Source organism: Onychomys torridus, unplaced genomic scaffold, assembly GCF_903995425.1.
Source record: "Onychomys torridus unplaced genomic scaffold, mOncTor1.1, whole genome shotgun sequence".
In the NCBI taxonomy this organism is placed as follows: domain Eukaryota; kingdom Metazoa; phylum Chordata; class Mammalia; order Rodentia; family Cricetidae; genus Onychomys; species Onychomys torridus.
In genome coordinates this window covers 3,694,809-3,756,265 of record NW_023414046.1, presented here as the reverse complement: position 1 = coordinate 3,756,265, position 61,457 = coordinate 3,694,809, and the positions used below count along the sequence as shown (strand labels likewise).

At 39.3% G+C, this 61,457-nt stretch overlaps 1 protein-coding gene across 2 annotated transcripts; it reads left to right on the top strand.

Moving 5' to 3' along the window:
• The first annotated feature begins 11,470 nt into the window (after positions 1-11,470).
• Positions 11,471-44,920, top strand: LOC118576684 (zinc finger protein 420-like). Of its 2 annotated transcripts, none has more exons than XM_036176896.1 (6): positions 11,471-11,636; positions 12,924-13,008; positions 13,253-13,345; positions 30,184-30,261; positions 37,649-37,775; positions 39,819-44,920. In XM_036176896.1, the coding sequence occupies exons 4-6, from the start codon at positions 30,232-30,234 to the stop codon at positions 41,975-41,977; spliced, it is 2,316 nt and encodes a 771-aa protein (XP_036032789.1). In that variant the 5' UTR covers positions 11,471-11,636; positions 12,924-13,008; positions 13,253-13,345; positions 30,184-30,231; the 3' UTR covers positions 41,978-44,920. The 2 variants fall into 2 exon arrangements, with proteins under 2 accessions (XP_036032789.1, XP_036032788.1); XM_036176895.1 differs by having other exon boundaries at positions 30,145-30,261.
• Positions 44,921-61,457: the final 16,537 nt, after the last annotated feature.

Below are 61,457 nucleotides of genomic sequence, written 5' to 3'. Positions count from 1 at the left end.
TGGTGATGTATCTCTGATTTCCTTCTCAGCCTGTTTGTCTATTGTATATAGGAGGGCTACTGATTTTTTGAGTTGATCTTGTATCCTGCAATGTTGCTGAAGGTTTTTATTAGCTGTATCAGTTCCTTGGTTGAATTTTTGGGGCCACTCATATATACTATCATGTCATCTGCAAATAGGGAGAGCTTGACTTCTTCCTTTCTAATGTGTATCCCCTTAATCTCCTTATGTTGTCTTATAGCTCTGGCTAGAACTTCAATTACTATATTGAATAAGTATGGGGAGAGGGGACAGCCTTGCCTTGTTCCTGATTTTAGTGGTATTGCTTTGAGTTTCTCTCCATTTAATTTGATGTTGGCTGTTGGCTTGCTGTAGATTGCCTTTATTATGTTTAGGTATGTTCCCTGTATTCCTGATCGCTCCAAGACCTTTACCATGAAGGTGCTTTGGATTTTGTCAAATGGCTTTTCTGCATCTAGTGAGAGGATCATGTGGTTTTTTTCTTTGAGTTTGTTTATATGGTGTATTACATTGACGGACTTTTGAATGTTGAACCACCCTTACATCCCTGGGATGAAGCCTACTTGATCATGGTGGATAATTGTTTTGATGTGTTCTTGGAGTCTGTTCTCCAGAATTTTATTGAGTATTTTTGCATCGATGTTTATGAGGGAGATCGGTCTGTAGTTCTCTTTCTTTGTTGCATCTTTGTTTGGTTTAGGAATCAGGATAATTGTAGCCTCATAGAAGGAGTTTGGTAATATACCTTCTGCTTCTATTGTGTGGAACAATTTAAAGAGTATTGGTATTAAGTCTTCCTTGAAGATCTGGTAGAATTATGCAGTGAAACCATCTGGTCTTGAGGTTTTTTTGGTTGGGAGACTTTTAATGACTGATTCTATTTCCTTAGTGGTTATTGGACTATTTAAATGGTTTATCTAGTCTTGATTTAACTTAGGTGTGTGGTACCTATCCAGAAAATTATCCATTTCTTTTAGATTTTCCAGTTTTGTGGAGTAGAGGTTTTTGAAGCATGACCTGATGATTCTCTGGATTTCCTCATTGTCTGTTGTTATGTCCCCCTTTTCATTTCTGGTTTTGTTAATTTGGATGCTCTCTCTCTGTCTTTTGGTTAGTTTGGATAAGGGCTTGTCTATCTTGTTGATCTTCTCAAAGAACCAACTCCTTGTTTCATTAATGCTTTGCATTGTTCCCTTTATTTCTATTTTATTGATTTCAGCTCTCAATTTGATAATTTCCTGGTGTCTGTTCCTCCAGGGATACTTTGCTTCTTCCTGTTCAAGGGCTTTCAGGTGTGCTGTCAACTCACTAGGGTGAGACTTCTCCAGCTTCTTTATGTGGGCATTTAGTGCTATGAATTTCCCTCTTAGCACTGCTTTCATAGTGTCCCATAAGTTTGGGTATGTGATGTATTCATTTTCATTGATCTCTAGGAAGTCTTTAATTTATTTCTTTATTTCATCCTTAACCCATTGGTGATTCAGTTGAGCATTATTCAGTTTCCATGAGATTGTAGAATTTCTGTAGTTTTTTTTTTTTTTTTCTTGTTGAAATCTAACTTTAAACCATGGTGGTCGACAGAACACAGGAGGTTATTCCAACTGTTTTGTATCTGTTGAGATTTGCTTTGTGGCCAAGTATGCGGTCAATTTCAGAGAAGGTTCCATGGGGTGCTGAGAAGAAGGTATATTCTTTTTTGTTTGGGTCGAATGTTCTGTAGATATCGATTAAGTCCATTTGAGCCATAACATCAATTAAGACCATTATGTCTTTGTTAAATTTCAATTTGGCCGAACTGTCCAGAGGTGAAAGTGGGGTGTTGAAGTCTCCCACTATTAATGTGTGGGGTTTTATATGTGATTTAAGCTTTAGTGATGTTTCTTTTACATATGTGGGGGCCCTTGTGTTTGGGGCATAAATGTTCAGAATTGAGACTTCATCTTGGTGGATCTTTCCTGCAATGAGTATGTAATGTCCTTCATCATCTCTTTTGATTGATTTTTTAGTTTGAAGTCTATTTTGCTGGATATTAGGATGGCTACACCAGCTTGTTTCTTAAGACCATTTGATTGGAAAGTCTTTTCCCAACCTTTTATTCTTAGGAGGTGTCTGTCTTTAAATTTGAGGTGTGTTTCTTGTATGCAGCAGAAAGATGGATCCTGTTTTTGTATCCATTCTGTTAGTCTGTGTCTTTTTATAGGTGAATTAAGTCCGTTGATATTAAGGGATAGTAATGACCAGTGATTGTTTGTTCCTGTTGTTATTTTTATTATTTGGTGGTAGTGTGTGTGTACTTCTCTTCTTTGGGTTCACTGCTGTGGTGTTATCTATTGCCTGTGTTTTCATGGGTGTATCTGCCTTCCTTAGGTTGGAGTTTTCCTTCTAGTGCTTTCTGTAGGGCTGGGTTTGTGGATTAGTATTGTTTAAATCTGGTTTTGTCTTGGAAGGTCTTGTTCACTCCATCTATGGTGATTGAGAGTTTTTCTGGGTATATTATTCTAGGCTGGCTTCCATGGTCTCTTAGTGTCTGCATTATATCTGTCCAGGTCCTTCTGGCTTTCAAAGTCTCCATCGAGAAATTGGGTGTTATTCTGATGGGTTTGCCTTTATAAGTCACTTTGCCTTTTTCCTTTGCTGCCCTTAATATTCTTTCTTTATTCTGTACGTTTAGTTGTTTAATTATTATGTGGCAAGGGGACTTTTTGGAGGGTCTAGTCTGTTTGGTGTCCTATAGGCTTCTTGTATCTTCATAGGCATTTTGTTCTTTAAGGTGGGAAAGTTTTCTTCTATGATCTTGTTAAATATATTTTCTGTGCCTTTGAGTTGGTATTCTTCTCCTTCCTCTATCCCTATTATTCGTAGGTTTGGTCTTTTCATGGTGTCCCAAATTTCTTGGACATTTTGGGTCTTTGTTGGTTTTAGTGTTTTCTTTGACTGATGAATCTATTTCTTCTACTGTATCTTCAACACCAGAGATCCTCTCTTCCATCTCTTGCATTCTGTTGGTTATACTTGCATCTGAAGTTCCTGTTCATTTACTTAGATTTTCTATTTCCAGCATTCCTTCTACTAGTGTCTTCTTCATTTTTTCTATTTCCCTCTTCTGGTCTTGGACTCTCTCCCTTGCTTTTTCATGATTTTCTTTCAAGCATTTATTGTTTTCTTCTGCTTTAATTGTCCTTTCCTGTAGTTTTTTATAGCGTTCTTCCCATTTTTTTGTTTGTCTGTTCCTCTACTTTATTTTTGATTTCTTCTATATAAGGCTCCAGCCTCTTCATGATGTTACTTATAAGGTTGTTTTCTTCTTCTTCTTCCATTCCGTGATGTTGGAGAAGGGCTAAGTTCTGGTGATGCTGTATTGCTCTTTATTTTGTTATATGTACTTCTGCCTTGGCGTCTGCCCATCTCTTTGTGGGTTCATTCTTGTTCTTCTCAGTGTACTTGGTCTAGACAGAGCTGACAGATTTAGGGAGCCACTCTCTGGTCCAGATAGAAGCTCTGGGGCTGATGGGAGATCTGGTCCAGATGAAAGTGCTGGCCGGATAGGAGCTGGGGGGCTGGACTCTGAGTCTTGGGAAGTCCCTGGGATCTCCTTATCTTGTCCAGATGGGAGCTCCTCTTGTCCAGATGGGAGTTCTGGGACAGGATGGAAGCTCTAGTCCAGATGGGAGTTCTGGGGCAGATGGGAGCTGGGAGCTTTCTGGTCCAGATGGGAGATCTGAGACAGGATGGAATACTGGACACTGGTCTCTAAGTCTCCAGAAGTGGTTTTGGTCTCCAGCAGATGGGTATGGGGGCAAAGCCTTGAGGTTGTAGTGTCCACTGGAGGGTCTCTCTGGTCCCTGGTCCAGATGGGAGTTCCGGGGTGGATGGGAGCTGGGGGCTGGTCTCTGAGTCTCACGAAGTGGCTGGGGTCTTGGCCAAATAGGTGTGGGGGCAGGGTGTGGAGACTGCAGGGTCTGCCTGCAGTCTTGGGAAAAGGGGGGCCTTCCCACAGGGCCCACCGATTGGCCGGAAACTGGGGCCAAGTTGGGCAGGTCCTCCCACGATGGTGCCCAGGGGTGGGACCCAGGGGCAGTTATCTGAGATCTGGACTCTTAGTTAAATGCTTTTGTAAGGGTTCTGTCTGTCCTTAATTGCGTCATCAACCTGGGACTGAGGGCCAGCCTAAAAAGCAGGTGAGTCCTCTGTGTGTCTCTCTTTTCTCTTTCTGCTCTCTTCCCTCCACATGGTCTCTCTCTCTCTCTCTCTCTCTCTCTCTCTCTCTCTCTCTCTCTCTCTCCCCAATAAAGCTCTAAAAGGTAATCATGGCTTGTGACTCTACTCCATCAGCATGGCCACCACAGGTGGCAGCCAGCCATGAGCAACATTTGGTGCCATGACTCAGGTACACCAACCGAGGACCTGCTGACTGCTGCTGCTTGCCACCTCCTCCCCTGTCTAGCAAGACCACAAGACCATAAGCACACATGGGCATCCCTTGCCTCCACTGGACCCCTATACTGCTACCGCCATGATTCCTCACAGTGAGTCTGCCATTCTCGAAGCTGTAGTCTGAGCTATATTCTTTGCAATGGACACCACAGGGGTTGTCCTCAGGCTGTGCTGGAAAAATGTTGTCTTGGGTCTACCGGGTGGACTGCAGCACAGTCGCAGCCCTTCCCATCCCTTGGCAAAGAGGATGGCGAACTTGAACTAATTCTTAGATCCCTCTTCACTCTCGGGGATGCCCAAGATTGGAGCCTGATCCCAGTTTGTTATTTTAATTTTTTATTTTTCTCTCTACTACAACCATGGGACAAAGGGACAGATATATTTACAACCTACATTGGCAGATAGGGACGGGCACTGGTAAACCTGGCCACATAACAGCATAAACCTAGCTGCATAAAAAGAGTCAAAGGAACTTCTGCCAGCGAATAGGCAAATAAGAGTTACTTTATCTCCAAGCCTTCTGCTAAAGCTCTAAACCCTTCTCCCTCCCCACGTCTGCATCTGCTACGTGCAACCTTTTCTGTTTGACTTCTGCCAGCAGTGGGCGGCTCAAATGGGCAGGCTTAGGCGGCTTCTAAGACTCTCGCCCTAACTCACCTTAACTCCATCCACTCATTTTCAACTGCCTTAAGAAACACAGACAGGTCTGAAAGTGGCTAAGATCCATACAATTAAGTTTGCAGTAGTCAGGATGGCTCCTTAGCCAAAAAATCAGCTTATAGCCTCAGACAAGTCTTCCAAAAGGATCAGTTTACAGTCTGCCTACTGGCAGATCTTCCAAAAGCTGTCCTTAAGCCACCGATCATCAGGGGGAAAAAAATCCAGGACATGGATTAAAATCGTCTCTTGTTCCCCAGAACTCCCCAACTAAAACTTAAGCATCTGGAGAGCAAGGCTCCTGACCCCACAGGCAAAAGAGTCATCTGTGACATTTAAAGTATGCCAGGGAAGAGATAAAAGCCTGAAAACAAAATTGCCAAGTGCTGTCGCTCGCTGACTCCCAAAAGCTGTTGGATCCCTGCTTTAAGTGAAAAAAGGCCGCAGGTTAGCAAATACCCTGCCAAGCCATCAACAGCCTTCTCAAAAGTGCTGCCTAGAAAGAAAACCAGTCTGCTGACTGCCCCCAGGTGCCAAGACGCATGGGTACACTTTGCTAAGACATTCAATGGACCTAGGCTTGGCTACAGACATGGCAGGGAACCCAGAATGCAGCAGGGAAGCGATCCATTTCTTTCCTTCTGAACACCAGAGCCACTGACTCAGTCCAGGGAGTTTTAGGATGCCACTTCTCCTTTCTATTATCAGGTACAGAGGACAGCCTTACTTTCCTCACCAGATTTAATTGCACTTTCAGAATTACTTAATAAAAAAGATTTCCAACTAAGATAAGAGCTCATTGTCTCACTTCAAAGTTACTGCCTGTGTTTCTCATGTGCATACAGACAGGGCCATGATCTTTGCCTTGTCCCTAATTCCAAAAAATAAATTCTAATGTATCATAAGCTTTTCTCTTCCCAGTTCCCTGTTCTAACTCACTGTTCAGCTAATGGTACAGGACCACCACAGAGCCAGAGACCAAAGATGATCAAGTAAAAAACTGTATCATCTAAAAGGTATTTATACCTCCCAGACCCAAAAGTGTCTGGGCACTACAAAAAAAAAAACTGTAATATAAACATCTATTACTGTGAGATGCTTTTAACAATTGATCACCTCTCTCCTGGATGCTGAATTAGTAAAGGAAACAGGTGCTTTAAATAATCTGTCTCTGATAAAGCTTAACATGTTTCAAAATCCATCTGGACAGGCTGGATCTACCAACATAAAATAATAATGATTGTTTTCTCTCTAAGCTTTTTTCTATGTCACCAGCATCTTGTCAAACAGAAGGTTCCCAGCCACAGCCAAGAGGGATACATGTCTCCAGAACAAACGGATGACAGACAGCATCTCACAACACCTATCTACCTTGGAAGATCCCCTTGTCCATTCCCCCAAGAGCCAACTGATGCCCAAAAATCAGCTGGAAGCAGTTTTTGAGAGGAACAACGCCCCTATTCCAATCTACCTGCTTTTTTTTATAATAAGTGAAAATCTGGGATGTAAGGGTTCTGTCCTTTATTGTGTCATCAGCCTGGGACTGAGGGCCAGCCTAAAAAGTGAGCGGGCCCTCTGTGTGTCTCCCTTTTCTCTTTCCACTCTCTTCCTTCCATGTGATCTCTCTGTTTTTCTGGTCCTTCCTCTCTCTCTCTCTCCCTCCCTCCCTCCCTCTCTCCTCCCCTCTCCCTCTCTCCCTCTTTCTCCCAATAAAGCTCTAAAAGGTAACCATGGCTCGTGACTCTCCTCCATCAGCATGGCCACAAGCAGCACTGTTTAACCAACAGCTTTCATTTCTTTCTTTAATTCATCTTGGATGTCTTTTTTTTCTTTCTTTCTTTACATACACAGAGAAACAATAAACTTATAACAATATAAAACAAGTAGCCATATTATCTTAAAACTGAACATGCTCACAACCCTGTGTTTTAAAGACAGGGCCTTAATTCTGAATTTGTTTTTCTGAGCTCTCACCCCATTTAGAGCTGGGATGTCTTTTTACTGTCACACTCACGACTATACAGCTTGAACCTCAGAACACACCAGAGAAGCATGGTCTTCATTATAATTATGACAAATCTATTTCTTAGCTAGAATCCCTAAAGGGACTTGGATAATTCTGAGGTCTCTTTTCCTCAGCTTGGGTGTATACAGAGAATTGTGGAGAACAATCAAGAGACCATCTAGGAAGAAATGACTAAACAATGTAGTATATACAGTAGTTTTACTTTTAGTTTTTCGAGAAAAATCTAGACTGTTTTCCAAAGTTGCTGCTCTAATTTACACTCCCACAATCAGTGTATAATACTGTTCCTTTACTCACATTCATGTCAGAATTTATTTTTCCTGAGGATGGCTATTCTGACTGCAATGAATGGAATCTTAAGGGATATTTAGTCTGCATCTCCCTAATAACTGTTTATATAGAATTATTTTTGTCAACATGACCTGAGAAGTACCCAAGCTAACTGCACAGCCTAATCAAGTGTACAAGTGTTGCTTGTTTAAAATGTTTTACATTAGTATAGATTTTAGTTTATTGATACAAAATTAAAGTTAATTTTGTTATACTGTATATTTATATATTTCTACTCTCATTTGAGGTATTATGTTTATACAACTCATTTAGATTGTAATGGATAATTAAGAAATACAGATCAATTAGTCTTCTATGATAATCAAACTTATAGTCATGCTAAGTTTTCTAGGTATATATAGATATATTTCAGATAGACAGGTAATCTTCAAATACTTCAAAGACCTACAGAATATGGCATTTAAAATACTTTTAAAATTTAGACTTTCTGGATAGTGAGACATGTCTGCTCCTGGCAGCACTGATTTACTTCAGAGAGGAGGATGGGGATCGAAGACACTTCATATGGAGTTTATCTTCACCTTGGCAAAAATAGCCATTTGGGCAAGAAACTGTTCTTGCCTGGACTGCTTGATTAATGGACATGCAGGACCCATAGAAAGGTGACCACTGAACTTTGCTTGACAAAATGGTCCTTCAGGTTCCTGCTTCACAGAGGAAACTGCCAGACATTCTACAGGACACTGAAAAAAGTGACCAAGAGACTCTAGCCCTGTGGGCTGAAGACAAATGCCCCAACTTTACAAAGGAACATTAGGTGGCTGTTCAGGCTGCCAGCTGTCTCTATCTACCCTACAAGACTCCCGAAAGTTGCTTGCATCCTTCTCCTGGTTCTCAGGTAATATTATATCCTTCTGAGGTCTTTGATGTGGTTGAAGACTATATAGTTATAATTTCCTCAGTTATGATAAAAGATAAGTTAGATATAAAAACCTTAGACTCACAAATATAGGATAGACAAAATATTTTGTTTAATTTTGCCAAAACAAATAGACTAGATATTGTAACTATAATTCTTGCTTGATAATTGTTTAGTTATATGAATTTTACTATGTAAAAGTTAAAACCTTCCTTTAAAAAAAGGGGGGGGAGTGCTGTGGATATCGCACTGTATAAATAAAATGCTGTTTGGCCAGTGGCCAGGCAGGAAGTATAGGCGGGACAAGAGAGAAGAGAATTCTGGGAAGTGGAAGGCTGGGGAGGGGACACTGCCAGCCACTGCCCTGAGAAGCAACATGTAAAGATACCAGTAAGCCACAGACATGTGGCAAAGTATAGACTAACAGAAATGGGTTAATTTAAGATAGAAGAAGTAGAAAACAAGAAGCCTGCCACAGCCATGCAGTTCGTAAGCAATATAAGTTTCTGTGTGCTTTCTTGGTTGGGTCTGAGTGACTGTGGGACTGGCGGGTAAGAGAGATTTGTCCTGACTGTGGGCCAGGCAGGAAAACACCAACTACAAAGTGTAACTGATGTTCACTGACTTTAAACACCTCCAGGAAACTACACTGGAAACTCCAAAAGAAATGGACAAATAATCTGATTCATCCCACATACCAAAATTACATCAACATGAAATAAATAAGCCGATAATTAAGCAGCAGCAACAGTGAGGCAATAATAAATGTACCCCCATTCAAGAAAAAAAATAAAAGAGAGAAAGTAAAGAAAAATAATCACCAAGAAGATTGACTCATCACAGAATTCTGTCAAATCTTCAAAGAATAACTGATACAGAAGCTACTTAAAATATTTTTTTATGTAAAAGGGAAATGAGGCTTCCAGACTCTTAATGAAGCTAGTACTACCTGATTCCACACCAGATACAAACACAAAAATGAAAGTATAATCTGATGTGGTCATTTTTATTTATTGTTTTCCTTTTCACATGATATACCTCACTTTCAGTGCACTCTCATCCCTGACTTCCTACGATCCTGGACCATTCTTCTAATAATTCTCTCTCCCCATCCCCCCTCCTGAGTGTGTGTGTGTGTGTGTGTGTGTGTGTGTGTGTGTGTGTGCGCGCGCGCGCGCGCGCTTCACTACCTCTCTCTCTCTCATATTCATTTCTACTCATTTTGTTTTTTGATCCATTGAGATTAACCAGGGTCCATCTGTGAGGATGTGGATTTGGTGCTCTGGATTGGAGCCTGGTGGTTTCTCAGAGTAGACACAACTAAAGACAGTGATTCCCCTTCTCCTAAAAATCTAACCATAGTCATAGTTGAGAGCTACAAGGGTGGGGCCCTATGAGCCTCTCTCCTTTCTAAATTGATTGTGGCTAAGGCAAGTCTTGAGTGTGGGCAATGCAGGTAAGACAGTTGCTCTGGGTTACTGATGACTCTAGCTGTGTGGAGTCTGGAGAATGGCAGGTCATGTCCATCCCCCCTCTTCCCCTTCTTATTCCCTTCCCATCACCTCTTCCTCAGTGTTCTCAGAGCCTTAGATGGGATGGTGTAGCTGACTTGTTTAGGGCTGTGGCCATAATCATTGTTTATTTTCTGCATCTGGGACAGCAATGGGTTTCTACACTTTTTTAAAATAAATTTCCTATGTTTTATGTAAAAACGCCTTTTAAATGATTCCTGGAAGACAAAGTTTCTTGAGAGTTAGCAAAATGGCAATGTCACCATCTAGCAGTTACAGCTAGATGGGTACAGCACAGGGTGAATTCAGCACTAGGCTGTAAAAGGACTGAGTGACCACTGATTTCCTGAGACACCCATTTCCTCTCAAAATCCTGAGTTCCTGAAATGTCTTCCCCCAAGTCATTATTGCTAAGACTATTGTAATTCCAGATATTTGTCTGGTAATAGTGGAGGTCTGTGAAAGAAGGATAAAGATGGTTTTTTTAGAGTCATTCATTTGTATAATGATGGAAATGATTATCCAACTTCTTAATAAAGCTCTCTAGGGTGAGTTACTGTGTTTAAAATTTAGAATATTTTTTTATATAAGAGTAGGGTTGCAGCTGGGTTTCATTTTTACCTTAAATAGTGCTACTTGTATGGAGCATTTTATTTTAACTCTTCTGTTTTCTTTGATTGAGACATCGGTCCTCTCTTTTTTTTTTTTTTAAACCTGATACTCTGTCTCCTATTTGATTTATTTTATTAGCAGGCTCATTGCATTCTCCATTTCCTGTTTCATTTCATTTTGGGTTTTTTCGGTGTTTCAAGCTATTTATTGAATTTAGTTTTCATATCCTGCATTGTCCTCTTTTCCTTCAGGCATTTGCTGTTTTCTTGCCCATCAACCATTTTATACTTATCTCTGAGTTCATTAATGTGCTTTACATGCTTTGACCTCCTTGAACATGACTCTGGTTTTTCAGTTCTGTGCCATGGATATCATTTAAAGTGCTTTTCTTAAAGGATACAGCTACGATTTGAGATTTGTGTTAAGGGGATTTTGTCTTCATTTTAATTTGTTCTGGGAATGGGACCTGATCACCAGAATTTAGGGCGTTGTCTTTTGCTGTGCATTTTATACCCAGGAGGCTGCTATCCCAAGATGAGAAGTTAGGAAGGAAAATTTGTACTCGAAAGGGTCAGAACCCAGGGTGTGGATCAGATACGTGGGGTGGGGGGGGGGGGGGGGGGTGCGGGGTGCAGCGTCCTCCTAGATCCAGTTCTGGTCCAGGCTGGCAGCAAGCATGTGGGGAGGCTGTGCAGAGCGGGTCCAGGGCAGCTGACAGCTGGAGCTGTGTGGAAGGCGGCCTGAGACCCAGTGGGAGGGACGGGTCTCGGCAGAGCCGGGGCATTCGCGCCCCCCCCCCGCCCCCGCCCCGATTAGAGGAGAGATGGTAAAAGAAAAAACTTGAATGGATTTGGGAAACTAATTAAGAAAGGGAAAGCGCCTGGCGTGGGCGGACTTAAAGGAACCACGTAACCGGAACCGGCATGTAGTGGGCGGGGCCAGGGAGACACTCTCAGGAGCCAGGCCAGAGTGACAGGAAAATCCACCATTCACTGTGGGACCTGGGGGAGCTCCGTGGTCCGGATTCCGGGGTGGAGGACAGTCGCTTCTCTCGAAGGACCTGAAAACTCCCGGTAGCCACAGGTGCCACGTGGGGTGTCCTGGGAAAGTCACAGTCACAGCGCAGTGGCGGGAACCGCAGCCCGGCGGCCCTGGAACCTCCCAGGTCAGAGGAGCTGCGGGGCTGGGACGCGGGAGGGAAGGACCAGGGGTGTGCTCGCTGATGCTGCTCTTAAGGACGCTGTTCTCACAGTTCTGTCGCTGATACCTTACCATTGTCGGGAAGTTTGAGATCCTATGAACTGGGACTTATCGTGACTTTTTCATTTATCTTATGATTGTCAGAGTATTTTCACACAGTAACCTCGTAGAGCTTTATGCTTGCATTATATGCTGTCTGCAAACACCGTTCTTTTTTCTATTATTATAGCAGTTACAAAGCTCCTGGAATTTAAATTCATGCATGTTTTCCCTGGGACTAGGCACCCAAAGAGCTTTGTAGATATTAGCCACATGAGGAACCAGCGCAGATTTGATTGAATCAGAAAATAGACCGTGACAGGACAAGACAGTGCACAGGTTCCTCCATCTTGTATTGTTGCTGAGGCCCTTTCCAGGGTTAACTAGAGTCTGATTGCCTTGACGGAGAATCCCATGGAAAACTACCCAACTCTCCTCTAGAAAACAAAGGTCAGGATGTCCTAGCTAATCTATCTTACTTAGCCTTTGTTAAAACTGCTTTTTTTGTGGAGAACCTCCCCTAGCTAACCTTTTATCCTAGATGCCTGTGTGTGCCTCAGGCAGCCTAACATCCTCTCTTAGCTTCTGTTAAAAACTGCTTGCTTCTGTTAAAAACTTCCCCTGCAACTTCCAAGCATGACTCCTGGACCGAGGTCTCTGCCTTTAAAAATTCCATGTTCTGGATACTTGGAGCCTTGCCTAGGACCCTGAACACTTGAGTGTAGTCTCTGCTGGCTGGAATAAAGACTTTGAGTTGGCTATAAACTGTTTGAGTGCTGATCTCTGTTGGGCTACCCATAACAATACTTTATCAAGTGCTGCAGTTATGGTTGTGAACATTAAATTTACTAAGCCAACTTTTACTCCCCATTAATTTTACATCTGGAATGTATGCACTCTATGATGTACATGCAGCATTCAGAAATGTATCTTCATATGTTTAGACATTAATGTAATACCTTAGGTCCAAACAACCACTTTCTGGATGCTGTGAATGGATATCAGCCCACACTCTTTTTTTATAGTTGGAAACTCACTGTAGATGAAAACAAAATTAGAAAGCACTCTTTGAATTATTATGATCACTCACCTAGATCAGAAAAATGTCTCCTTGGTTCAAGAAAAGCCCTTTGTACACACGTGGCCAAACTTGTTTTTTGATTTCAAGGTTTGTCGACATTCAGTGCTGTGACTGTGGACTTACTTCTTGCAGGAGGAATTAGAATGCCTCAACTCTGCTCTCAGGGCTCTTTACAAAGATCTCCTGTTGGAGAAGTACAACAGTCTGGTCTCTGTGGGTAAGAAAGTTTTCTTGCAGTCTCCCTTTCTGCTGCTCAGGCTTCCTACTTTGACATGTGTGAGCTGTGAGTGAATGAGTCTCATATCTCACAGAGTAAAGTGAAATCCTCAGAGAAAGAGAGACATTTATCCTGATATTTTCTCTCTCCCTCATGTTTATCCTTTTGCAAGTGTCAGCATCTTTCATGTTTGTTCCATGGAAATTTCCAGGTACTTTCTGAAGAATCTCTTTCCTAAATGCAGGTCTCCCACTGCTCAGCCAGTCCTGCTCAGCTGTGAATCAGAACAATGAGCCCTGGATGGAGAAGAGAGAGGAGACAATAGCAAAGGATCCAGGTATATAAGAAGGAGTGAGGAAGGGATAAAGGGATAGTGAGAGGCTCAAATGACAATAGAAACAGAGCATTAAATTGGTTTTGCCACCTTCTATTTCTTTTGAATTGATTCTACAGTATTCCACTGAGGATAATCTCAGGATTATCCTATTGTAGATCTTAGAGGACTATCTAATGAAAGACTCAAAGGCAAATAAAATTTTATTGTACCTCTTTCACTCACATCACTGATCATGCCTTCATAGCAATGTTGAAGATTTTCATTACTATAATTTGAATATATTGTTTAGTTAGAACCATTCATGCCTCTCGTCTTTTCCTGTTCTCAATTTTTGGAGCATTTTATAGCTCCTTCAGGTTCTGTTGTCTTAGGGTTACTTTCTCCATTTCCTAAAATAATGCCAGCAGCATTTTGGTAAGATTTGCTTACTATCTCTGCAGAGTATTAAACTCTGACTGCATTGTCTGTCCATTGATATTCCCTGTCTTCTGTCTTCATGTCAACTCTCAATGATTTGCATTGCTATAACTTCTACATATTTGGAAATCACCTCTGGATTTGGTCCTTCTCTCATAATTTTTGAAGTCTTTGAAGCTGTTTCTCACAATTTCTCTATTCATGTGAAAAATGCCTGTATGAGCTTGGCACAAATTACTTGGAGATTTTACAGAACAAAACATTCTTTTACGTTTCTTCCTGTGTTTGAATGAGAACAGGCTATCAGTGAGTCAGTATTCACTTATCTTTTACGTATTTTTTTTTCTGTTTTTTACTGTTGATATGAGCATTGCAAGTTCTTGAAGAAGATACTTTTTAGTCATTGATCTTTACTAGGTTTGAAGATGTGTTCTATTTCTAAGACATGCTTACACTGGAGAATGCTGCTTGAAGTTGGAGAAGACTGGGCATCTTCTGTTGTTGTGTGGATGATTCTCTGGAGGCCTGCTAGCTGTTACTGGTTTTCTGTGCTGTTCATGGTTTTTCTCACTACTGTTCTGTCTGTTTTCCAGCATCACCCAAAGAAGGATGTTGAAACTTCCCTGCTTCACTGACTTACTTGCTTCCCGCAATTCTGTCATTGATTGCTTCATGTATTTGGAAACTGTTATGTGAAATGCATTTATATTGATCACATAACTTTCTGGAAAATGGACCATTTGATCATTTGTTAAAATTTTTGTTTTCTATGTTGATAGATTTGGCTTTTTCTTTTATCTACCATTATTATGACAACCCTCATTACAGCATATCTTATTTAAAAACTTCCTTCACTTTTAGCATTTTGTATTCTTATATTTGAAGGAAGTACTTTCATAGAATATTCTTGTATGAGATGGCCTAGTGTTTAAGAGCACTGACTGTTCTTTCCGGAGGACCCGGGTTCAATTCCCAGCACCCACATGGCAGCTCACAACTGTCTGTAACTCCAGTTCCAGGGAACCAACAACCTTACACAGGCAAAACACCAATGTACAATCAATCAATCAATCAATAAATAAATTTTGCCAGGCGGTGGTGGCGCACGCCTTTAATCCCAGCTCTCAGGAGGCAGAGGCAGGTGGATCTCTGTGAGTTCCAGGACAGGCTCCAAAGCTACACAGAGAAACCCTGTCTCGGAAAAAAAAAAAAAAAAAAAAGAATATTCTTGTATAATATTAGCAGAACCAGCCTTAATATTATACATCCCAGGGGCTTAGGAAAGAGAACTACTAATGGTGAGGACTATTTTCAGGAAATAGAAATAGAATCTCAGCACCCCAAGCTCTATAGTCCACTTGCTTTAATTCCTCTGGCATAACATCCTATCTACACAGCTTCAGTTCTGTTCTCGTGCCTAGCTCCTTTCTTGCCTGATTTCTCTCTATACTTATCTATTGCTCCCTCTAAGTTCTGTCTTAATTCTCTTGTCTTAACTCTGCCTCATCTAGGTCTTTTTCATCTTATTCTTACCCAGCTCGTACTTCCCCATCTGGCTCTTCCTCATCTTCCATCTCATTCCTGTAGTACTCTCTTCTAGTCCTTCAGTCTAGTTCTTCCCCATCTCAGTTTGTTCCTCTCAAGTTCTTCCCCATCTAGTTCTTCCATTCTCTTTTCTCTTCTCCATACTCCTGTGCCCTGGAAATCCTGGTATATATACAGTTACAAGCAGTAATCCCTTAGTTGTGCAAAGCCAGGCTTCCAGGGTCAAACGGACGGGTGATAACCATTAGTTATCATTTGCAACCCCAAAGGGAAGTGACCAATGGAGAAATGAATTAACTAAAGGCTAAATTCAGGTAATATCTAAGAAGAGGGATCTTATGTGCTCAACTGTAGTCTTAAACGTGATTGGTAGAAAATGTTAAGAATCTATAAGCTGCTAGGCCAATGGGAGAAAATAAAACTGACTTCTTTTTTCCTGTGGCTCCTATCTGTCCAAGCTATCTGCCGTTTTTCTGCAGACTGGGGAAAGTGTGCTCAGTCTCTGGGCAACCTGTGTACAGCTAGATGCCTCTGGTGATAGTTAAAGGGAGATCTGGAACTAGAGGTAAGGTTTGGGAAAGGAGGATGTAAAGCTTATTTGGCACATGCATCAGGCCTTCTCAAACAAGTAGCCTGGATGCTTAAGTCTGTTCGTAGAGAGTACAGAGGTATCTCTGATAAGGTACTTTCCTCCATCTGGGGATACACCTGGCCGGATGCTGCCAATGATGATAATTACAGGGATTCTTGAACTGGGGTTCTGGCTGAGCATAGCTGTCAGCACAGAAAGTTATCTAAATATTCCTAGAAGTAGTTAGGAAAGGAGTTAAAGGTCTATAAAGTTAATAAGGCTGTAAGAAAGGAGGGTCTGAGCTAAATTGTGTAAAGCTATTACTTAACGTCCACCTAACCTAGGCAGTATCTCCTTGTGGAATTGACCTTAAATCAGGAGACTTTCATGTGGACTGTTATTATGCTACTCCTTGAAAGGGAAATATCTGATTCCAGAGAAAGACTTTCCTGAGGCTGTTCTCCAAATACATGGAATTTGCATGTCCAGAGAGTGATCAGTCCACACTCTTACCCCTTCTAGGGGAAATGTCAATTGGGAAAATTATGAAGGCACACATGATTTTCATAACAGAACACAGCTGATATATAACAAATCAAATAACACCAAAAACTCCTTGGAATTTGGCTTCCTCTGAAGGAATTCCCTGATCCCTCCAGCTAGTGACTTTGCCATAACCAGCTAAGTTCTTATGATATATTTCTGTAGCCTGCAGCAGAATATACATGTGTGTGTGTGTGTGTGTGTGTGTGTGTGTGTGTGTGTGTGTGTGTGTGTGATTTTAGGGTGTTTTATGTTGTTTTTTTATTTTCTTTTGAAACTGTATCCTATTTTTATGTTTGATTTGGGAACAATGTCCACATACATTTCAAGAAATCACTGAAGAAAAATATAAAAACAAATCATTTTGTTAATTTTTCTTTATTTCTTATGGCTCTTTCTGAGTTCCTTTCTATATTGTTGATATTTTGCAGCATATTTAATTCCTTTATAAACTTGATTAGTATCTTCTCAGTGTTTTCTATTTTCGCTTGTTTGCTTGTTCAGGAAGCTGCACACTGAGTTGCCTGCTAGCTGCAGCCCACTGAGACTGTGTGTTCTTCCTCCTGCATTTTCTCCAGTGTTTGTTATTGTTTGGGACCTTGAGTGTGCACACTGACTAGGCAGAGACGAGAGCTCAGTGTATATTAGATGAGCATTGTCTTCATGACTAAAAGTGTGAAGCATGCACTATGTACATTCTGACTGTTTTAGTTACTTTGACCATGCTCTTTTTTCTTGCTTCTTTTTTGATTACCATATTTATTTGCTTTGTGCTTTTTTAATTCTTGATGGAAATCTGTGGTTTTGTATTCTGCTATCAAAAGTTTGCTAACAAATTTCTCCATCCTGTAGGCTGTTTCTTCATCCTTTTAGCTGTTACCATTTCCGTGTAAGTTTTTAATTGCATGCAGTCCTGTTGGTTGCTTCTTGCTCTTGTGTCCTGTTGATTTGTAGTGCCATTCAGAAACTGTGTATGGATTTATTTCCCCTGGTGCTGCTCTGCAGGCGTCACAGTTCACTAGAATTGTGAATTGGAATTCGCTGGACCTTTTCATTCTTTTATATGTGGATATTCACTTTTCCCAACACCATTTGTTGATGAGGCTGTGTGTTCTGTAGCATATGTTTTTGCCATTTTGGTGAAATTCACCTGCTTGGCCCGGCTCTGTTTCTGTTCTTCTTATTATGTTGTGTGTCTGCTCTTCTGCCATTCCCAAGGTGCTGCTGTTCCTGTGGTCAGCAGTGTCTTCTGAAATCATAGCTGCGATGACTCAAGCTGTGCTCCGAGTGTCTGCACTGCTCTACACTCTTAGGGTCCTTGTGCTTCCATGTAGATTTGTAGGAGTCCCTTTACTGTACCTGTGAAGTAAGTCATGGGTTTTTGAGTTGATCGTATAAATCTTTTAACACTGATAATTTTACAATAATATGCCCTATTCTACGTGGATGAATGGTTTTCCCACCTTCTTGTGTCATTCTTAATTTCTTCAGTGAATTCAAATTTTCATTTTAGAGGTCTCTTCTGCTTGGTTACTTTTTTTCCTTTGTTTTCTTCATGGGGGGGGTAGTTAATTATTTTTTTCAAGACAGGAGTTTTCTGTGTAGTTTTTGTCCTGAATCTCGGTTCTGTAGACCAGGCTGGCCTCAGACTCACAGAGATCCGCCTACCTCTGCCTCCCGAGTGCTGTGATTACAGGCGTGCACCACCACCGCTCAGCAAACTATACACCTTTGTTTCCGCCTGGTTTCGAATCAGGGACCTTTTGAGTGTTAGGTGAACCTGATAACCACCACACTATGCAAACTCACCTCATTGTCTTTATTATGGTACGTTCCTTCTATTCTCATATGCTTCAGAGCTTTTATAATGAGAATTTTGCCATGGGCCTTTCTTGAGTCTATTGACATGGCCATGTTTCATTTCATTGATTCTACTTATTTGGTGTTTTATATTGATTAGTTTGTAAGTGTTGAAACAGTCTTGACATGAACTCAGCTTTTGGTCTGTTTCCATGTAATTTAAAGAATCTCTGTGTCTATGTCTATCCTGACAGCTGATCTGTGATCTTTCTTTGCATGTATTTGTTTTTTCTCATCTGCTTTGGGTGTCAGCGGAAAGCTAGCTTTGTAGGATGACTTTTTAGATTTCCTTTTCTTCATGGCTTCTCCAGTATTCTCCTTTGCATATTAGTGTAAAATTTGTCTAAAGGAAAGGAGAATTCTGTACTGAATCCGTCCAGGACTCAGAGTCTACGAAGAAACTCTTCCTGCTTCAGTCTCAGCACTTGCAAATGCCTGCTCTAGTTTTAACGACACAAAATGTTAAATTTGTTTCCTTTTTCTAGGAACTCATCCTTTTCTCCTTCAGTTCTGATTTACTTGCATACGACTTTCCACAGCACTCCATAGGTAACACCGACGTCGCCGGCGTACACTGCAGTGTCCTCTTTTCAGCTCTAGCCCTAGTACTTGAGGATTCGCTCTTTTAGTTCGGATAGGGAGGGAAATGCTTGTCAGTCCTTTTGTCTCTTCACAGAAACACGTCTATTCCTTTGACTCATGGCCTTGTCTTTGAGTCCGTATTTCATTAATTTCTATATAAGCTTTCTAATATCTTTCATCTAGTATTTCAGATTGACTTGTTCTTATGCTTGTAAGGCCTCAGGCACATAATTATGGACAAATGTTTCCCACAACCAGTCCTTTGTTGCTGCACCTTCTCAGATTGTCTTTGTCACCTACTTCTGTGTGACTGTCTTTTGTGACCTCGTACTCACCTGACACTGTAAGAAAAAAAATTGTCCTCAGTGCCCCATGAATTCTGTCTCATTGTTCCTTGATTTAAGTCTGTATAGTAGCTAATCAAGAAGCAGTAAGTAAGGGACTGTAGACGTGGCTTAGCAGTTTAAAGAGTTGTTTCCAGGTTCAGTTCCCTGAACGGATACTCATTACCCTCCTGTAGTAAGTCAGGTTCCAGAGGATCTGTTGCCCTTTTCTGGCCACTGCAGGCACTGCATATAAGCAGTGCTTACACCTATATTCATGCAAAGCTACTCATACTCAAGAAGAAAAGAAGAAGAAGAAAAGAAAGAAAGGAAGAGAGGCCTAAAGATAATACATAAAGATAACAATTCAGATCAACAGTACCGGAAAGAACTTGGAGGTATCACTGATAGTGTGAGAGTAAGTGTAGAGCCTGTCTATGTGACGGGAGAGCTGACACCTCATGTCAGCATTGGAATAGTTAGGGATGATCCTTATGGGTGAAAAATAAAATTGTTTCTGTACATGAAGCCCAGATCTGAAGAACATTCTGTGCCGTTGTAATGTAGCAAAAGAAGGTTTATATCATACTGATGATGTAGTTAGGAACACAGCAGTAACTTTTGAGAGGATCCTCCCTATTTGTGGAAGAATTTATAATACAAGAAAATGCTGTGGACCAGAATCTCATCTACAGAGAAGTCTGCTGTGGTATCAAATATCACAGTTTTCTTATTATGTGATGTAATGACAGGCCCCATATTTTAAAACCTCCTCACTGATCAGTTAGGTCTAATGTAGAAAGGACATGTTCCCACTGTAAATAGTTCCCAATTACCAAACAGGACTTGGGATAAAGGGCTGCATGTGAATTGTGTTCTAATTGTGTTCACGATGTTCATGTGTGAAATGCATTGAGAAACCAAACACATTGGCTGACATTCTCACTGTCACACACACTCCGGTACTGTGGTTTGCAGTTGAACTTCTAAAGTCCCTGAAGGTCATACATATTCTCTGAGGAAAGTTGGCTGCATATAGTGCTATTCACTGGGAACTTTTGATTTTCTGAATTTCATATTCATCTCTACACTGCTGTTGATATGAACTTTCTAGTCCTGTGTCCTCAGATTTCTACTGCATAGCATTAGTGAAGTTGTTGAGTGATGTTTCTTTCCTTCATAAAAGTTGAGGATTTCTCTTCTATTCCCTCATATTGTAGCTTTTTGAGCTACAGTCTGTTTTCTTTGCATTTCTTTAACTCTGTTTTTGATACTGTGAATTTCCTGACATCATTTACTTGTTATTCTTCTTCCTTAGCTCATTGAGTGTCTTTTAAACTCCTCAAGAAATTCATAAATATCTGCAGTTGGTTTCTAGAGATGTATTTGAATTCTTTTATTTATTTTGAGCTTTGAACACTCTCTTGACTGTTGCTTGCATTTAATCATTTATAAAATTTGAAGGTATTATGGAAAACAGTAAAGCAGTTCCTCTGAAATCATGGAGAAGAAACATAGAGTGCATCTGCCCTATGACTGAATATGACAAGTTGGGAATTAAGTTAGTGATAAGTGCAATCTGCTCTCCATATTTACCCTAAAATTCTTTAATAAGGAATCAGGGAAATGACCATTAACTATCAAGACAGTTATAGTAGATGACATAAATATAAATATGGTGTGTGCTTGTGTGTGTGTGTGTGTGTCATAATTATGCAAACTAAAAAACCTTATTTATACATGTATAATTAAGGCTTACTTTGTTACACAGGATTAACATAAAATATAACATAGGTAAATAAGCCATAATTCTAGTTTCATATGAAACCATAAAGTTGATTTCCACAGAAGAAATTGTAACAGACATGGACTGAATGACCTCAGAGTTGACACAGTAAATATTGTCAGCTTGAGTTGTTAAGAACTGCCTGAGCAGTTAGACGTGTGGGATCCCCATGCAAAGTACAGCTGTCAGTGAGACCAATTGTGAGAGGTCAGAAGGAAAACTCACATCAGGATGACCTCATCAGTGTGGTTCAAACATCTACAGCTTCTGAAACCAAGTGGTTCATAGTCCAGTTTTGGAAAACATTTCTCAGTGTAATATAATCCCCAATGCACAAGGAAGCATAATTACAACTAAACTCAACTCAAAGTACATGTCATTTCCTCCAAAAAGGTAGGTTCTAGAGATAGGTTACATATATTAGTGTAACGGCCTAGGGAAGGATCTGTTGTGGTGTCCATCATACAGATCATACAGTTAGCATGGAGTTCAGCAGACTATAAATACATGTGACATCTACTGTAATGATGGGTTCTATTGACTGAGAAACAAAGGTCGAGAGAGAGAGAGACTGACTAAGATGAACATTCCGGGTATTTAGGAAGTCTAGCTCTGTAGAGAGCAGAGGTCACCAGGTCATTAGCAGCATCTACTTCCAGCCTTCTATGTATAAAACAGGATTCCTTTCCTTTTTTGAGGAGACAACCGTGTACAATTAACGTTACTGTTTTCCCTTGTGATTTGGCACAAAGACCTTTGTGCTCCCAACATCTCCTCCCTTCTATTTTTTTTTTTCTTTTTTTTAAGAATAGACACTGGCAAGCCGGGCAGTGGCGGCTCACACCTTTAATCCCAGCACTCAGGAGGCAGAGCCAGGTGGATCTCTGTGAGTTCGAGGCCAGCCTGGGCTACCAAGTGAGTTCCAGGAAAGGTACAAAGCTACACAGAGAAATCCTGTCTCAAAAAACCAAAAAAAAAAAAAAACCAAAAAGAATAGACACTGGCTATAATAGAGGCCAAGTTTGAATGTCCTCTATGGTTAGTCTCATTAGTATAGGTAAGCATAAGAGAATTATAAAATAACTAATAGAGGACCTAGGAAAGAGAAAAGCCATCTTAACAATGATGGCCATTCAAAGGTAACTTGAGAGATTTTTGCCTGTCATATCATATAACTCATTAAATTGACCACCAATAATGTGAGAAAAATCTGACACATTAAAGCAAAACATGCCAAGTGGTTGTTGACAACAAAAATTATGCTTGAGCAACAAATAATCTGTAGTAGATCTCATTTGTAAAACTGACCCTCAATTCACCCAACTCTAGATTAATTTCTGCTAATATATTTGCTGTATTATTAGTAGTTTTACTAATTATACAGGCCATTTTGAGGCTTTTCTTTGTATTCCAGGAACTATTCCTGAGATAGAAAATTAAAAAGTTGTGGCTGCAAACATTACAGGATCCAATAGATGAAAGAAACCATTACAATTTTCAGAGAAAGCTCTCTTAAGGCTACTGATCAATTGCAAACATTTACAGAGCAAAATGAGTATAATATGGCCTGTCCCACATAAACCTTCATGAACATTGCAAAACAGTATCATATTGTCTCCTATCAGAGATGTGCCTTAAACCCCCCATCAAAAAAAAATTTGGATTCTGCATTGGCAATCTGATAATTAACATGTAATCCAGTAATAAACATAGCAGCAACCTTTTGGGGTCAGTTTTATAGTGTCCTTGTTTTTTCCCCAAAGTCTCAGCTTGATGAGTTAAAGTCCTGATGTCTCCCCAAGCTATCAGCTTACTTTCCCTCTTGGGATGTCTCTTGATGTATTTGTCATCTGCCTTCAGATGTATTATTCATCTAGTGGCCTCTGGATGTCCTGGTCAGATGTACTAAGTCAGGAGCCACAAGGGACTTTGTTCATTTTCTGCAAGACATAAGTTAACCTCACCTTAATGTTAGAATACTGAGTCCTTTCTAATGATTAATTTATAGATCTTTTCATTTAATATATACTTTAGGCTATGTCCCTTTTATGGCATAATGTTTTGGGGCAGCAGAAAAAGCATTATCCTTTAAAGTGAAAAAAAATTTTTTTAATTTAAAATTAGCATAAGCCAAATGTAGCGTAGCATGTGAGGGATTTAGATGAGTGTAAATAATAACCCCTTTTTATTTTTAAATTTTTGTATTGCCAGTTAAGCATTTGATGTTGTCATTCCACAATAGGTTGACCCTGTGCATAGTAAGGGATTTAGTAACATGATTAATATCAAAATTCTTCAAATCACTTGCTAACATAAATAGAGTCATTATTAGTATTTAACTGTGATGAAAGTCCTAAAAAGGAAATATATACAAGAATCTTTTACAAAGTCAGGTTCCAGATATGTCACAGTGGTATGTTCCTGGAGTCATTAGTGCCCCATACCAGATCTGGGGATGTGTCTGTAACTGACTAGTTAGGGAGAGATATTATGCACTCTGAGCATAGACCTCTACATATCTGACAGCAGAGAAGGCCCTAGACACAAGTTGCTGTAGTTTCAGATGTCAAACTGATGTCTATTTGTTACTAATTATCCTGTCTAGATCTGTACCCCACTTTCTAATTATATTATTTATTTTTTGATATCTAGTTTCTTGAGTTCTTTACATATTTTGGATATTAGTCCTCTATCAGGTATGGAGTGGATTTCTCTCCATTTTCAGTTGATATTGGCCAAAGACTTGCTCTAGTCTGCCTTTGTTATCTTCAGGTGTGTCCTTTATATTTTTAATCTCTAGAGGACTTTTATCATGAAGGGTTGTTGGATATTGTATCAGGCATTTTCTACATCTAGTGAAATGGTCATGTGCTTTTTACTTTCAGTTTGTTTATATGGCAGATTACATTTATTGATTTTTTTTTTATATTGAACCATCCCTTTAACGTAGTAAAATTACATATAACAAAACAGTTATCAAGCAAGAATTATAGATACAATATCTAGTCTATTTGTATTTGGCAAAATTAAAGAAGATATTCTATCTATCCTATATTTGTGTCTAAAGTTTTATATCTAATTTTTTATCATAACCAAGGAAAATTATAACTATAACTATCTAGTCTTCAACTACATCAAAGACCTCAGAAGGATACAATATTACCTAAGAAAATGGGAAGAGCATTGTAAGCAGCTTCCAAAAAATCTAGAATGACAAAGACAGCTTCTTGCCTGGACAGTCATCCAAAGTTCCTCTGCAAAGTTGGAGCATCCATCTTCAGCCCAAAGGACTAGTCTCTCATTTTTTTCCCCTGTGTCCTATAGAATGTCTGACAGTTTCTTCTGTGAAGCAGGAACCTGAACAACCATCTCACCTTGCAAAGTTCAGTGGGATAAAGCTGATTTGATCATGTAGATAATCTTTAATGTGTTCATGAATTTAGTTTGCAAGTATTTTATTGAGCATTTTTGCATCTATGTTCATAAAGGAACTTGGTCTGTTATTCTTTTTGCTTGCTGCACTTTTGTGTGGTTTCAGTATCAGAGTAACTGTAGCCTCATAAAATGAATTGGGAAATGTTCCCTATGTTTCATTTTTGTGGAATAATTTATGGAGTATTAGCTTTAACTCTTGTTGAACTTTTGGTAGAATTACATATAACAGTATTTTGGTAGAATTACAGTATAACCATCTGGCCCTGGGCCTTTTTTTTTTTTTTTTGGGGGGGTTGTGAGACTTTTAATGATTACTTCTATTTCACTAGGGGATGTAGGTTATTTAAATTGCTTATCTGATCTTAGTATAGTCAAGAAATTATCCATTTCTTTTAGATTTTCTAATTTGGTTGAGTAAAGGTTTTTAAAGTATGTCCTTATGACTCTCTGTATTCCCTGAGTGTCTGTTATTATGTCCCCTTTTCATTTCTGATTTTCATAATTTAGATATTCTCTCTGCCATTTCGTAAGTTTGGGTTTGGGTTTGTCTATATATTATTACTGATTTTCTCAAAGAACCCACTCTTTGATTCTTTGTACTGTTCTCTTTGTTTCTGTTTTATTGGTTCTAGCCCTGAGTTTGATTCTTTCTTGCTGTTGTCTACTCTTCTTGGGTGTGCTTACTTCTTTTTGTTCTAGAGATTTCAGGTGTTCCGTTAAATTGCTAGTATGAGATCTCTCCAGGGTTGCTTGTTTGTTTGTTTGTTTGTTCTATGATTAGATTGAAAACATTTTGGGGGGCCTATTTCTTTCTTCTCCTTCCACTATCCCTGTTTTTCATAAGTTTCATCTTTTCATACTGTCACAGATTTCCTGGATATTTTGTGTCAAGTGTTGTTTAGATTTAATATTTTCTTTGACTGATGTATCCATTTCTTCTATATCTTCAGTGCCTGCGCTTCTCTTCCATCCCTTGTATTCTGTTCATGAAGCTTTCCTTTCTAGCTCTTTTTTGAATTCCTAATGTTTTTTTTTTTCATCTTCAGAATTCCCTTAGTTTGTGTTTTGTTTATTGATTCTATTTCCATTTTCAGGTCTTGAACAGTTTTATTCATTTCCTTACACTGTTTGTGTTTTCCTGGATTTCTTTAAGGGCCTTTATTGTCTTCAAACAGGCAGTTTTAAGGTCTTTCCCCTTGTGTTTCAGCGATGTTGGAATATTCAGGACCTATGGGAGGTAGGATAGCGGGGTTCGAGTAAAGACATTGCCTTGGCTGTATTCACTGTGTTTTTATGCTACCTTCTAGACATATGGAATTGGATTGATTATAGGCCTAGGTACTGGTTTCTGAATTTCTCTTCACTGTGGTAGGTGTTTTTCCCCCTTGATTTCTGTTTTCTTTCTGGGTTTTTGAAGAGTATAATGTCTGTGTGTTGCCTAGTAGTAGATTTTCTTTTGACCTGATAGGTGTGCCCAGTGGGGGTTCCAAGTAAAATGTGTTTCTGGGTAGTGGCAGCTGACACTTAAGAATGTGGAGTGCAGATAGGCCAGGACTCTGAAAGGATCTCCCTGAAGGAGTAGACCAGAGTGTTCAACAAGGATGTGTTTAACTATCTCCTTGGATTGGGGGTTACAGTGAAGAGATGTCACCACAGAGGGTCTGCTGTAGCACTGGGCATGAGACTTAGGTTGAAGCTGGACCACTGATTCTCAACATGTGGGTCTCGACCCCTTATGGGATTGAATGACTTTTTCATAGGGACTGCATATGAGATATTTTATATGTTTACATTATGATTCATAATAGTAGCAAAATTACAGGTATGAAATAGTAACAAAATAATTTTATATTTGGGGGCCATCACAATAAGAGGAACCATATTAAAGACTCACAGCATTAAGATCAAGAACCACTGAGCTAGAGGAACAGAAGGAGAAGGGAAGGGCTGTAGATAGCTCACCTGCTTTCTTGGCAGGAGTGGTTGGTGGGTTAGTGAGAAGTACCTGCTGGAGGGGGCTGGGATAAAGCCACAGTGTGGAAGAGAGGTTAGGACAGGAAGGTCTGTGGGATCCATAGGAGATGTGGTCAGTGGGGAAAAGGCTACAGCAAGTGTTCTGTTGTGGAGCTGGGGATGAGTTGGGGAATTGGATCTTGGGAAAAGAGGCGGGAGAGAGGTTCAGTAGGCAGTCTACTTGAATTTCTGGCATGCCTGGCCTGTGGGTTAGCAGGGGTGCCTGCTAGTTCTAGGGGCTGGGATAACGTAAAGAAGAGGAGTGGTAAGAAGGGAAAGATCCATGAGATCTGCAGAAGATGGGAGGAAGGGGGTAGGGAAGGATGCCGTGGATGTTCTTTACCTGTTATTTTTAAGGCAAAGAAACTCAGCTGAAGTAGTGCATGAAACCCCTTTCCATTCTTGTCCCATTCTTGAGTTTCTGTCTCCTAGCAACTCATGTCCCATCTGTTCAAGCTACTCCATCCTTGAGAACCTCCTTCCAAATGTTTCTTCCGTTGTACCCTTTCTGCAGTCACAGTCCTTCTGCAGCATTCCTTTCCTCTCAATTTCGGTTGGTTTCCACTCTAGGTGCTTCTCTGTCCTTCATGTTCTAATGTATATATGAGGTCAGTGAATGTTAGCCTCAGTCTTCCTTCAGGATAGCCATTTTGGGTGAGGATGTGCAAACTGGGTTTTATAGCTACCCAACATGACTGGATGGCTCTGATTCTTCCATAGTGCCCCCCAAAACACTATCATCCAAATTTAAATAAACAATAGTCAGTTAAAATGTTCAATGGTTGGGAAACATCTAATAAAAGCTGATTTGAATTTGTATATAAAACATATGTTCCTTGTCCTTTAGAAGAGCCAGCTGTTAAAGCTTTAAATGTAATCTCTATAGGATTTGTCGTATGTAATTTTATGCAATAACTATGGGGTATTTTCAAACAATATTAAGAGAGGTTTATCTATTGATCCCAAATAACATGCTATTGCAACCTGCCAATTTTTTTGAAAATAATAATCAACCTGCACTTTATTTAGTGGTATGATGGTTTCTGTAGGCTCTTTATTAGTAAATTCTTTTAAGATGGGTCCTTTCCATCATTAAGTCTGTCATTTCTTGTAAATAAGGAGTTACAGATTGTTGCATAGAATTATGACATGAATGAATTTCTACAGTACCATTACCTTTTTTACTTATATTTCCAACCAGAAATGAAAAGGAAGGTAAGTAGGATAAATAATTGATTAGAAAGTAAGGGATTGATTCTACAAGGCACTGCTTCAGCAGCAGCATTCTTTAATCACCTGAAAACACTCTCAGCTTCAGGTGTAACATTTCTTACAGAATTTAACCAAGTGTCTCCAGAAGCTACTTGAAAGAGCAGAGTTAACTCCGTGGTAGTTACAGGCAGATGTGACATGAGCCAAAATTTTAAATTTTGCTTTTAGTTTTTTTACCATGAAAGTTAGACACTCATTTAAATATTGGTTAGCTGAGCAAGAGAACAGAATGTCATCCACATAATGAGTGACCAATACCTCAGCAAATTTAAGCAGCATTGGCTTAAATGTCCTACTTGAAATTGTTCCTGTGCTAGAAGCTGGGCCTGTTTTCATCTTTCCCCATTTCATCATTCCATCGTTGATCAAGCTGTATTGAATTATTCTCATTGTGAGAGAAAACAAACAAAAATCTAAGTTCTGGAGCAGCCAAGCTAGCTTATGCTGCAGCAGCAGAGCCCCGCTAACTGTTCCTTGGAACTGTGTATTGCCTCAGATTCCTTTCTGTGCTCCAAGCTAGGCCAGACCCCAGCCCTGGAAAAGATGGTGGGGCTGGAAGGCTTTGGGTGCCAGTCAGCTTTCTTGAGAGGACAAGTCCCAAACACACATGGCTGGCCTGGAGGCTGAGTGGACGTGGAAGCCATCTGGCCAGGCCTGGCAAGATATGGTCTACAGAAAATTTTTACTCTCTCTTGTTTGTGTGTTTGTTTTTAATAATTGGCAGGGATTTTATTTCCCTTTCATGGGCTCTCTTCACATTAGTTCCTGTGCATGTGACATTGCAGAGCTGTAACTCCGAATATTTTGTTTTTTCTGGATCTTAACAAACATTTCAATAATTGTACAGAATGCTTTGTTGCAAAAGAGTGAGAAGAACCCATGTTAATTCCACTCTCTCACTTATCTTGGGCAAGAGGCTGAATTTCCCAAACACCTAATTTCTATTTGAAGAAAACTTTTCTTACCTTCTCTAAAGGATTGAGCTCATCACATTGATATTTATGACTCTTCCTGTGATCACATGACTGTTTCCACATGTACTTCTGGGGAAAATGTCAGTATTTTGCTGCTGGGAATTGCATCAGTTCTGCTGATGGTTGTTAGTAATATAATCATTTATACCAGTCATTTGTCAGTCAGAGTGTCTGTAAGTCCATTTCCTTGTGTACTTATATTTTTCATTTTTTTTCTGAGTGCCTTAAAATTTTCCTCATAAAAGTGAAATCTTTATTATTTCAGCTTATTCCTAGATCATATTTTTTTTTTTTTTTTTTGAGCTGAGGATCAAACCCAGGGCCTTGTGCTTGCCAGGCAAGCGCTCTACTACTGAGCTAAATCCCCAACACATTCCTGGATCTTTATGAAGCAACCTAAGTGGGTTGAATTTCTAATTTAATTCTCAAATTGTCATAGATTTGTAGGAAACTAGTCATCTTGTGTGTTAATTTTGTACTTTTCAGTAATAACTAAAACACTTGTCAAGTCTTAGAGTTTCCCATGGCATCTGTGAAGAGTTTTATGTGTGACTTTAATCATCATTAAAGAGGAGTTTGGTGCCTTTCTTTCCTACCTGTATCTCCTTTTTATCTTTTGTTTTATTCAGATTTCCCCAGCTCACTTTTATGCCTCTGGATTAAATTGAACTGGAGAACACATCATCTTCCTCTCCTTCCTTTCCTGCAAACACTGCTCGTTGTACCTTGGCACTGTATGGTTCGCCTCTGTGTGGCTCATGTGCCCTTTACTGTGTTCAGATGTGTTTCCTTTCTTCCTAGTTCCTTTAGGAGTTCATCACAGAATCTTGTTGAATTTTGTCTTAGACATTTCCACTTCTTTTGAGATTTTCATCTCACAGGGCTTTTTTTTCTGATAATGACTTTTTTTTCTTTTTTTTTTTTTTGAGCTGAGGATCGAACCCTGGGCCTTGCACTTGCTAGGCAAGCACTTTAACCACTGAGCTAAATCCCCAACCCCGATAATGACATTTTTAAAAAATATTCTGATTGGTAAAATTACTGATAGTATTTTTCTTCCCTCCAGTTAGAAACAATGGCTTATTGTTATAGGGTTTGGGTATGGTATCTCACCCCTAGTTCTCCTCTGTTCTTCTATTCTTTATGTAAAATGTCTTTATTCCCTGTGTTATCATGGATAATTTCTCTGGTTTTTATATGTAGAGTTTACCTCCAATTATGATCTTTAGTGCTTCTTGAGTACATGGCCTGTGTTAGGTTGTAACTTTCTTCAAGTGAACTTCCTTCTCTGTGAATTTTAAGAGCTAACATTTCTGGGTGCAATGATAAGATCCAGTTACTTTCGTTCATTATTCTAAGTATATCCTTCCCTGCTTTCCTGTCTGTAAGAATGTTGACAATACCTCTGGTATCTTTTTCATTTTGAGGTTTTCTTATGTTATTTAGCATTGTCTATAACAGGGTTATATTAATTTTAGCTTTTTACTTTTGACACCTTGATGTGAAATGTCAAAAAGAGTTCCAGTCTTTGTTCCTAAGAACCTCAGAGAAGAGCAACAGGAAGAATGGATGATTCTCCTGTAAATGCACCCCAGGTAAGTCTCATGTCCACATTTCTTTGAAAATTGTTTGGTTTTGTTTTTTTTTTTTTTTACCTCCTCGGGTGATCTGGACCCTCTGATGGAGAAGCCTCAACAGCCCTGGAAGCTCAGTATGTTTATTATCCGTAGCTGAATAAGGAGGCAGGTCTACCTAATCTCAGGAGGAGCCATCTCTGTAGGGGAGCAGTCTTCAAGTAGTAAACATCCCAGGGAGAAAGCTGTGCATCATGGGGAGAATGCTATGGTAGGCATTTTCTGCACACACTGTCAACATGCACACTCAGATCTAAGGAAGGCTTTGCCATTCCTATGAGCTTTGATGCTCCCATAGAGTTGAGACATTAGTCCTTGGGGCTAAAACATTGGTTCTTGACATGACCAACTCACGTGTCAACAACACACACCCACTCAGGACTTAACACACTCTGGGTTTCCTCCACACTCCACATTGGGTACACTGGAATGATAGAAAAATCACCCTCAGGGAAGTGACTGAAATTAAGCACAAATGGAGAATGTGTCTGACCGTTTCCTCCCTACAACCGTTTCTCCAAAGTCAACCTTCACCCCACAAGAGCTCTTATCTCCAGGCTGCCACAACAGAGCCTTTGCCCTAAAGACAGGATCTGAACCAAGTCTGGGAATGAGGGAGAGAAGTTCCTGTGTCAGAGAGATTCCCTGAGTCAAGCCAATAAACTGTAAAGAGACAGACAGCAACAGTGGGGCAGCCCGGCTGACACAAGCAACACCTTTAGGGAGATCGGGAGGATGGAGCACTAGAAGGCAGAGAAGTGACAGCTAAGAAAACCTTTGAGCACCATACATAATTACAGACTTGACTATTTCTTTAAAGCTTAAAAAAAATCTATTATTGCAAAAAAAAAAACTTGTTTTATGCATATATATTCAAAACTACAGGCAACCCAGAACAAAATTTTATTTTAAAGATTTATAGATATAGATGAAAGGATAACTGGAAAAGAAAGCAAAGTGGGTACCTTTCAGGGGACCTGCCGAAGGTATGCCAGTGAGCAAACACACCACACACAACAGAGTCAGTGCAAGAAGTTTATTGGGGGAGGCGGAGGCTAAAAGAGTAAAAGGCCCTGTCAGAGTGGGGAAAAGAAGAGCCAGAGAGAAAAGAGGAAGCAAGAGAAACAAGAGACCATAGACTGAGCTGTGCTCTGGCGGGCACTTTTAAAGGGAGCACATGTTGCATAACTAACTGTGCAAAGGCACCTGGCAACAGGTGATGACATAACGGCTTTGGCGACAGAGACAGGCCACTGCTGTCTATCATTCCTCTCATTTATTATAAAAAGATGAGGAAATAGAAAGGGGTAGCAGGTGAGGCAGGAATGGTGATGTCGTGTTTTCTCAACTGCTTCCTGTTGTCTGGGGTGTCAGCATCTTCGGGGGGCAGGGGCGGGGGCGCTGAGAAAGCTGGTGTGCTTGCCAAGTCCTGGGGTAGCTGACCATTTCACTGGCTGTCCAGATTCTGTAGGAACTTCTCTGGTGGTAGGGGCTAGGAAAGTGCTGGCCTGGTTAAAGCAATCTGTGGGACTGAACCATTTGGGGCTAGCCATGTTCAAGCTGTTCGGGATGCAGATTTTGAGAGGATGCCTGTTAGTATGCTGGTAGAGCAGAAGATAAAGTTAAAAAGTTTATAGAGGAAACCTTTTCTTAGGTTTTGGTTATTAAGGGAGGGGAGGGTCAAGACCAGGGAATGGTGGGGGAGATCCCACCCTCGGGAATGGACAGTAGATGGGAAACTTGGGCTGGTGATTGACAGTACTTATCTGGAGTTCCTTTGATGACCTGTTTGAGGTGGATTCAAGTCAACTCCCTGGAGCTTACAAGAATTTTCAAAATTTTTTTTAGTTTACCAAAAGAGGTAAGTTTTAGACATGTTAGCATTCCAACTGTTTGTAATCTGTACTAAAATCCACATTGTAGAAAAGGCAGTGGGCTCAAATCGTAAGGAACCCCAAATGATTCTGGTTAACAGCTTTAACACTCTTCCCTCTATCCAGAAGATGTGTATAGATTAGACAGATGTTTTTAGCCCAATGAGAAACACTTTTAAATCTCTGCTTAAAAAACATCCAAAGGGAATTTAAAATCTTGAGCTTGTGACTATGATAATAGTAGTGATATTCTTGCAGAGATAATTAATAGCTTATCAGAACTCCATTGGTTAATGTTAAGACTATGAACTTTCGGAATCTTAATGTAACAGTGGATTAGTGAAACACTGTTTATTCTTTTACATACCTTAAGTCACTTCCTTTTTATCACTACATACACTTTTTCATCCTCAGACCTTTATAACTTGCATTTATATACCTTAAAACACGCTCTTTCTAACTAATTCTACTGAGGGCAGTCTTTGTAAATGGAGTTCTGTTTAATAAAGGATTGAGAAGGAAGGCAGCTGCAGTCTTGGTTGCTGTTAAACTGACAAAGCTTTTACTAGTGTACTTGTCAAACATCAGAATTCTGAGAAGGATACATTTTACCTGAGCAAGCAGAAATGCAGAATCCAAATCTATTTAAATGGCTACCTAGACAGCTACCCCCGGGTCCTCTGTAGTGCTTGGGAGCAGAGGTCTCAGGGCAGCATCAGTCTTCAGCTATCAGGTCCAGAAGATCCGACAGATTTTCCTGTGGAGTAGGAACTTGGGGGGGTGGGGGGGGGGCAGCCTACATTGTCTAGGCAAAACAGGGCAGTTGATTCCTCAGTGTCCTGATTGTCTTGGCAACAGTTGAGGTGAAAGGGTTTTTTTTTTTTCCCAATGACCTACATTGCCACATTTAAAGCAAGCTCCAGGTGGAGGTTCTTCTATGCCCATCCATCTTCTTTGGAGGAGATGGGGTGATACCAGCAGCTGGCATGTCCCTCTATCTTGAAAAGCTTATTTATTAAACGTTTTAAATGCCGTATTCTGCGTATCTCTGAACCATTTGAAGACCATCTGCCTATTAGGTATATCTGAATAGACAAACTTTGCTTGTTTCTAGTTACTTGTTTTAAGCTTAACTTTGAAAATATATACAGGGGACTAAGTAAGGCTTATCCCTGTAATTAATTATATTAGTACTTAGCATGACTACAATTAGAGAATTTGATCAGTCATAAGATAGCTATTAACATGTTCCTTAACAGTCTGCAATAAGTTAGCAACTTTCATAAAACAAGTATTTTACATTTCGTTTCTGTTTAAGGTGACTCATCATTAATTTGCATTTCTTAATTTTTCTTTAAAGTTTCCAATAAGTTTGTAGCTTTTATAAGACTAGTACTTTATGTTCCATTCCTTTCAGGTTTAGCTTTAAAAATGATTTTAAATTGATGTTCTAGTATCAAAATAAAACTTTTTAATTGTGGATAATGCATTCAGTAAAGAAATCAAAGTAGCTGTTCCATGGGTAAAAATGGAACAAGTTTATTACAAACTGCAAGGCAGTCTCCTGAGAAGGCAAGGAAATGTGACCAGGAAAGATCCCCAGGGCCAAATGGGAACAGGAGAAAAGGGGGCCTGTGAGCCTGGCGGGGCCTGTGAACAGGGACTGAGGGAGCCCTGAGGCCAGCACTGCCCTTGAAAAGCCATTGGGTGCCCCTGCCCAAATGCCCAACCCTGGGAAAAAGACCCTCTCATGGAACCAGAAACTTCATAATAGAATACATCTTATTTTTCAAACACAAGTTACCATTTATCTAAATTCTCCAGAACCTTGATGTTGAACATTTAGCAAAGACATAAGTACTTAGGTATAAATCTCTAAGTCATCTTTTGTTCATCTGAATAGATCTTTATAACCTTTTATTTTTATCACCTTACATAGTATATGCTAAACTGGAATTGAATCACATATACAGTATGTTGTACTAAATACAACCTTATATTTCTATCATACAAAAGTCCATGCCAATCCAAAATATTTGAGACTTGTTGCTTCCTTATTCTAAAAGGAGATACAATGAACAGACATCTCATTAGGATTAAGAAGTGTCACATGACATGTACTCTTTATTTAACCTTAGTAAAACATAGTTGCCGGCCATGTGGCTGCCTACATCATGATGAGGTCACCAGCCAAGATGGAGGAGAGCCATGCAGTTGCTATTTAAAATGTTTTCCTAAACAATAGTTGAATCTAAGTTACATGGACATATATGCACAGAGTTGAATCTATGTTACAAATCCAGCTTACATTCCTACATAGTGTTAAATCCAAGTCACATATGTACACACACACACACACACACACACACACACACACACACACACACGTATAGAATTTTAATTATAAGGTTTATATTGTAAGTTTAAAGCCAAATTTTGTTACAGATTTTAAATAAATTTTAAACCATACACAATGAGTAATTTACAAATTCTGTGATAAGAGTTAACAGCATAATCTTAAGATGTTATTATTTTTCTGAGAGCAGAGTGCAAAGAAAAGAAATCATAGAGATAAATGATTTTTAGGAGTGGGGTAATAGAGCCTTAGTGATAAGGGACTTTGGAAATGATAATTGTAGTGGAGCAAGTTTAAGTGTAAGATATTTGGGGAGCCTTTGTGGCAGTAGGAGTTGTTGACAATTTGTGAGAATTTGGAAGTCAAGTTTGCTATTTTGGCCGTTGATTTGTAGTAGGGCCAAGATGTTGTAATAAAATCTGAGTCCATGGAGGAAGAGAGATAGGGTTGCAAAGTGGAGCACTGTGTAGGTGTGTTCCTATAAGTCCTAAGAGGAAGATGAGAATGAAAATGAGCTGCAGGAATTCAGGCAGAAACAGAGATAGCACAATAGGTTTACAGTCTGGCTGCAGAATAAGGGAAAGCCAGGAAGGCACAGAGAAGGGGGCATGTGAGAAAGCAGGCCACAAGAGCCAGAGCCATATGGAGAATACAGTAGACTAGAACTTAAGGTGTGGAAGGCCACTGGAAGATGGGAAAAAGCAGGAGAGGTCCACGTGGATGTAGCAGGCTGCAGAAGCCAGCCAAGCACACATGTGTCCGTGTGGAAAGTAACACAGGAAGAATCAGACTCTAAAATTTGGAATTAGATTCACTCATTAGACAAATAATTCGTACATACCTTCCTGAGGATTAGTCAGCAGATACTGCAGAGGAGAGCTGGTGTATGCTGAGCAAGATGAAGCTGGCTTCTCTAACTCCCACGTTGCAACAACCATACAGAGAGACCATTTACAAAGTATAGAAAGGGAGAGCAGAGAGAAGCAAGCAGGTCTTGGAACAAAGAGAAAGAAAGTAGAGAATTCTTTCTCACTTTCTCAGTTTCTTGACCGCCTGGTCCAAGGTATACTGAGGCTAGATTTGATTTGAAAGAAGTGGTCAGAGGATCTCTAGAAGACATTCCAATGGAAATGACAAGGTTTATGACATAGTTCCCAGGGATAAAACAGAGAGAAATCCAGAATCTGAGAGCCTCAGGCATTCCCTAGACTCAGAACAGAACCAAACGGGCACAAGCTGCTCCCTGTGTCATCATGCAAGAACAGAGGCCAAGGGCTCCGACGCTGAGACACACACAGTCACCTGGACTTTGAGGAAAACAAGACGGCAAGAATTGTGCTCCAGAAATGAAGTCTCTTATCCAGCGAATTGGTCAGAGGCAGGTAGCCCCGCCACAGATGCAGTTGCCAGTATTGAATGGAAGGCAAAGGCATCAATGAACAAGAAAGCCGATCTGTTGTGGGTGGAGCAGGTGGCCAGCACAAATGCTAGGAGAGCCTGTTGAATCTTGGCACCAATGAAAGGATGAAAAAGAAAGGTGAAGTGTGTACCTTTTGGTGAACCCTGCCAAAGTGTGCCAGTAAGCAAACATGCCACACACAGCAGAGATAGTACAAGTGGTTGATTGGGGGAGGGGAGGGTAAAAGAGTAAAAGCTCATGTCAGAGTAGGGACAAGAAGAGCCAGAGAGAAAAGAGGAGGCAAGAGAAACCAGAGGCAAGAGCGAAAGGTTTTTGTTGTCGTTGTTTTGTTTTTTGGGTTTTTCGAGAAAGGGTTTCTCTGTGTAATTTTGGGCCTTTCCTGAAACTCACTTGGTAGCCCAGGCTGGCCTCGAACTCACAGAGATCCACCTGGGTCTGCCTCCTGAGTGCTGGGATTAAAGGCGTGCGCCAGGAGAGGTCTTGGTCTTATCATGTTCTTGATAGCAATGTTCAGGAGTAAGTTCTCAACAGACAGATCGGTATTTTCTCTTTGTAAACATAAATCATGTTAGACTGTTGAGCTCAAATACTGAAGAAAAGAATAGAATTGAAACTACAAGATTCAAATTTTCAATTGAGACAATGTCATGAGCAATAATATATTCAAAATTAATGAAAATTTAGTGTTCTCACACTACAATCATTTGGATCACGGGAAATCTCTCTACTTCATCTGAATGCATTGTCACATAGAACATTTACACATATTTTTCTAACTATTCTGCAGTGAATCCTCATATGGAATTTCTGAAATTGTTTCTAAAAGAAATACTTTTAGAAAAATGTATTTACTTGATGGTTGTGAAAATACCCCCATACAGTAACCTCACAAAATATTTGTTCCAATGTGTTATTTGAAATGTTGCATTATGCTGTTACTCTCCTTACTGTTAAAAAAAAAAAAATACTCCTTTACTTTTATTCATCCATGAACTCTTCATTCCATATTCTACATCTGTGTTCTACAGATGGTGTAGAATTGTACCTGTGCCATGGGCTCTCAACTGAGCATGTTAAAATAATGTCAGCTGTAGCCCAGCTGTAGACAGGATTGATCTAGTGTCCTTATTTGAGCAAGGTCGACAGAGTTTTGCTCATCATGACTTTTCCATCTGAGGTGCAGCAATGTGATCTGTTTGATATCAACACAGCCTTCATTAAGCTATATTCCTACATCTATAACTCCAGTGTATATCTTCTATGCCTTCAGAGTTTGCTGATTGTAAGCCTATTATGTCATCCTGTTTTCACAGAGATAGAAAATTACAACAGTATTCTAGAATGTATCTTTTATTAAAATTAACTTTCATGTTCACTTTATTTGCCTGAATGTATGCATGAGTAATAGATATGCATCCTTCCTATAGTGTTCATAAAAGAGCATTAGATTCAATGAAATATGAGTTATAACTTATCATGGAGGGCTGTGTGGGTTCTGGGAACAAAACTTGGATCCTCCAGAAGAGCCACCCATGCTCTTAACTTCTGAACCATTTCTGCAGCACTGTTAGAAAACTTTTGCCTTTGAATGCCATGCCTCATTAATATCATGAAAGTGTCTCTACTTCCTTAGGTCTCTTTTACCTAGGAAAACATTTTGTCAACAGCACATGGTAAATGCATAATTTTCCATTACAGGATCTGTTGACATTCAGGAATGTTGTTGTGGACTTTTCCCCAGAGGAGTGGGAATGTCTGGACTCTTCTCAAAGGGCTCTGTATATGGATGTAATGTGGGAGAATTACAGCAATCTATTTTTTATAGGTAAGAATGCTTTTCTTGTAGAATTCCTGACTCTTCCTTTGTATTTTCTTACTTTGTGGTATGTAAACTCTCTGATCTGTCTAGAGACTACCAGAATGTAGGAAAATTTTGATAATAACCATAGCTTTATATTTTTCAGTCTTCTCAGCAAAAACAAGTAATGCTATATAATGTGCAGTCTCTCCAACACTCTCATACAGTTTTCATCCTAATTTCACTGTTCAAAGACAATTGAATTTTCAGAGCAAGGAAATGCATTATAGTGCACTTAGTTGTTGGAATATTTTGATTTTACTCTTAAATTAAGCTATTCATCTATTTCTAATTTTTAAAATGGAGAGTTATTTAAATAGAGAAAGAGCTGTTGGTGGTGTGCATATGGGTGATTTTGTTCAATACTTTGAGGTATAGTTTCTAGTCCTGGAAAATCATGATTTTAATCCTATTACTAGGGAGGCTGAAGCAAATGGATCTGGTGAGTTGTAGGCCAGTCTGTGTTACATAGTGCATTCCTAGGCAATGAAGGCTACATGGTGTGATTCTCTAAAAAATACAAACAAGAAAAAAGAGAAGCACTCTCCATATGATTGTTAAGAGAGCTCTTTTCAGGGCTGCTGGCTGCAGGTTACAATGCCTCTGCTACAGCTTCAGAATAATGTGCCACTGGATTTTTTGCCAGCTACCAGATCACACAGCTTTAGCCATGACATGTACCAGCATGCTCACCCACAGGCTACTTCTCTATATCTATGAGGCCAGAAAATAGACATTCCTTCAGCTCCAGCTGCCCCAGGAAAGCCAGATGCCTCTTGACTGCACCGGCCAACACACACAAGGGTAGCTGGTGTGGCCTCCACTCAACGTGCTTGCCTTTGCCTTCCTCATCTCACATGCTCTACCCCCTTTAAAGAAACTAGCTTGAACCCCCATGTGCTGAAGAAACACAGCTTCCCATTCTTGTGTGTGCAATAGAGCATGCCACAGAGGTGTGGGGATGAAATTGAAAGAGACTAAATACAGACAGTTGGCCCCATCTTATTTTTAATTTTGAAGATTTCTACTTCTTTTTACAGTAGCCCAACTCTGTTTTATAGAGACAAAAGCTGCTTTGCATCAGCCATGGGTTCCCCTGTCCTCCCCTCTCCCGCCCCTGCCCTCACCTTCCCCCTAGCCCTTCCCCTCCATTCCCATCTCCTCCAAGGCCAGGACTCCCCTGGGGATTCAATTCAATTCAACCTGGTGGATTCAGTACAGGCAGGTCCATTCCCTCCTTCCAGGCTGAACAAAGTGATGTGTAAAATTAAAACACAAATATAATAATTTTTTTAAAAAGGAGAAAAAAACAAAAAAAACAACAACAAAAAGAAAAAAGAAAAAAAAAGATTTAGTATGGGTTTACTGACATTTATGTACATGTTTTTCTTACCATGTTTTTCTGAACTCAAACAACATTCCTTTGATCGTTACTTTCTTTGTTACTTACATTCATGTATAAAAGTACATAGAAACTGAAGTAAAGTTGTCTACAGCATTTTAAAAAAGAAGCTGCTTCGCTGCTAAGCACGCCACAGGCCAGTTTTTAAGGTGTGTTTCTGCTTCTGTTATTAACTCTTTGGTCCGTGCTCCTGTTTGCTGAATCACCAGGTATTGTTTAGTACTTTGGCTAATTCTGTTCAACACAAATTAGACTGGTTTTGTTTATTATTGGACTTGACAAGTCCACTTTGCACTTGTTGAGTGCAATAAATGATGGCATTGGTCAAAAAAAAGAGCTCTTTTCTCAAAGTACATTGTTGCTCTATCACTTATTTGTTTAATCTTCTGCAAGGTATGAAGATTAGGTAAGAATGAAAAGGCTATTAATTGTCTTGGTGGTCCTTGAGGTTTTTCTGAGCATCCATTTAATGACAGTGAAACAAAAAGTCCTCTGTTGGAAGCGCTGTCCCTGAGAACTGCTAGTTGTATGTCTAAGAAAACAGCTGTTATTGAATCTGTTTAATCAAGCATCAATCCTTATTATCCCTAATTGTGCTAATTTTTTAGAAAACCATTGCATATGTGGTAAATACGAGAAGTTCTTGGATCAAGACTCAAAACGTATTGTCCATCAGCATGTAAATATCCAAGAGAAGTCTTACAAATGTTATGAGCTTGGGGAAATGATTCATGAATCCTCCCAGGGTATACCTTATAACACAAGTGATACTACAGAAAACTTCAAGGAGTACAGAAATGATAACCACAGTGACTCCTCTACTGAATCATCAGATCCAAGGACACATAAAAGTGGGAACACTGCAGAAGAACAATGTAAATATAAAGATTATGGGGAGTGTTTAAACTTGTGTCCCATCATTAGCCAATATCAGCGAGTACACACTGGAAAGAAAGAACACAAAAATAGAGAGTATGATGAATTTTTTGACTCTAAACATAAACTAAAGATGAAACAAATCCACAGTGCAGAGAAACCATACCAATGCAGGAAATGTGGAAAATGTTTCAGAACCTATTTGAGCCTCAGTAGACATCACAGAATTCATCCTGGAGAGAAACACTATAAATTTACAGAATGTAATAAATCTTTCCTGTATTTGTCACATCACAAAGTACATTACAACATCCATTATGGAGAAAAACCCTACAGATGTACAGAATGTGGTAAGTGCTTTTATCATTCATCAAGTTTTAAAAGACGTTTCAGAATCCACACTGGAGAGGAGACTTACAAATGTAATGATTGTAAAAAACCCTTTACCTGCTGCTTAGGTCTTAGAAAACATCAGAATATTAACGGAGGAGAGAGGCCTTATAAATGTAAACAATGTAGTAAGTCCTTCTATACATTGTCACACCTTGAGTACCATTATAGAACCCACAATGGAAAGAAACTTTACAGATGTAATGAATGTGGAAAATTCCTCTCCACCTCCTCAGGTCTTCAAAGACATCAACGAATTCATACAGGAGAGAAAGCTTATGTATGTGGTGAATGTGACAAATGCTTTATCCAGAAATCCCAACTTAAAACACATCAAAGAATTCACACAGGAGAGAAAACTTACAAATGTAGTGAATGTGAGAAATCCTTTACTGTTGGCTCCTCTCTTAGAATACATCAGAGAATTCACACAGGAGAGAAACCTTACAAATGCAGTGAATGTCACAAATGCTTTATCCAGCAAGCCCACCTTAGAAGACATCAGAAAACTCATACAGGAGAGAAACCTTACAAATGTAGTGAATGTGACAAATCTTTTACTGTTGGCTCAGATCTTAGAATGCATCAGAAAATTCATACTGGAGAAAAACCTTACAAATGTAGTGAATGTGACAAATGTTTTATCCAGAAAGCCAAGCTTAAAAAACATCAGCGAATTCATACAGGAGAGAAACCTTACAAATGTACTGAATGTGACAAATCCTTTACTGTTGGCTCAGATCTTAGAACACATCAGAAAATTCATACTGGAGAAAAACCTTACAAATGTAGTGAATGTGACAAATGCTTTATCCGGAAAGCCAACCTTAGAAGACACCAGAGAATTCATACAGGAGAGAAACCTTACAAATGCAGTGAATGTGAGAAATGCTTTATCCAGAAAGCCAATCTTAGAACTCATCAGAGAATTCATACAGGAGAAAAACCTTACAAATGTAGCGAATGTGGGAAATCCTTTACCGTTGGCTCAGACCTTAGGAAGCATCAGAAATGCCATACTGGAGAAAAACCTTACAAATGCAGTGAATGTGACAAATGTTTTATCCGGAAAGCCCACCTTAGAAGACATCAAAGAATTCACACTGGAGAAAAACCTTACAAATGCAGTGAATGTGAAAAATGCTTTATCCAGAAAGCCAATCTTAGAACGCATCAGAAAATCCATACAGGAGAGAAACCATATAAATGTAGTTACTGTGATAAATGCTTTATCCAGAAAGACCATCTTAGAACACATCAGAGACTTCATACAGGCGAGAAACCTTACAAATGCAGTGAATGTGAGAAATCTTTTACTGGTGGCTCAGTTCTTAGAAAACATCAGAAAATTCATACTGGAAGAAATCTTACCAATGCAATGAATTTGACTAATCCCTTATCCAGGAAGCCCACCTTAGAACTCATCAAAGAATTGATACAGGAGAGAACGCTTATAAATGCAATGTATATGGCAAACTCTTTACCTGTCCCTCAGGTCTAAGAAAATATCAGAAAATACATACTGAAGGCAAAAGTTTACATAGTAAGTAATACAGCATATGCTTTATCAAAACTCTGTCCTTTTGGACCACCACAGTATCCACACTAGGGAATCATGTACACGAGAAATGTGTGAAAACATTTGAGTTATTTCTGAGTCTTAGGGAGAAAAAAATGTTCAGACTTAATACTGAGGAAAAATTCTGCAAATGTGACATTGTAGGAACTTTTTCATTAAGATGTTTTACCTTCTCACCTTCAAATACTTCATAATGAATACAAAATGGAGAAGCCTAAAGAATGTGCTGTTGTGTAGCAATTTTGTGGAGACAAGCATTCCATCCTGTAGGGAAGCTAAATAAGACAGGAAATAAACCACTCAAAATAGCTTCCAGAACTGAAACTGTCAAGTTTCACTATGCTTAATTCCTTTGAAGAAACTTATACCAGTCTTGCTGCTTAGAAGAGGCTTTGATGAATTGAGCCATTAAAATACATTGTCCTTTAACATGTAGATATATCTGCAGGTGTGTGGTATGTTGTGGGTGTCCAGTGTTAAAAAGCTGTATTTCATGCTGACTTGGAGTTTTATTATGACAACTGTCTGAGTAACTTTCGCTGTTATAAGCAACTCCAGTCTCATATTTATATAAGTAGCCCCAATAAAGCCCATTGGTTCAGTGAGTTGGATTTCAGAGGCAAGCATACTTGGTTCTGTTGTCAGTTTCCATTTTGGCTGAGTGGGTACATATAAATGTTGTGTCTTCCCAGGAAAGGTTTCATATTGTATGTACTGAACCCATTAATTGTTCCTCCAAACTTGTACACCAGAAAATCAATGTTAGATATCATTTGAGTCAACTAAAGTAGGGAGGATTGTTTTGCTCACTGCTCCAGGCTTACTACTACAGTAGTACATATTCCCATTGAAAGGGCTCAACACAGACAAAATATAGAGGCTTGGAGAGCCTAAGAACGAAGGTCACTCTCTTCCTTGCATTCAAGGAGGAGAGTGAGTGGTCTGCAGTGGGACAAATGAAAATATGGGTACAAACCTGTGTTATTGACAGACATCATCCAAAAAATGGGCTGTGTCTATGCATTGCTCTGAAATCATGTTTAGACTCTATCATTCATTCAAACTCCAATGACCTTCAGAAGACTACTGTTCACAGGTAAATACTCAACATCATTTTGCTATCCTCATGTCCTGTTTTACCTTAGAAATTCCACTCTATAAAGCCTCAACAAATGAATTGAATCCTTTTGTTAAATCCTTTACACAATACTAATAATGTAGACATATCAGAAAATTTAACATTAAGTAAAACTTAAGAAAATACTTCAATAAAGACATATAGTCAGCTTAATTTCATATGAGTCCATCCATACAAATACCGAGACTGTTTAAAGAGATGACCTATGAGCAAGAGATGCACATACTCATTTACAGCTTAGAAATTCCCAAGATTGTGCTGGAAGATCATTCTGAAGTACTGAAAAAAGATGAAGTATTTAGTCCAATTTCAAAGTATTATATTAAAATATTGACACTAACAACAGCAAGACTCAAAATTTTAGACCTTAGATAAGGCAATGTGTTACAGTGGACAAACCATACCATTGTGTAAGTGTTTCATGGATTTTCAGTACAAGAGAATAGTCATATTCAACTAATGAAGTTTGAGAAAATTTTGGTGTTTGTTGAAGCATGAACTTAAAAGTTTAGTACAATCTTGAGTAAAGTCAGGCTCCTGTTGACAAAACACCATGTGATAATTTTGTATCAATTGCTGCTGTATCAGGGCTGATTAATCTAAGACAGGATACAGTGGAAACAGGCTTCTGGACTGGCCCTTAGCAATCTGGAGAATGCAACCAGCTGAACAGATGTGTGGGATATCAATTTGGGGAGGTCCATGGATCATAATGCCCCTTCTTGATGACATTAGATGATTATTCTACCTAATTCATCAGATTTCTAGGATAAATTTGTAAACTTGAGTACAATGAAGATATCTTACCTCATACCCCTTATATGATATTCTTTGTCTCATTCTGTGCTCATTTATAAACACAGTTCTTATGTATGATTGCAGCAATACCTGGGAAGCTGGGTAGAGCAGAACCAGGACAGCCTGACAGCTAAAGCTGGTAGCCTGAACAGAGGTGGGACAGATGGGTATCAGTGGGACTGGGACAATTGACTGATCTAAGGAGTGACTGGAAAATGAAGTAGAGGTTGTGTGGGCTTGGGAAATTTAGCAGCATTTGTGCAAGTGCATGGTGAAGTCTAGAACCAGGGCATCATGGTCTGAAAAACCCAACATTCCCAGAGAGACCTCTAGGAGCTACATTGTTCAGAACCAAATAGAAGACACAGATGTCATCTCCATATCTTGTAGGGACAGGAAAACTCTCAGTTGCAGGACACCCTGAGGTATCTGAGAGAATTATCAGTCAGCAGTGCAGTGGGGGAAACTGCAGCCCAGTGGAGCTGCAGGGCTGGGAAACACATGAGGAACCTAACCAGGGCTTAGACTAGTTTTTCTGCCACTGTACAGGAGGATGCTGTCTCTCAAATTCTGTTATGGATATCTACCCATGTCTGTAAATGTTAGATCATATGAATTAGGATTTATCAAGATTCTTTCCATTTTTCTTTTGCTTGCAACATAGTTACATTTACATTAACTCTTGTTTGCAAACAGGGTACTCATGCTATTGTGGCAATTACAAAGCTCCTGGAATTTAAATTTATCCATGATTTCTAACTCTGCCATCTTTCCACCTGCCTATTCAAGAGAGTGGATTTTTCTCCTGGGATTAGTATCCCAGCAGTTATTTAGAAATTAGTCCCATGACACCAGGCGGTGGTGTACATCTTTTATCCCAATACTTGGGACACAGAGGCAGGCATATCTCTGAGTTTGAGGCCAGCCTGGTCTACAGAGCAAGTTCCAGGACAGCTAAGGCTGTTACACAGAGAAAGCCTATCTCAAAAACAAAGAACAACCAAAAAGGAATTAGTCCCATGAGAATCCAGGACAGATTTGATTGATCTAGAAAATATACTTTACTAAGTCCCACACTAATGGTTGAAAACATTAACAGTTACTAAGTAATTTTTAAATAATTGTTAATTTTCCATCTGAGATGTATGAACTAGAGTATATAAATACAACATCCAGAAATGTGTCTTCATTAAGAAGTCATGATGCATTCTTAATGTTACACCTTAGACTGTGGAAAAGTGCAGTATGTATGCTGTGGGTGAATATCAGGCCACACTATTTTTAGTTATAAAATGCACTATAGATTAGGACAGAATTGGAAAGCATCTTTTAAAAAGTTCTGGTCACTCAAATGTATGAGAAAACTTATATTTTGGTCCATCAAAAAGCAGTCTTCCCATGTAGGCATGGACAAAGTGGCTTGGTACTGTTTGGTTTTTGCTTTGTTTTATTCAATAAATACATCATTCTGTTGCCCTGTCTTGCTCAGGCCTGGTCTTACATTGTATTTACCTGCCTCTGCTTTCTTAATGCTAGGGTTAAAGCAGTGTACAGACACAGCTGGCTCAAACACTCACTTTTTATTTCACAGTCTCATGACATTCAGTTTAATGGATTTGCACTTCTATCAGAAGTAAGGGCAATGCCTATAAATGCTCGGTGAACTTTGTACAGAGACTGGATGTTGCAGAGTTGCAGCAGTCTGGTTTCTGAGGGTGAGAACAGTTTGCCTGCCATCTCGCTTGCTCCTCAGGAGAAACTCTGCAAGGGTAAGAGCTGTGTTTGAATGAGTCTCACGTCTCACAGAGGAAAGAAATTCTCAGAGGAGGAAAGAACATCACATGATATTTCATCTCTTCTTCATGTGTATTCTATTGCCAGATATAAAGTTTTTTTCATTTTTGTTCCATGATAAATTCAGAAAGTTTGTAAGGTAAAATATTGTCATATCAATCACTCGGTTTCATGCGAGTCCTTGAGTTTTGACTGAAAATTAGAAGTGATGGAATTCAAATTACATCATATGAAAATTCTCTCTTAAGTATTTTGATTATTCTGACACAGTGGCAGTTGGGGTGAATCATTTGCAGAATCCTCTATTTTGTTTTCTCTACAAAGTACAGTACTGTGTTAGAAATCCAGATGCTTTCATAAGAATCTGTTTCTCATAGACTAGGCTTACTGATAAACCTACAAACCTGTGATACAGAACAAAAAAGCCTGGGAGGTAGAGGGGAATGTATGGTATAGTTTTGAGGGAGCTGAAGAGATGGCTCAGTAGGTAATAACACTTCCTGCTCTTGAAGAGGATATGGGTTCAGTTCCAAGCACCCTCATGGTGGCTGACAAATAGGTCTGGAGATCTGATGCCTTCTGACTTCAGCAGGCATCAGACACAACAGAGGACATACTGCAAGACATCAATACTTATAAGCTGAAATTTAAAAATCTAAGAATTTTTTTAAAACAAAATGTGCAAATGGAAAATGAAATTGGGTTTGCCATAGTTTTTCTAGAAATTATTGTGGAGTATTCTACACTAAATAATCTCAAGATTATGTTCTTGTATATGTTACTGGCTTTTAACTTGAGAATTAGTACTAGGGAAAATATATTTTGTTGTGTGTGTGAACAATGACATCCCTATTCCATTTGTATCACTTGTGTGTTTATTTCACTATTATATGAATTTCATTACTCTGATTTTACATGCTGTAAAATTAGAAAGATTTTTCCCTTTAAGTTTTGTTTGCTGATCTCGTAACTTTGAAGGTTTTTGTAATTTCTTTAGATTCCATTTCCTTTGTGGTCAGTTTTTCCATTTCCTAATATGATGCCAGCAGGATTTGGGGAAGAATTATTTAGTATATTTGCAGAGGATTAAGCCCTGTCTATATTGTTTTCTCATTAACACCTCCTGTTGTCTGTCTTTACATTATTCAATGTTTTTTATTGCAATAATTTTAAAAGATTTTGAAATTTTAGTTTAATCTCCTGAGATCTTTGAAGTCTTGGAGCTTTCTCCATATTTTGTATCTTTTTAACATTAGTTCATTTGTCTTGCAGAAACTGCCCATTCCTCTCGAAACAACTTTCTTAGAATCTTTATGGAGAGAAACCTCTCACTTATTATCTCCTTGTGACTGAATGAGGACATGGTACCCATGTGTCAGTGTTCACATATCATATATGTATTTTTCTGTTTTCCATTTTTTGTTGCTGTTGAGTATGCATGTTGATCAGTGAGTAATTCTCCATTATTACAAGAATGTACTATGGTTATCTCATACAAAATCACATGTGTAATACATTTGAATCTTATGTGAATTTCCTGAAGAAGTTGCACACTGACTTGCATGATTGTAGCTGGAGAGTTTATCTCAGGGTCCTGCCAAGCTGCCAGCTGTCTCTGTCTACTCTCACAAGACTCCCAAAAGTTGCTTGTGTCCTCCCATTTCTCAGGTAATAGTATATCCTTCTGAGGTCTTTGATGTAGTTGAAGACTAGTTATAACTTCCTTAGTTATGATAAAAGATAAGTTAGATATAAAACCTTAGACTCATAAATACAAGATAGATAGGATATCTTGTTTAATTTGCCAAATACAAATAAACTAGATATTATAAATAGACTAGATATTGTAACTGTAATTCTTGCTTGATAAGTGTTTTGTTATATGTAATTTTACTATGTTAAAGTTAAAACCTTCCTTTTAAAAAAGGTGGGGGGGGGGGAGTGCTGTGGATGATTGATTAAATAAAACACTGATTGGCCAGTAGCCAGACCAAAAATATAGGCAGGACAAAGAGAGGGGGAAAAAAGTCTAAAAAGTAAAAAAGACACTGCCAGCTGCCACAATGAAAAACAAGATGTTAAGATACCGGTAAGCCACGAGCCATGTGGCAATTTATAGATTAATAAAAATGAGTTAATTTAAGATATAAAAACAGCTAGCTAGAAGCCTGAGCCATTGGGCCAAGAGTTTAAATAGTATAAACATCTATATGTTTATGTTATAAATGGGCTGCAGGACTGCACGGAGCCTTGGTGGGACCTGGAGAGGAACTCTCCAGCTACACATAATGGCTTCAGTAAGTTGAATTTCCACTGAGTATCTCTGTGTTCCTTTTGATGCGTTGTCTGCAGAGTTTGTTACTGTTTAGGACTAGTCAGAGACTGAATTTCAGTGCACATTAGGTGAGAATTTTGTTCATGAATAATGGTGTGTAGCATGGAGATTCCAGACAGAAAATTGGTTTCAGGATGAATCAGTGGGAAACACAAGATAGGTTTCACCTATGATGAGTGCTGCCCACTGACCAGCTGTAATGGGTGCCCTGAGTGCTAGGCATCTCTTGTATCACTTTGGTTCTTATAAGCAGGAAGTCAGGAATGAAGTATTCAGTGAAAATGGTAGCATATGCATTAAACACATGAAAGAATTTTCAGTCTATGATGGGGAGGGTGACTGTGTAGAGTGTAAACTCTATGGAGCAGTATCAGGGACATGGGTACAGAGATGGCAGAGTTGTGAACCTGTGGTCACAACTTGAACCTGACTCAGTTAAGAGTTTCTATAAAGATAATTTATTATTGCAGAAATGAAAACATCAGGACTTCTTTCATGTCTTTTCTTTGAATAGGACCCTATGATTTTAACTAGACCTGTCTGAACATGGGTGGGAGGTTACTTACTAGATATGGACTACTCATAACTGGTTCCTTCTCTGAAGAAGAAACACCCTTCCACCACATCTTATTAACTGTCAATAGACATTCAGGGAAGCTCCCAGTCTCAGGCACCCTACTCTGCAATGATGAATTGTTAGCCCCAATCTTCTGAGGCATTGTGCCAATTACCAGGTTAATATGGTCAGATCCAGAAGGTTTTTCACTGCATTCTTCCTCATACTCTGGCTCTAGCTTTTCCTATATCTTCCAGTGACCTGGACAGGCCTGTGAGGAGGAAGATATAGGGGATTAGAATAAAGAAGATAGAAAAGGTTGGCTCAAGTGTTCTTGTATGATCTACATCTTATGCCAAGAAAGTTATTAAGAAGGATAGCATGCTATACAGTTTTTTTGAAAGTGAAAATGGGAGTGCCTCAACAGCCTATCATATAATGGGATGGAGTAAATGAGAATCTAGTCAATCCATGTTGCACAAGGGGAACACACAATATCTCAATGGCATCAGGGAACAAGCACACAATAGCCTTGGGATAGACAACCCCAACCCTAACCCCTTATGCTGGGAAGAGTTGGGTTCTTGTCATCAGAAAATATAACTCCCAAGTCCCTTGCCTTGGGACATTCTTGGTTCTGCCAGGAGTATTCCTGGTTTTAGGGGTGGTAATATATTCTTGCTGCATGCACTGGAGCCTCAAGGAAAGCTTCAGGTTGATCTAACCATTACAATTTCTTGAGCCTTGGAGTAGGTGATAGATGTTTTACTTAGCGTAGAACATCTCATTTTGGACCATTATTGTTTTCTGTACTAATGTCTGTGCACTGCCATAAGAAGATTCACTGATGAAGGCTAAGTACAGCACTTTACTGTCAGTGTAAGCAAGTATTTATCAAGAAGTTGGCCATAGGGACATTTTAGGAAATCTACAGTAGCATGGTCCCTATGGTGCCCATTACCTACCATACTGTGTGTTCCTCACCAGGTTTTCAAATCTAGTATTATTGCTCTCTGAAGAGAGCCTTAAATCCAGTCAGACAATGGTTGCTGTAGGAGTTACTACTCTGTTGCTTTCATAAAGCACCATGACAAAGGCAACTTATAAAAGAAAGGGCTTGCTTTGGCTCATGCTTCCAGAGGAATAAGAGTAAATAATGGCAGGGAGGGCTGGGAGCAAGCAGCTTTGCTGATGGAATAACAGCTAAGAGAAGACGTGCTCAACCCGATCCTTAAGAAGGGAAAGAGGGTGAAGGTGGCTTATGGATGTTTTTTTTCTCAGACCCTGTCCCCAGTGACACATTTTATTTAATAATGTTCCATCAACAAAATTTCCCGAAATGTTTTGAACAACTGGAGATTTGGAGTTCAAATGCATGTCTATGGGGGACATTCTCACTCAAACTATGACAAGCTTCCTAATATTCATGTCAACCTTTTTTTTTTTAGTATAAAATCTACTTATTTTATTATTGATTCAATACTGATTTAAGAATCACTTTTGTAAGAGTCTGTTAGTTTGAAAATATACAAAGACAAAAGCACAATCCTTGAATTATTAAACAGAATCTCTTGAGAATCAATAATTCAGTACATTTTCCAGTAGAAGGTGTTGACCAAATGCCATTAGCGCTTGAAAGATCTGAGTTTAGACTGAGCCAATTTGACATTCAAATGGTCTTGATATTTAGAAATTCCAGCTGTTTATCTTGACAAGTATTATGTGAAAACACACCCTGTTTAAAGTGATATAGCTGTTTTCTGGTCTCTGCAGACTTATTTCCCCATGCCACAACATATTAAAATGAGTGCAGTGACCTTGGAGAAACAGCTATCCTCAGATCAGGCATTTGCACACTGATGAACCTCAATAAAATCAATGATGACCAAGCACTCATTAATTCCAGTGCCATTTGTAAATGTGTCCTTTTATTTCCATTTGAACAACAACAAGACCTCTTCTTAATTACCCCCTAGTGACTTTGAGTACAGAATGGGAGGTCATGTTTATTAAAAGTGGAAAGATAAAAGTGTCGGGTTCATCATCTCAGGCTTTTAGGTCCAGACTTACTGCAACTGGGAAAGGTGTACTGGGGAAAATCATGGTCTGAAGAAATAGGGTAGAACAAGGCTTACTCCTGAAAGTGGTTCCCTAAGGTTCATTGAGGTAATCTCTGCAACATTTCCCCCTCAGTTCATGACACAGGATCTCAACAAGATCTGGCAAAGGTGGAAAGAATGAGGCGTTCAGTTGGATAGCCTGAGTAATTGATACATAACTGATTTTCCTGAGGTTGAGGATACATTGACCTGTTTTGCAAGGCTGTAGTAGGAGGAAAAGAAAGTTGTACTTTTTCTAAGGAGGCAAGCTTTCAAGTGTGGGGCTAATTCATTTGAGCAGCAGTGACTGTTCATGGAGAATTTAGCTCAGCTCAGAGTGTTCAGGTCTTGCATAGAGATAGCATTTCCAAAGTCCCAAGGAGATAGATGCATACTGGTCACTGGTTTCCAGAAAGCCTTGATCTTCTAACTTCATTTCTCACTCATAGGGCACAGGAAGCATGTTTTTAGGACAATTTTTCAAGGCAGCATATAGATAATCAGTTACTTCCATCCTGAAAACTCATCTATGTCTCTTGTCCCTTTCTGTAGCTCTCACTGCTGACTCCAAACACTTTTTATTATCACTGATTAGAACTGCCATCCATCCCTGAGGTCTCAAAAGGCATTGAGGAAATTATATTTGGTGGCTGTCATATATGAGACAGCAGATGTAAGTATTACCTTTACTTTGCATCTTTTTCAGGGTAGGCCACTGCACTTTGCTCTCCCTGTCTCTTCTGAATTCACTTATGCATCTCTGTTTATTGTTAGCACCCATACTCTCTGTGAGGGCAAGCAGAGCAAACAGTAATTCCCAGACACAGCACACAACCCTCCTCCCCCTCCCCCCACATACATACTGATCAAAAAAGTATTCATCTAGAAGATTCTGAGAGACATAAAGGCTGTGACTCAGTATGATTGCCTCTTATAGTTACTGATTTAAAAGACAGCTTCTTCACTACACCTTTACAAGAAAAGAATAGAGAAAAAACTGCCTTAATGGTACATACTTATACTAATCCTCATCCTGTTACGAGATATCAATGGAAAATTCTCCCACAGGGAATGTTAAATAGCCCCACCCTGTGATAATATTTTGTACAACAGCCATTGCAAATGATAAATAAGTATTTTCTTCAACCTATACAATTATATGGACAATATCTTACTAGCTAATTCAAATGGAGATGCCTTAGAGAAAACGCTTGAAGAAGTAAAGAAAAATTTGCCTTGTTGGGGATTACAAATTGCTTCTGAAAAAAACTAAAAAGAAGGGATTCTATTAATACTTAGGATATAAAATAGGTCTACAAAAATTCAACACAAAAAGGTACAAATTGGGCGGTGGTGGTGCACACCTTTAATCCCAGCACTCAGGAGGCAGAGGCAAGTAGATCTTTGTGAGTTTGAGGCCAGCCTGGACTACTGAGTGAATTCCAGGAAAGGTACAAAACTACACAGAGAAACCCTGTCTCAAAGAAAAAGAAACACCCCAAAAAATAAAAGGTACAACTCAGGAGAGATCAACTGCAGACTCTTAATGACTTTCAAAAATTACTGAGGGACAGAGCCTGCCAGCACCCGACTTGACTAAGAGGTGAGTCGTTATCCTCATACCCAAACATCCCAGCCTCTAGGGTTTGGACCAAGAGGCACAACCCTGTGCCCCTACACCCCAACCCATTGCAGTTCCAGTTTCAGTCCAGTTGGCAGGCAGACCTCCTGCAAACAGGACAATCCACCATTATCCACCATCAGATGCTGTAACCCAAGCACCACCTCCCCCAAATCCCACTCACCCTCTGAGACTGCAACTCTTCCCTGAGACAGAACCTGTCAGAACTCAACTGGACTAAGAGTCCAGTTGGCAGGCAGACCTCCTGCAGACAGGTCATACTACCACCATCTACCACATGCTAAGACTGCAGCTATTCCCTGAGACAGAACCCACTAGCACCAGTTGGACTAGGAGCTGCTCCCTAAGACAAAAAGTCCATTACCATTGACTAGACCAAGAGCTCCCACTGGATCAAGATTATCACTCAGACCAAGAGAGGCTTCCTCAGACACAGACACCAATTGCACCAAGTGAAGAAAAAAATAGGTAGATGCCAGAGCAAAAATACAATCAACAACATAAAAAGGAATATGGCTCCATCAGAACCTACATCAGCAAGACCTGAAAATCCCAACACAGAAGAAATAGAAGATATCTACCATAAAAATGACTTTAAGAAGATATTAGAGATCTTAAGAGAAGAAATGAAAATTTCCCTTAAAGAAATCGAGGAAACATCAAACAAAAACTGGGAAGAAATCAGTAAATGCCTTAAAAGCCAAGAGAAAGCAATTAAACAAGTGAGGGAAACAATTCAAGATTTCAAAACTGAAATAGAGTCAATAAAGAAGACACAAACTAAGGTTATGATGAAAGTGGAAAATCTGAGTAAATAAACAGGAACTACAGATGCAAACATAACCAACAAAATGCAAGAGATAGAAGAGCATATCTCTGGCATTGAAGATACAGTAGAAGAAAAAGATTCATCAGTCAAAGAAAACAATAAAACCAACAAAGTCATGACCCAAAATGTCCAGGAAATTTGGGAAACCACAAAAAGACAAAGCCTAAGGATAATAGGGATAGAAGAAGGAGAAGAATGTCAACTCAAAGGCACAGAAAATATATTCAACAAAATCATAGAAGAAAACTTTCCCAACCTAAAAAAAGTAAATGTTTATAAAAATACAAGAAGGTTACAGAACAGCAAATAGACTGGATCCAAAAAAAAAAAAAAAAAAAGTCCCCTCACCACGTAATAATCAAACAACTAAACATACAGAATAAAGAAAAAATATTAAGAGCTGCAAAGGAAAAAGGAAAAGTAACATATAAGGCAGACTTAATAAGAATAACACCTGATTTCTCAATGGAGACTCTAAAAGCCAGAAGGTCCTGGACAGATGTTATGCAGATACTAAGAGACCATGGATGCCAACCCAGACTATTATACCCATCAAAACTCTCAATCAACATAGACAGAGTAAACAAAATATTCCATGATAAAACCAGATTTAAACAATATCTCTCCACAAATCCAGCCCTACAGAAAGCACTTCAAGGAAAAATCCAACCTAAGAAAGTTAGATGCAGCCATGAAAACACAGGCAATAGATAGTCCTATACCAACAAATACCACAGAAGGGAAACATACAACACTACCACCAAAAAATAACAAGAATTAACAATAACTGGTCATTAATATCCATCAATATCAATGGTCTCAATTCACCTATATTCATTTGCTGCTTACAAGAAACACACCTCAACTTCAAAAACAGACACCACCTCAGAACAAATGGCTGGAAAAAGACATTCCAATCAGATGGATTTAAGGGGCAAGCTGGTGTAGCTATCCTAATATATAATAAAATAGACTTCAAAATATAATCAATTGGAAGAGATCGGGAAGGACATTACATATTTATCACATGGAAAATCAGACAAGATGAAGTCTCAAGTCTGAATATTTATGCCCCAAATACAAAGGCACCCACATTTGTAAAATAAATATTACTAAAGTTTATATCACACATCAAACCACATACACTTGTAGTGGGAGACTTCAACACCCCACTCTCACCAATGGACAGGTCTGCCAGACAGAAACTTAACAGAGAAATAAGGGAACTAACAGACATTATGACTCAAAAATGCTTAATAAATATATACAGAATATTCTACCCTAACACAAAAGAATGTACCTACTTTTCAGCACCCCATGGAACCTTCTCCAAAATCGACCACATGCTTGGTCACAAAGAACATCTCAACAGATACAAAAAATTTAAAATAACCTCCTGTGTCTTATCAGACCACAATGGCTTAAAGTTAAACTTCAACAACAACAAAAATTACAGAAAGCCTAAAATCTCATGGAAACTGAATAATGCCCAATTGAATCACCAATGTGTCCAGGAAGAAATAAAGAAAGAAATTAAAGATTTCCTAGAATGAGAAAAGCAACAAGATAGATAAGCCCTTACCCAAATTAACCATAAAGCAGAGAGAGAGCATCCAAATTAACAAAATCAGAAATGAAAAGGGGATATAACAACAGACAATGAGGAAATCCAGAGAGTCATCAGGTCATACTTCACAAACCTGTACTCCACAAAATTGGAAAATCTGAAAGAAATAGACGATTTTTCTGGTTAGGTACCTCATACCTAAGTGAAATCAAGACCAGATAAATTATTTAAATAGACCAATAAGCCCTAAAAAATAGTAAGAGTCATTAAAAGTCTCCCAACTAAAAAACCCCAGGACCAGATGGATTCAACACATAATTCTACCAGATTTTCAAAGAAGAGCTAATACCAATACTCTTCAAATTGTTCCACACCTCATAAACAGAAGGAACATTGCTAAATACTTTTTATGAGGCTACAGTTACCCTTATACCTAAACCATGGAGAGAAACACAAATCAATTCCACTAAAATCAGGAAAAAGGCAAGGCTGTCCACTCTCCCCATACTTACTCAATATAGTACTTGATGGTCTAGCTAGATCAATAAGACAACAAAGGGAGATCAGGGGATACAAATTGGAAAGGAAGAAGTCAAACTTTCCTTATTTGCAGACAATATGATAGTATACTTAAGTGACCCCAAAAATTCTACCAGGGAACTCCTACAGCCGATAAATCCTTCAGTAATATGGCAGGATACAAGATTAGCTATAAATAGTCCTCATATATACAAATGAAAAAGGGGCTGAGAAAGAAATCAGAGAAACATCACCCTTTACAATAGCCACAATTAATATAAAATACCTTGGGGTAACTCTAACTGAGCAAATGAAAGACCTGTATAATAAGAACTTTAAGTCTCTGAAGAAAGAAATTGAAGAAGATATTGGAAAATGAAAAGATATCTCATGCTCATAGATAGATAAATATATAAAGGACTCAAAAAGCTAGACATCAAAATACTGAACAATCCAATTTAAAAATGGGCTATAGAGCTTAACAGAGAAATCTCAATAGAAGAATCGCAAATGGATAAAAGGCATTTAAGGAATTGCTCAACATCCTTAGTCATCAGGGAAATGAAAATCAAAACAACTCTGAGATACCATCTTACACCTATCAGAATGGCTAAAATAAAAAACACTGAAGACAGCTTATATTGGAGAGGATGTGAAGCAAGGGGAACACTCCTCCACAGTTGTTGGGAATGCAAACTTGTACAGCCACTCTGGAAATCAGTATGGCGATGTCTCAGAAAATTGAGAATAAGTCTTCCTTAAGACCCATTTATACCACTATTGGGCACATACCCATGGAATGCTCAATCTTTCCACAAGGATACATGTTCAACTATGTTCATATCAGCATTATTTGTAATAGCAAGAACCTGATAACATCCTAGATGCCCCTCAACTGAAGAATGGATAAAAAATATGGTACAAATACACAATGGAGTACTACTCAGCAGTAAAAAAAAAACAATGATATCATGAAATTTGTAAGCAAATGGATGGATCTAGAAAATATCATCTTGAGTGAGGGAACCCAGACTCAGAAGGACAAACATAGTATGTACTCACTCATAAGTGGATACTAAATGGCATGGAAGGGATGGCTAGACTGAAACCTACAACTCCAGAGAGGCTAGCTAACAGGAAAAGACCCTAACAGGAACACATGGATGATCCTGTGAAGGAGAAGCAGATGAGATCTACATGAGTGGACTGGGTGGTGGGGTGACAGAGGCCGAGTACTGGGGGATGAGAACTTAGGGAAATGGGAGGGTCATGCTGGAACAGGGACAGAGTGGGAGGACAGGGAGGAAGATACCATGATAGATGAGGACATCATGAGAATAGGAAGAGGCAGGGTGCTGGGGAGGCTCTCAGGAATCCACAAGGTTGATCCCACCTTGGTCTGCTGGCAGTGGTCCAGAGGGTATCTGGACTGATCTGTTCCAGTGTCCAGCCTAGCAAATAACCTAGCTGTCATCATAGAGCTTTGGTCCAGTGACAGATGGAGGCAGATACAGAGATCCACAGCCAGGCATGAGGCTGAGCTCCAGGAATCCAACTGATGAGAGGAGAGATACTGCAGGCAAAAGACGGCAAGTTCATGATGGGAGGATGTGCAGAGATAACTGGCCACACTAGCGGAAGCTCATGAACTGTGGACTGGTGGCTGTGGAGCCCCCATGGGTCTGGACTAGGCCCTCTGGATATGGAAGACGGTTGTTTGGCTCGAACTGTTTGGAAGGGACACAGGCAGGGGGATTGGGATTTGTCCCTGGTGCATGGGCAGGCTTCTGGAACCTGGTGCCTGTGGTGTGACACCTTGCACAGCCTTGGTGCAGTGGGAAGGGGCTTGGACCTGCCTAGGCTCAGTGTGCTGGGCTCTGCTGACTCCTCATGGGAGACCTCGATTTGGGGGATGTGGGCATGTGGGGTGGCTTGGAAAAGAGGGTTGTTTGTGGGAGGAGGGAAGTGGGCGGATCTGTAAATAGTATGTGGAGTGAGTAGAAAAATTCTTAATAAAGAAAAATGAAAAAAATTGCTGTGAGACTTTACCTATCTACAGCCCACTATTGGAGTACCAACTCAAGAAGTGACTAATTTGTTTCAAACCAAAAATGCCACTGAGTTCCTTTTTGTGTATGTTGACCTTCTACTTCTTGGTAAGTAGTTATCCCTTATGTGTAGTTTGGATACCCAGTAAGACTGTGTCAGAGGAGATTTAATTTTTCCTTTGTGAGTGCATAACAAGTAGCAGTTGCTTTTGGATTAGGGATGGGATCATGTGTCTTCTCCTCTCATTCCTGGTACTCCATCTAAATTAGACTTATACAGGCCCTGTGCATACTATCACAGTCTCTGTGTGTTAGTGTGAGAATTGGTCCTGCTGTGTCTCCAAGGCCTTATTTTCTTGGTATCTTCTGTCTTCACCATCTCTTACAGTCTTTCTGACTCCTCTTCCATAGGGTTCCCTGAGGCCAGAGGGCAGGGATTTGATAGATCCATCCAATTTAGAATTGAGTGTTTCAAGATTTCACAAACTGTACATTGTCCAGTTGTGGGTCTCTGTTTTTATTCCTGTCTACTGTAGGAGGAAGCATCTTTGATGATGGATAAACAAGGTACTGTCTATAGCAAAATGTTGTTAGAAGTCATTTAGTGCTCTAAAGTCATACGCTCCTTCAGTATAACAGAAGTATTTTCCCCCTAGGTCCATGTCCTATCTAACACCAGATTATCAGTACAGTTTCAGGAATGGATTCTATATTATGGAGTAGGCCATAAATCCAATCAAATAATGGTTGGTTATGACCACAACTTTGGTGCCATTACTACACTAGCATATCTTGCAGGAAGGAAACCGTCATCAATCACAGGGTTTGCAACTCTGTTGTGTTTTCCTTTCTCCTCTGTTTATATGCACATTACCTTCCTTTACCTTCCAAAAGACTTTGTAGGGGTGAAGGCTCCAAGTATGCACCCAGTGATCTCAATTTTGTCACCTGTATATAAATAACCAAAGTATGTTTCTGAGTGTCATGACCCTTCATTACTCTTTTGGAACCAATTTATACACATGTGATAACTACCAATATTAAGACATGGCTTATTACCTGATTTTCTGGATGGACCTATTTATTTTCAAATATTTGCATTGATATCATATAACAGATACAGTATTTATTTTACTAGGCTTTCCTGGCTAGTTTCATGTCAACCTGACAGAAGGTAGTGGCAGTTGGAAAGAGAGAACTTCAATTGAGACAATACAAAAACAGATTTGCCTGTGGAAAAGCCAGGCATACAATGATTTTCTTGATTGATATGAGTGCCTACCTCATTGTGAGTTGTGCCACATATGGGCAAACATTCCTTACTGCAAAAAATCAGACTGAGCAAGTCATAAGGAATAAGGAAATGAGCAGTTTTTTCCATGGTCTCTAAATCAGTTCCTGCATCCAAGTTCCTGCCTTGAGTTCCTTCCATGACTTCACTAGATTATGGACTATAAGATGTAAGACGAATTAAACTTTTTTTTCCTCAAGTTGATTTCTGTCTTTTTTTAAATTCAGGGTAATAGGAACCCTAATCAAGACAATTTGTTCTCCAATATTTTTCATGGTCAGTTGTGGTTTTGCTTTTAGACTTGTAAGAAGACAGAAAACAGTGATAAGGATATGTAGCTTTCTTAGACATTTGTTTTGCTTCTTTAAAATCAGTACCTTACAAAATGATATACGTGGATTTTCCTTGGCTCACAGTCTGAGATTATAGTCTGTCACTGCAGGAAGCCATATTTCTAGGAGATGAAGTCATCTAAACACATGGGATCCCACACAGTAAGAAAGCAGAGAACGTAGGTTGCTACTATTTACATCATTTTGTTGGGGTATCTATCTTCAGCTGACAGGCCTTAAGTTTTTTAATTACTATAAGTTTCTCCTGTCCTGCCTGTGCCCTTCAGTCACATGGCTGGCTTATAAGTATCACTCAGAAGCTTATATTAATTAAAACTGCTCAGCCATTAGCTCATGCCTACCAATGACTAGCTCTTACATTTAAACTCAGCCCCTTTCTGTTAATCTATATGTTGCCATGTGTTCCATGGCTTTATCTGTGTGCTGTTTACATGCTGCTCCCTGGATGGCGAGCCGGCATCTCCTGACTCAGCCTTCTTCTCCTAGAATGCTTCTTTTTTTGTTTATCTTGCCTATACTTCCTGCCTGGCTACTGGCCAATCAGCATTTTATTTATCAACCAATCAGAGCAACACGTTCACAGCATACAGAAAGACATTCCCCATCGTCTTTTCTTCCTTTTTGTTCCTTTTGGAACCATGACCAATTAATTGGTGCTATCTATACGTAGGATCACCCTCCACAAACTTTCTCTAGAAAATCTCTAACACTAACACTCCAAGATTGGTTTTCACAGTAATTCTAAATCCTGTCATGTTGACCTGAAATGACCATCATTTACCTTTGTAGCCAGGAGTCCAGAGATGGGATAGATTTACATTTTCAAATGGTTTTCATGGATATACTAGCAAGGACCTGATACATTGCCTCTTTCTTTCACTTCATAAGGTTTCCACAGTTTTCTAATCAAAGTGATGGAGACCCCCAGCATTTTGGAGATGTCAAGACTGTGTGAGAATCACAAAAAACATCCAGCAGTGACAACTGTGCATTCTGTGGATTATGGAGCAAAATGAATGCAGACAATCAAATTCTTTGTGTCTCTGAAGGCCTTAAGTAAATCTCACATGAAGAACATTGAGCTACTAGATAGATTTAATTAACACTTAGAGACTTTCTGAATAGGCCTCCATTTGACCAACAACTGACAAGTGGAATTTCATAAAACTAAAAATCTTCTTCATGGCTAAAGAAACAATCAACATGGTGAAAAAGGGGTCCCACAGAATGGAAGAGCATCTTTAACAGGTATACATCTCAAAGAGGTATATCCAAAATATACAAAAAACTAAAGAAGCCATGAGTCAAATAAACAAATGACCAATTTTAAAAATGGACCGGTAACTGGCTGATATACATGGGAGGACTATACTTTTCTCAAGGGAAGGGAGAGGAAGTGCTGGATGGAGAGAGGAGATGTTGCGGGGAGGGAGGAAGTAGAAGCTATGATCAGGCTAGAAAAAAAAACAATTAATTGATTAATTATTGAAAAAATTAACTTAATTTTATTTAAAATAAAAAAGTAAAATAAAAATAAAATGGGCCTAGAAACTTTACAGAGAGTTCTCAAAAGAATAAAATAGAGCATAAGAAATCTTCCAAAAAAGATAATCATCATCAGCTATTATGGAAATGCAAATCCAATTTTTAATAATTTATCCTCTCCCAGTCAGAATAGCAAAAATAAGCAAAACAATGAAGAGTTACAGTGGGAAGACTGGCTTCACAATTTGCAGTGGGAAAACTAGCTCCTTCAGGCTAGCTGTTAAAATAGAGGAGGATGGAAAGGATAGGGAACCTCACTTAGCTGTATGCTAGTCCAATAACACTGGTTCATCCCTATCAAGGAGAAGTCATTGTTGACACAATGATTCATTTTGTATAATATGCATAGTTTTCATTGTGGTAACCTTTACATTAGCATCATCATGGCTACAGTGCAACACACAGTAGAGTACTGGACTTAATTCATCTTTGTGCTTTTAGAAACAGAACACATCTCCTGACAGAGTTATTCAGTGTTTGGGGAGATGAAAGCCTAGAAAATTTCTAAGTTTTGTATTTCTTAATGCCACTATGATCTAAGAAACGAAGAAGTCACAGGTGGACTGAATGTTCAAGAAATAGAGTGTATTATGACAATATGTTGATTCAGTGTTCATAGTGAACAGAATATTAATGAAGGTCAAAGATCAGATTCAAACAGGAAACTTGATTGTTTTCATTGACATAAAGTTGATCATTTAGAAATCAATTCAGCAGAACCATTATTTTCATCAGAAAGAGACAAAATATTTAGAGTTAGCCATGGGCATAATATATTCATTCAGACATATATTTATAGAAGAAGAAATATTCTGTGACTCATGGAGACCCTGAAAAGCAAAACAATTGATAGTCTCTATTTCTGCAGAGCATCGTGTCCACTATTGT

Bases quoted from the DNA above. Each gene is read 5' to 3' on its own strand.
- LOC118576684 (XM_036176896.1), top strand. From the start codon at position 30,232: ATGGATGATTCTCCTGTAAATGCACCCCAG. The intron at 30,262-37,648 runs GTAAGTCTCATG...TTTCCATTACAG, and splicing joins CTCCTGTAAATGCACCCCAG to GATCTGTTGACATTCAGGAA. The intron at 37,776-39,818 runs GTAAGAATGCTT...CTAATTTTTTAG, and splicing joins CAGCAATCTATTTTTTATAG to AAAACCATTGCATATGTGGT.